Genomic DNA, 71,300 nt, shown 5'->3' with positions numbered 1-71,300 from the left:
TGCTCAGAAGAAGATCAAGGAACTCAATGAACACCCAATTACTACTTTAAATTAGTAAGACTTGTTGTTGGTTGTTTTCTTGTTTTTATTTAATTCCAGGCTCATATTGAAGAACTGGAAAAGGAGATTCAGGCTGAGAGGGTGAAGATAGAGAGCTAACCTCTCCAGGGAGCTTGAGGAGATCGAGGAAGCTGGTGGAGCAACAGCAGCTCAGATTGAGATGAACAAGAAGTCGCATCGTGACTTTGAGGTGTCAACCCTGCAGCATGAAGCTACTGCAGCAGCTCTCTGTAAGAAGCAGGCCGACAGCGTTGCAGAGCTAGGAGAGCAGATCGTCAACATTGAACATCCATGGGTCGACGGGGTCTTTGTGTGTGGAGTTTGCATGTTCTCCCTGTGTCTGCGTGGGTTCTCTCCAGGTACTCCGGCTTCCTCCCACCATCCAAAGACATGCTGGTTAGGTTAACTGGTGATTCTTAATTGGCTGTAGGTGTGCGTGTGAGTGTGAATGTCTCTCTGTGTTAGCCCTGCGATGGACTGGCCACCTGTGCAGGGTGTACCCCGCCTCTCGCCCGATGACAGCTGGGATAGGCTCTAGCCCCACCCCCGCGACCCTTCACAGGATAAGCAGTTACAGAAGATGAATGAGTGAATGTTTGGTTGGGAGCTCAAATTCAAAATGATGAGAATATTCACCAGCTGACTGTAGAGGGACAGCTCAAGGTAAGCTTTGACAATCATTTAGTTAAAAAAAAAGTAAAAAGTATTACAGAAGGTTTACTGTTTTGCTTTCTTCTGTTAATAGGATGCCCAACTGCACCTTGATGATGCTGCCAGGGGACAGGAGGACACGAAGGAACAGGTTGCCTTGGTGGAGCGTAGAAATGGTCGGATGCTGGCTGAGCAGGAGTTGGTTGATGCTAGTGAGCGTGTTGGATTGCTTCATTCTCAGGTTTGTTTTCAGGAATCTAACCATGTCTTAAATGTCTATAAATCTAATTGATTTTTCTTTAACTTGACAAATAAATCTCAAATTGAGTGACTGTATTTAATATCCAGAACCCCAGTCTTCAGAACACCAGGAAGAATCTGGAGTCTGACCTTGTCAAGGTTCAGGGTGAGAGCCAAGAAGGCCATCACTGACTTTACATCAGTGATAGATGTGTAATGCTTTCTTCTTTTATGTGTTCAGTAAAACATGGTTACATTTTCAGTTTAAACTGTAATTAGAGACAATCTTTTATTTCAGGCTACTATGCTGGCTGAGGAGCTGGAGAGGATGAAGATAACCCTAACCCTAACAATATTACAGGTTCATGAGAAGAACAATTTCTGATAATTAGACTAAAGTCAGATGTTTTCCCATACAAGAATACATTCAGAGGATCAAATTTTACTGACAACACAAATGTGGGTCAGTCCTGCCCTACACTGAGGCAATGTTCTATTTCAGATGTCACAAGAAACAAACAGTAGACTGCCAAGTTCTGGTGCACTATTAACTTGTGGAGGAAATCAAAGCTTGACTTGGAATCTTGGAGCAGAAGGAGGTCTACACTCAATCTTTTGATGACTATTCAGCTTCTATCCCTGGGCTTTTCTATGAGGGGCACTTTAACATGGTTTATTATGTGTCAAGAACATAACCATCTCACATAAGCAGAAAAAAGTATTCAATACCACCAATTCACCAAAGTGGATTTCTAGAGCAGAGTCACCAATATCAATCAGTATCAGGACCAGCATAGATAACTCTTTACTAACTCAGATGAGATATCAATCTGACCAGCATCCAGGTCACCAGTAGGGGATTTTGGGCAAAAAACAAAACACACACGCACACCCGCATGCACACCCACAAACACATACACCCACCAGTGCACACCCACACACACATTGATGCACTAGTACCTACAGCACAACATTCCCATAAATGACAGATTAGGAACAAATGCGGCATAAAAGGATGTAGAAAATACTTTTAAGTCCTCACACCATCTGCTCAAATCATTACATCTCTACTGGTTTTATCCCAGCCTACATCACACAGGAGCCGACCTCTACGTAGTCAGTAAGTTAATAAAACCATGAGCCAACTTTCTGAAGTGAGTTAAGATTTTCTGATTTGCATGTATGTTTTCTCTGGTTGGAAATAAAAAAATGTAAGAATGGACATCAGATCCCAATATTACCCAGGACCCTTAAATCAAGCTTCTTTAACAGATGTCACCTCCTATCGAATGTAGCAGCTGGATGAAGTTCATTTTGCCTTGTGTGGAAATTATTTTGGTCCTGATCTCAGACAGGTTGGCAACTGTTTTCATGCCCAAATACAGAGTGATATAACAGGACATCGAACTTATATGGATATATCTCATCTTTAATTGTTGTTGTGAGACCATGATGTCTGCCAGTGTCCTCTAACTGTAGACCACAAACATTTGCATGACTGGTGCATTTCTAAAACTAAGCTCCAGGCATGTGACATTACCCGAAAACACCTTAATGTTATTTAATCCCTATGAAATATAGTGTTTTTAAAGTGACTTTGAGAGTTTTGCTGAAAATGGTATTATTGATGTTATTAATAACTGTTCTTCTAATTAGATTCAGCATTAGTACAGCCTCTAAATTTATATTTGGTATGTAAATTATGATTTAATGAATATGTGTTGGCGACTCTGATGTTAGTGTCATTTCAGGGGTGAACTTTATTTCATTTCAGAGATCTCAAACGTTCAAATGTCCTGTAATGGAATACCAAAGGAAATTGGGAGACTTTCCATAACCAACCTCTTGTGCTGCCCAAAATTTTTAAAAATGCATTCAATTCAATTCAATTCAAAGCACTTTATTTGTCCCCAAGGGGCAATTTAAAAGAGCGCATTGTAGTAGCTTATGCACCCTTTTAAATTGCCCATGGGGCATCAATGCATCAATGCATCAATGCATTGATGTTCAAAGCATGTTTGCACAGTAATGTCTCTTAAATCAACAATTATAGTTATTAGAGTCATATATATATATAAAACCTTTAACTATTTAGGATAGCCTAAGGTAGCTATACATACATAAACTTTTTCTCTATCTTAATCAAGCTCCTTTATAATGAAATGTTTTTAGAAACATGTCTGGGATAGTGTATTGTGTCTGCTGTTTCTTCTGTTCTGCAATTTCTGAAAGTGTTACCCAATTAGCTTCTTCCTTTAAGTCCCTGTTAATAAGCATGGTGCAAACATTAATTCATTTTAAAATTGAACACCTACATTTATGGTCACATCTATGTTTTCCATCAAATTAAATTATTTGTTATAACTTCATAATTAATCCTGTATTTCTTTCTTTGATTTTAGTCACAAAGAATTATGCATCACACTTCCATAAACATCAGCAACAGGATGTGGGACATGACCAAACTGGGTGAGTGGCTGGTGCTGACCAGGCACTCCCACCATCTATAAAAGAGGCAGCACTTGACTACTGCATGGACTGATAACATCACAACACAGGTAAGTGCATCACTCTCTCCTCTGTGTGACCTCTTATTTAATAAAGTTAATGTTTGTTTTCCTTACAACTTGTGCATATTGTCTACAATGACTTTGGCAAAGAACGCTTCACATGCATGTCATACAGGTGAAATTATTACAATGGACGAGACATTTTTCTGAAACATTTTTACAGTTGTGTAGTAAAGCCATTTCTTTTAAGAAACCATTTTTGTTGAATTATAGGATAATGTATAAGTTAGAAGTTGTAAGTTATACAAATTATCATTAAGTGAAAGGCCAACTATATCTCTGGTTGTATGAGGCAGGTGAAGGAAAAGAAGCGATTTGAAATGAGATCATTTTGATTAATACAGTTTAAATTCATTGCTTAAGTTTGAAGCCATTTTCACATTAACCTAATTTCAGCAACTGAAAGTAAAAGCTGACAAATATAAACTGAAAGTAAATCACATTTAGGATGAAATATCTTTTCACAGCATCTTGAGACTCCAAAAGAGACTTCAGCGCTCCTTACTTTTGAGAACGAGCTGAGGTAAAATGTCACTACCAATGAATCATGTCTTTTTCATGGCTATCATGGATATAAAGCAATGACTATGCCAAGTTGATCTGGTAACTCTATTCTGCATCCTTCTGGACATTTCAGTCTTGACTAAAGTGCCATCATGAGCACAGACGCAGAGATGGAGGCCTATGGCCCGGCGGCCATTTACCTCCGGAAGCCAGAGAGAGAGAGGATTGAGGCACAAAACACTCCTTTTGATGCCAAAACCGCCTTCTTTGTGGTTGATGCTGATGAGATGTATCTCAAGGGTAAACTGGTGAAGCTTGAGGGTGGCAAAGCCACTGTGGAGACTGATACTGGAAAGGTGTGATTCATTATTCTTCACTTTCTTAAAGTTAACATTTAAGTTAATTTCAAAAACTCTTTAAGTGTAGGATCATGAGTAGTTTCCATGATTATTTATCTAATATGTATTGGTAAGCATTCAGTCAGTGATTTGTTCCTCAACAAACTATTCAATGGACTTAACTAAATTTCTTTTTCAGACTGTAACAGTTAAAGAAGAAGACATCCATGCCAGGAACCCTCCAAAGTTTGATAAAATTGAGGACATGGTCATGATGACCCACCTCAATGAGCCTTGTGTGTTGTATAACCTCAAAGAGCGTTATGCTTCATGGATGATCTATGTGAGTTTCCCATAGAATTAACATACAGATCAATAGACAAAGATTTGTCAATGGTGCTTTCATTATTCTACAATCTGAAAAAAAAAGTACCAGCAGATGTAAAATGTGGACATGGTGATATTGATCAGCAATTTGCTTCTCTTTACAGACCTACTCCGGCCTGTTCTGTGTTGTTGTGAATCCCTACAAGTGGCTTCCTGTGTACGATGCTATAGTTGTGTCCGGATACAGAGGCAAGAAGAGGATTGAGGCTCCACCCCACATCTTCTCCATCTCTGACAATGCCTATCAGGCCATGCTCACTGGTAAGTCCGAAGTTACAAGAAGAAGAAGAAGCCAAAATTAAATGAAATAGAAGATTATCGAAGGAACAATGGAAACAAGATTCATCTGAAGCATGTATGTTTGTATTTTAGATCGTGACAACCAGTCTATCCTGATTACGTGAGTATTACACAAACTGGTGTTCTAAATGTTTAGAAACATTATGATAATGCAGCTGAAACTTGACAATGTGTCTCTTATACCCCAGCGGAGAATCTGGTGCAGGAAAGACTGTCAACACCAAACGTGTCATCCAGTACTTTGCAACGATTGCAGCTCTTGGAGGCAAGAAAGCCGATGCACCCGCTGGCAAAATACAGGTAAATTTAATTGATTAACAAAAAACAATTTGTCCGAGGGAAGTTTACATGAATGTACCAAGCACATGTAACCACAATTTCCTCTTACAGGGCTCCCTTGAGGACCAAATCGTAGCAGCCAACCCTCTGCTGGAGGCCTACGGTAACGCCAAGACTGTGAGGAATGACAATTCCTCCCGTTTTGTAAGTGATCACATTAAGGAAATTCTTTTTACTTCTTATCATGTAAGGTCATGCTAACAAGGATCTTACTATCTAGGGTAAATTCATTAGGATCCACTTTGGTTCCTCTGGAAAGCTAGCTTCAGCTGACATTGAAACATGTAAGTTTGAATTATTTACCTTTTGTAGCTGTAGCTATTAGTAGTGTATAAATGTAGTGTCCACCATTGTTTGATTTAATGTTTGATTTAATGTTCTTTCTATCTCACATATATCGATAGATCTGCTGGAGAAGTCTCGTGTCACCTTCCAGTTGTCTGCTGAGAGGAGCTACCATATCTTCTATCAGCTGATGACAGGCCACAAGCCTGAGCTTCTGGGTATGTTAATAGATCACTGGAAACATGAATGAAATAAGTTGGAACAATATCAACAGAAAATCTCATGGATTTCATTTCTGCTCTTCCAGAGGCTCTTCTGATCACCACCAACCCCTATGACTATCCAATGATCAGTCAGGGTGAAATCACTGTCAAGAGCATTGATGATGTTGAGGAGTTCATTGCAACAGATGTAAAGAGTCAATTCGTGTTTCTTCTGATAATGTAACAATAATAATCCAAATTAAAAAAAAAATATCATATGTATTGATTATTTCATCTTATTTGAAATGCAGACTGCCATTGACATCTTGGGCTTCACTGGTGAGGAGAAATTGGGCATCTACAAGCTGACTGGAGCTGTGATGCATCATGGCAACATGAAATTCAAACAAAAGCAGCGTGAGGAGCAGGCTGAGCCTGATGGCAACGAGGGTACTTAAAAAATAATACAGTTCTCTTCATACAAGTTTACTACTGTGGTTAATAACATGGTATTTAGTAAGTATTCTGTTTTTTTCCTTCAGTGGCTGATAAAATCGCCTACCTCCTGGGTCTGAACTCAGCTGATATGTTGAAAGCTCTGTGCTACCCAAGAGTCAAAGTTGGAAATGAGATGGTCACCAAAGGTCAGACCGTCCCACAGGTAATGAAAAGAAAACTTTATGTTTCAGAAAAAAAGCATTTTTACATTGACATGTTATTTGGAAAAAAAAGATCAAGTCATAACGTCTGGTCTTATAGGTCAACAATTCTGTCAGTGCTCTGTGCAAGTCTATCTATGAGAAAATGTTCTTGTGGATGGTCATCCGTATCAATGAGATGTTGGACACAAAGCAGGCCAGACAGTCCTTCATTGGAGTGCTGGATATCGCTGGATTTGAGATCTTTGACGTGAGTAGCTGAAAAAAAAAACACTATCGTTATCAAGTTCAACACAATTTGGTCATGAAATGAAATACCTTATTGTCATTACAGTTCAACAGTTTGGAGCAGCTCTGCATCAACTTCACAAATGAGAAACTGCAACAGTTCTTCAACCACCACATGTTTGTACTGGAGCAAGAGGAGTACAAGAAAGAAGGCATTGACTGGGAGTTCATTGACTTTGGCATGGACTTGGCTGCCTGCATTGAGCTTATTGAGAAGGTAAGACCAATCTGTCATGTAGAGCTTGAACCATGTGTTTTCACTGACTCCGAAATGATTGATTCTTTAAAATATGACCAAATTTCCCTTCAGCCAATGGGCATTTTCTCCATCCTTGAAGAGGAGTGCATGTTCCCCAAGGCCTCTGACACAACTTTCAAGAACAAGCTGCATGACCAGCATCTTGGCAAGACGAAGGCCTTTGAGAAGCCAAAGCCTGGAAAGGGCAAGGCTGAGGCTCACTTCTCCCTGGTTCACTATGCTGGTACAGTGGACTACAACATCAATGGCTGGCTGGACAAGAACAAGGACCCACTTAATGACTCAGTTGTTCAGCTCTACCAGAAGTCTTCAAACAAACTACTGTGCTTCCTATATGTCACCCATGGTGCAGCTGACGGTAAGAAATAACAATGAGCAGAGTTGGTACAAATAAATGAATCACATAACGACATATAGGGAAGTAATTACGATAATTGAAGTTTTGATGTTCTAAACTGGCCGTAAGTGTGCATGTGAGTGTGAATGGACGTCTTTCTATCTATGTGAGCCCTGCGATGGACTGGTGACCTGTCCAGGGTGTATCTCCAATGACAGCTGGGATGGGCTCCAGCCCCCCGCAACCTTCTGGAGGACAAGTGGTTACAGAAAGTGAATGAATGAATGAATGAAGTTTTGATGTTAAGGTGCATTTGTATGAAATTGCATCAGTCGCAGGAGTAGAAAGAAGTTGATTACTGCTCTATGATAATAAATTGATACACCACCAGAAAGTGGACACCTGAAAATACTCCTATTATTTATTCACTCATGAAATTGATTGTTTTTGAAAACAGAGGCTGCTGCTAGTGGCAAGAAGGGTGGTAAGAAGAAGGGTGGTTCCTTCCAGACAGTGTCTGCTGTTTTCAGGGTATGTATACTATAATATTCATATTTTTTGGAAAACAATTCAACACTTCATGTAATAAAAATGTTGACCTATTATGTGATGATGCTTATCCACAGGAGAACTTGGGCAAGCTGATGACCAACCTAAGGAGCACTCATCCTCACTTTGTCCGTTGCCTGATTCCCAATGAATCAAAGACCCCAGGTGAGAAATTTGCAGTCTCACTATTTACACTGAATGTTACACAGTGGTAGTAGTAATATTTTCATCTATATGAATTTACATCCCTCAGGTCTTATGGAGAATTTCTTGGTCATCCACCAGCTGAGGTGTAACGGTGTGCTGGAGGGTATCAGAATCTGCAGAAAGGGCTTCCCCAGCAGAATCCTCTATGGTGACTTCAAGCAGAGGTGACTGTGTTTTTTGAGCTAATGTGATGGTATGGATTGGATACAAAAATCTCACCAATAACATTCTTTTTCTTCCAGATACAAAGTATTGAACGCCAGTGTCATCCCTGAGGGACAGTTCATTGACAACAAGAAAGCCTCAGAGAAGCTGCTTGGCTCCATTGACATTGACCACACTCAGTACAAGCTCGGGCACACAAAGGTACCATCTATGGGATAGTGTCAATAGATTATGTTTTAAATTTTTTATATCCAGTAGTTTTAATCCTATTTCCTTGTCTTGATGAGAACAGGTGTTCTTCAAAGCTGGTCTTCTGGGTGGCCTTGAGGAGATGAGAGATGAAAAACTGGCTGCACTGGTGACCATGACTCAGGCTCTCGCCAGAGGATATGTCATGAGAAAGGAGTTTGTTAAGATGATGGAGAGAAGGTAGGACTACAATGAAATATACACAACTGACCTCTTTTAAATCTCCCTCCTTATGACGAGATCCCATTTCCATAACTATAACATCTTATTTAATTTTAGAGAAGCTATCTACGGCATCCAGTACAACGTCCGTTCATTCATGAATGTGAAGAACTGGCCATGGATGAATCTGTACTTCAAAGTCAAGCCTCTTCTGAAGAGCGCTGAGACTGAGAAGGAGTTGCAGCAGATGAAGGAGAACTATGACAAGATGAAAACGGACCTGGCTGCTGCTCTGGCCAAGAAGAAGGAACTGGAGGAGAAGATGGTTTCTCTGATACAGGAGAAGAATGACTTGCAGCTCCAAGTGACATCAGTAAGTACGGAATATACTATTAACCATACTATACCCAATCTATACTTTTATACTTACAGTATAGAAAGTATCTCATTGTTTGTTTTACATATACTTTAGGAAGTTGAGAATCTCTCTGATTCAGAGGAAAGGTGTGAGGGGCTCTTATGCTTTTATACTTATATACTTTTATACTTTTATGCTTATAATCTGTAACATACATTTTTTTTGTTTGTTTCATCTTCTGTTTGTATGTGTATATATGCATACTAAACTGAAGAAAAAAACAGAATAGAAAGTGTCTCATTGTTTCTTTTACATATACTCTAGGAAGTTGAGAATCTCTCTGATGCAGAGGAAAGGTGTGAGGGGCTCATTAAAAGCAAGATCCAGCTCGAGGCAAAACTCAAAGAGACCTCTGAGAGACTGGAGGATGAAGAGGAGATCAATGCTGAGCTGACTGCCAAGAAGAGAAAGTTGGAGGATGAATGCTCTGAGCTGAAGAAGGACATTGATGACTTGGAGCTCACCTTGGCTAAAGTGGAGAAGGAGAAACATGCCACAGAAAACAAGGTTCCATTCATTTACATCTACAGAATTGAATCATTTGTTCACTTCTCATTTGTTTTTTATGTCAGTTTGCTATGTGACATTAAAATGTGCCTCTCTTGACAATGTTAGGTGAAAAACCTGACAGAAGAGATGGCATCTCAAGATGAGAGTATTGCCAAGTTGACCAAGGAGAAGAAAGCCCTCCAAGAGGCCCATCAGCAAACACTGGATGACCTCCAGGCAGAGGAAGACAAAGTCAACACTCTGACCAAGGCCAAGACAAAGCTGGAACAGCAAGTGGACGATGTAAGAAGGCAACTGTTTTTACTTGAAACATTTGCACATTGAATGCATTTATATTTTTTTGTGGATTATAACAAATCAGCTTTGTTTTAAACTGGTATTTTATAGCTTGAGGGCTCATTGGAGCAAGAGAAGAAGCTTCGCATGGACCTTGAGAGAGCCAAGAGGAAGCTTGAGGGAGATCTGAAACTGTCCCAGGAATCCGTAATGGATCTGGAGAATGACAAGCAGCAATCAGATGAGAAAATCAAGAAGTACGTTTTTTTGTTTGCAACGCTAATCTCTTGGTTCTGGAAAAGCAATTTGATCCACCTTGGCTTTTTTAGTCTAATATTTCTGAATGAATTGCTCTGGAATTTTATACCAATGGTTATGTCCCTGTAATGGCCATCATTTCCCACATAGTGCTGTAAGTAGGTCAAAATGAATTGGTATAATAGTATGGGTTATGACTAGCCTAAATATATGCCAAAGCTGATGTAACCATCAGCCTCAGCTTTTGGTGTGTTGAATTATCACACACTCTGAACATGGTAAAATATTTCTATTTGTTAAACAAGCAGTGTAGTGTTATTGTGAACAAATTGCAGCCAATTACAGCATGCTGAAGACTCTAGTTTGGTTACTGTCTAGTTATCTTTTCGCTTTCACCATAGCTGACATTGTCATTCATGTATTTTTTTGTTTGATTATGTTTCTCTGAATACGTTCTGTCCAGTTAAAATGAATTTTGTTTTTGTTCTCTTTTTCCAGGAAGGACTTTGAGATTAGCCAGCTCCTCAGCAAGATTGAGGATGAACAGTCTCTTGGTGCTCAGCTTCAGAAGAAGATCAAGGAACTCCAGGTAAGATAGTTTATATCGATATTAAACTCACTGAATTTCAAACAGCACTTTAAACCTTTCTGCTGTAAACCTTCTTGATGTTGTTGACGCCAATTCAAGGCTCGTATTGAGGAGCTGGAAGAGGAGATTGAGGCTGAGAGGGCTGCTCGGGCAAAGGTAGAGAAGCAGAGAGCTGACCTCTCCAGGGAGCTTGAGGAGATCAGTGAGAGGCTCGAGGAAGCTGGTGGAGCAACAGCAGCTCAGATTGAGATGAACAAGAAGCGTGAGGCTGAGTTCCAGAAGCTGCGTCGTGACCTTGAGGAGTCAACCCTGCAGCATGAAGCTACTGCAGCAGCTCTCCGCAAGAAGCAGGCCGACAGCGTTGCAGAGCTGGGAGAGCAGATCGACAACCTCCAGCGTGTCAAACAGAAGCTGGAGAAGGAGAAGAGTGAATACAAGATGGAGATTGATGACCTCTCCAGCAACATGGAGGCTGTTGCCAAAGCAAAGGTGAGTGGTTGGTTTGTTTTCCATTACAAAACATGACAGTAGCTTTAAATTTGTGGACATGCACAATATAACTTACTATTTGTTTGTGTAGGGCAACTTGGAGAAAATGTGTAGAACTGTTGAGGACCAACTGAGTGAACTCAAAGCCAAAAATGATGAGAATGTTCGCCAGCTGAATGACATTAATGCACAGAGGGCAAGACTTCAGACAGAGAATGGTAAGTGACTTATATTTAAAATTACTAATGAAAACCAATAATGATCATTTTGATTGACATCATATTTAAACACTGATATTCAGGTGAGTATTCCCGCCAGCTTGAGGAGAAAGAAGCTCTTGTTTCTCAGCTGACCAGAGGCAAGCAGGCCTTCACTCAGCAAATAGAGGAGCTTAAGAGGCACATTGAGGAGGAAGTGAAGGTACTCTTTTCCTACATATCATGCTATACTGTTATATCAGTGACTGGTTTGAAGAAACCCAGTCTTTTACTTCTTATCGGTAAGTTAAAAATGTTATGTCATGTTCAACAGGCCAAGAATGCCCTGGCTCATGCTGTTCAGTCAGCCCGCCATGACTGTGATCTGCTCAGAGAGCAGTTTGAGGAGGAGCAGGAGGCCAAGGCTGAGCTGCAGAGAGGAATGTCCAAGGCTAACAGTGAAGTGGCTCAGTGGAGGAGCAAATATGAGACTGATGCTATCCAGCGCACTGAGGAACTGGAGGAATCCAAGTACATCACTACCACTTCATTGTTTAAATGAGTTTTAATTATAACTGTTTGGTTTTAACCAATGAAAAATTCTTCCTCACAGGAAAAAGCTTGCCCAGCGCCTTCAGGACGCTGAGGAATCCATTGAGGCTGTGAACTCCAAGTGTGCCTCTTTGGAGAAGACCAAGCAGAGGCTGCAGGGTGAAGTGGAGGACCTCATGATTGATGTGGAGAGAGCTAATGCTCTGGCTGCTAACCTGGACAAGAAGCAGAGGAACTTTGATAAGGTAATAGGAAGTAAAGATTGCATCATTTCAGGAGAAACCTAAATTGATCTTGGTATCCAATCATTGGCACTCATCTATCTATTTCTAGGTCCTGGCAGAATGGAAACAAAAGTATGAGGAGGGCCAGGCAGAGCTGGAAGGAGCTCAAAAGGAGGCTCGCTCTCTCGGCACAGAGCTGTTCAAGATAAAGAACTCCTATGAGGAGTCTCTGGATCACTTGGAGACCACAAAGAGAGAGAACAAGAACCTGCAGCGTATGCTATTCTCAGTAAAATTAAAATAGTTTCAAGTGTGGGTTATTCTCTGACCTTTACAGTAGAACTTACTGATCAAGGTTCACTGTATACATGAAATCTATATTACTGCCAAACATAACCTTCTTATGGGAAAGTTAATAACCACATCTTCATTTGTTCTGTAGAGGAGATCTCTGACCTGACTGAACAGATTGGTGAGACTGGAAAGAGTATTCATGAACTGGAGAAAGCCAAGAAGACTGTGGAGACTGAGAAGACTGAAATCCAATCTGCTCTGGAGGAAGCTGAAGTAAAATCTTCATTAACACTTGATAAACTACGCATATGATTGAATACAAGACCATATGTTTAACCCTGTATTGTGTCTTATCAAAAGGTAACTTTTGGCATGTGTGTGACTATTTAAGGGCACTCTGGAGCATGAGGAGGCTAAGATTCTTCGTGTTCAGCTCGAGCTCAACCAGGTCAAAGGAGAGGTTGACAGGAAACTGTCAGAGAAGGACGAGGAGATGGAGCAGATCAAGAGGAACAGCCAGAGGGTGATGGACTCCATGCAGAGCACTCTTGATGCTGAAGTCAGGAGCAGGAATGATGCCCTTAGAGTCAAGAAGAAGATGGAGGGTGACCTGAATGAGATGGAGATTCAGCTCAGCCATGCTAACAGGCAGGCTGCTGAGGCCCAGAAACAACTGAGGAATGTCCAGGGACAGCTCAAGGTAAGCTTTGAGAATCATTTAGTTAAAATAAGTATGAAGTATTACAGAAGGTTTACTGTTTTGTTTTCTTCTGTCATTAGGATGCCCAACTGCACCTTGATGATGCTGTCAGAGGACAGGAGGACATGAAGGAGCAGGTTGCCATGGTGGAGCGTAGAAATGGTCTGATGCTGGCTGAGATTGAGGAGCTGAGAGTTGCCCTGGAGCAGACAGAGAGAGGACGCAAAGTGGCTGAGCAGGAGTTGGTGGATGCTAGTGAGCGTGTTGGATTGCTTCATTCTCAGGTTTGTTTTCAGTGAATTAAAAAATTCTTCAATGTTTATCAAGCTAATTGATATTCCTTTTACATAACAAATGAATCTCAAATTGATTGTCACTGTTTTTAATACCCAGAACACCAGTCTTCTGAACACCAAGAAGAAGCTGGAGACTGACCTTGTCCAGGTTCAGGGTGAGGTGGATGATGCTGTTCAGGAAGCAAGAAATGCTGAGGAGAAAGCGAAGAAGTCCATCACTGATGTGAGTTATGGATAGATGAAACATTTATTTCTATTTAAAATTCTATGCCACCAAATAATAGAGGTGTGCGATACCACTAGATTTGGTATCGATCCGATACCAAGTAAATACTGGGCCAATATCGCCGATACCGATACCGATACTTTTTAAAAATTAAGGTGGATGCGCCATCAATCTGAATCAATCTAAATCTGAATTAATTCTCATGACATTTTAAGTGTTTTCGTGATTTGCCTTTTGGATTATCAATCAGTTAAAGTCCAGTACAGAATTTGGTTTATAAGTAAATAGAAAATACTGTATCACAATAAAAGTTTTTGTTCAGAAACAACACAAAATGATCACTTGAGGACAAATAAAAACAAATTATTTTTCAGGCAGAGTGTTCAGAAACTATAATAAAAACTAAATCTCTCCCTTCATTGAACTTCTTTCTGGATTTATTTTTTCTTAAATAAACAAAGTGTAGAAAATGATCACTCCACAACAAATATTATAAATAATGTAAGTAAGTGTTTAGGAAGTACAATACAAAATAAGACAACATTTCTCCCCTTTAGTGCACTTTTTTTCTTCTTATCAGCATCTGTAGGGGCCAAGTGGGCGGGGATTTAAAAAATTTCCATATGCTTTTACAAGTTTGTTGTGTTACCACTGTATCTTACCACCTTTTTACAAATAGCACAACTTGCTATCGTTTCATTTTCGGCCCGAAAATATAACCAAACAGCCCTGCTCTTTCTCTCGTTGTGTGTAATGCGTTGCTACTGGCCGAGCCTGGCTGGTAGCGGTGGGCTTGTTCGGTCACCTGGCGCCGCGGAGTGACATGACGGTACAACAAACACACGCGGGGGAGGAGGAGCAAAATGAGCCTGATCTGCTCTGTGACAGCAGCATTTAGACAAACAGAGTCAGGTCGCTTCTTTAATGAAACGAGAGAAACGGAAACTTAAGTATCGATCTCATTACACTGGTATCGATCAATCTCGATACCAACGTTGGTATCGATATTATCGATATTTGGATCGATCCGCCCACCTCTACCAAATAATTGTTCATGCTTAATCATTAATGCCAAGACTTTTAATATTACCATCTACTGTACACTACCCATTATTTCAGGCTGCCATGATGGCCGAGGAGCTGAAAAAAGAGCAGGACACCAGCTCTCACCTGGAGAGGATGAAGAAGAACCTGGAGGTCACAGTCAAGGACCTGCAGCACCGTCTGGATGAAGCTGAGAACCTCGCCATGAAGGGTGGCAAGAAGCAGCTCCAGAAACTGGAGTCCAGGGTATGCACCATATACAGTACACTTTTTATGATATGAGTTTGATTATTCACCTTTCTCACATATGAATCTTATTGGTGACTTTGTTACAGGTGCGTGAACTGGAGTCTGAAGTTGAAAATGAGCAGAGACGTGGAGCTGATGCTGTTAAAGGAGTCCGCAAATATGAGAGGAGAGTGAAGGAGCTCACCTACCAGGTAATTACTCATTTACCTTAAACATATCAACAGCTACCTTTTTTTCTGTCTCTGTACTTCATCAGGAACAAATTTGTCATTTGCTTAGACTGAAGAGGACAAGAAGAATGTGAACAGACTTCAGGATCTGGTGGACAAGCTGCAGCTCAAAGTCAAAGCTTACAAGAGACAGGCTGAGGAGGCTGTAAGTGAAATGTTTTGTGATCTTACATATGGAAATGTGGAACAAATTAATAATGACTTCAATAAATCTTTGTTTTTATTAAAATATATGTGAACCCTTTACAGGAGGAGCAGGCCAACACTCACTTGTCCAGACTGAGAAAGGTGCAGCATGAACTGGAGGAAGCTCAAGAACGTGCTGACATCTCTGAGTCCCAGGTCAACAAGCTGAGAACCAAGAGCCGTGATGCTGGAAAGGTAACTTAGCCTATGTGATCACATGTTACACAAACCTTAGTGAAATGGGGTTCTTCAAATAATTCACCTCATTTAATCTGCATTGAAGTTGTGGATATGTAAAAAGAATTATATAAACGATAACAACATAGCTAGCTTAAGTGTTGCTGATATGTGTTGAGTAACTGTATTCTTTTTGATTTTTTGCAGTCTGACAGTGCTGAATAAGAGACAACATCCTCTGGGAACCATTTGACAGAGTTCATAAAATATGAAAGTTGTTGAATTGTCTTCTTATGATGTGATAATTTAATAAACCTCCTTACTGTATACAATTTATTCCGTTTCAATTTCTATCTAGTTTTTCTTTAAAAGTCAAATTTCAAAACACAATGTACACCACAATAGTCTGGTAAAGCTGGGAGGAAAACTTGAACCATAAAATGGAGAAGAAAAAGTAGTTATTGGTAAATGCAGAACACAGGTTCTGTAAAAATTGGGGGAGAGCACACTAACAGCGACCAGAGGGAAGAGAGGACAATTGAAACGGGAAACAATTGATGCCGGTGCACTACACAATAATTTATTGCAAGGTCTTATCTTTTGACATAAAAGGCCACAGAGCGTTAAAACCATAAAAGGTTTTAAAACCAAAGTCTAAAATGTGAACACGCACGTTAAAATAGTCCATTTATAAACAAGCAAGTAAAAGAGTCCATTGCAACAGCCAGACCGGGTACCATGGTGGCTCAGAGGTGGTTATGGAGATCTGCGGCTGCGCCAGGGAGCCGTCCTGGGAGTCACCTGGAAATAAAAACACACGGCCAATACGGGTGTCCACACGTTGGATGCCAACCGCCGTAAAACAAGAAGAAGAAGAAGAAGAAGGGTGTCCACACAACACTAGAGGCACAGGCACAAATGGGAGGGAGGTACTTACCATGCTCTGCCGCTGCAAGTACGTCACGTTGCAACGCTCTGGGTATTTCTTTCTGTCGGTAGGCGCTCACACTGTCTTGCCTTGTCTCCAGCTCACTCGGTGTCTTCTGTTCTCGTGGTCCCGTCTCCTCGTGCCGTCCCGGTGTCTCCTCGTGCCTTCCCAGCGTCTCTCTGGCGTCCCTCTCACATGTTAGCTGCCCTTGTTAGCTCTTTCTGTGCAAGCTGTGCACAGAAAGGCCTCAGCTCACTGCACCACTGTCATGGTGAGTGAAATGAAAGATGATAAGTCATTAACAGTAACACTATAATATACAGTATATAAACTTTAGAAAACATGGCAGTAGACATATTTTAATTTGACACATTATTTAAATTTTAACATCAAACTATTGAACCGATACATATAATATAATATTTACTATAATCTGAGTTTTGGAGAAACACCCAAGTGCCACTATAATCTAATAAATCCAGGGTCAAACATTTTCCATCCAGGTCCATAAATATAAAAATCTTTGTTCAGTGCTTACATATAACCTGTCACCTCAGCTTTAATTTGTAGGAGATTTGTTTGGCATGTTTTCAGCATAGCTTTCAAGCAAGTGTCCACTAATTTAAAAAGGATGCATGTGCATAGCTTACTTTACTCACTATTTCATTAAGATACATGTCTGTCACCTACTTGTAAAATGAATCTTACTGGAACGCGGCATGGCACAGGCTGTGGTTTTGGAGAAGCATGTGGATGTCACTGGTATACAGTTGCAAGACAGGCACACATCCCAGATGTCTGAAATAAAATTAAGACCAAATTAAATTAAGAGTGCCATTACATAAAATCTGATGAGGTATAATACATATCTTGGAATAGAGTGGATGACACATTGCCATCTAGGCTGGGATAAAACCCAAAATAAGTTCTGTGTCAACAAACAAGACATAAGAGATGCCTGAAGAGTAATAGTAGCATGAATGAAAACCCTGTCCAGTAGTAGTGGAAGTTAAAATTTGTAAATTTAATGAGCAAACAAAAAATAGATGGTACTTTTATTCAGTCAGCCTAAATAGCAAGTGTCCACTATGCTCAATTAAGTTAATGGTATTTATGCATAAGCCTTGTTATGCATAAATATATTACACACTATAATGGGAGATAAGTGTTACATCTAGCTCAGGTTTAGTACAGTTTCTTAGTCTCAACATATCAAACATGAATCTGTCCTTTTGTGTTATTTTGGCAGAATTCTTTAACATGGCAACATGGAAAGACATGGAGGTCCGTTTAGATTTCAGAACCTTGGACATGTAAAAGACAAATCTGGAGTGCTCCTCAACTTCCCTAACATAAAAAAATAAGAAGAGGCTGAGCACTGCTCTGACACATGACAGCCAGACAGACAATGATGGCACTGAACTTGCAATGGAAGTGTACAATTTTCCATCCCTGCCATCAAAAAATATGACCAACATGGATCTGATGACTTTCCTGCATGAGAGGAAACTGACAGGAATTTATCCCAACATGTGGGTTGCACTAAGAATCTTTGCAACTCTCGCTGTCACAGTGGCTGCTGCTGAAAGAAGCTTTTCTAAGCTTAAACTCATTAAAACCTACCTGAGGTTTACCATGCTGCAAACTCGTCTCTCTGGACTCTGTCAACAATAAACATAAATCAGGTGGTCTGCAATGAGTTGTCATATGATGATGATGACTTTGCTGGGAGAAAATCTAGGAAAGTACAGCTGTGCCAAGAGAGGTGAGGCTGATTAGGTAGTGGCATAGTTTATCACTAGTGGATGCAATAATAAAAAGCACCACTAGAGGTCTGACATGAATACCTTTTTTTGTATATACAGTAGTTTTTCATATAGTTGTATATGGAAAACTGTGTACAAAAAAGTCATTTGCAGATAACTTACATGATTTTTATTTTGTGGTAAAGGTATTTATATTGTATTTCAGATTTTTTGGTATTTGTTTGTAATTTGTAAAGCATGTAAATTGGGTGACATGTATAAATTAAAGACAATGGTAAAAAAAAAAAATGCTATTCGATTTCTTTTTATAGCATATGTAAATGCCACATTGGATAGGGCTGGCTCTGGGTGGCACAAACACTTTCACTTCTGCTAATTAATCCTGAAGCCGGTTGCATAAAGTATAGAGGTTCATCCTTCTCCTTCATTTTCAATTTTCACTTTTAGAAGTCACTCCAGATGTGCCACATTAATAATTAATGATTGTTGCCTGAATGCATCGAATAAGTCTATGGAAGTAAAAAAGTAAAAGAAACGACCGTACGTTTATGGAAATCTTTAATTAATCTGTTATGAACTCTGTTAAGTTGTCCATTAGCTGTTGTTACCTATTCAGCAGTCTCAGACTGAAATGAAGAAAAGTAATAAAAAATGATTCCGATGATCTTCAAATCACATATAGACACAGGACATAATACTACTGGCCTATATGACCTTTGTTGTGTGATATCAAATAAACCAGTCAACACTGTGTTTACAAATGGGTCCGTTGGCAACAAGTTGTGGTCATAAACTTGTGTGAGTGTCCTTAGGATTCCTATTCCTTTATACTGACCATCACATTGCTGAACTCGCAAAGCACTGAGCACTCTAGCCAACAAATAGCCACAAGAGAGCCCTTGAATTCCAGCAATGGTTTTCAGCTTATGTTATGCCAATTGTCATTCCACAACAGTGTGCGGTTCTTACAAGTACCACTGACTCGTTGTTGAGTCCTAACATAATCTAATGCAACAATTTCTACTACAACATAGTTGATCTGCTAGCTGGAGGATAAATGCTCAGAAGAAGATCAAGGAACTCAATGAACACCCAATTACTACTTTAAATTAGTAAGACTTGTTGTTGGTTGTTTTCTTGTTTTTATTTAATTCCAGGCTCATATTGAAGAACTGGAAAAGGAGATTCAGGCTGAGAGGGTGAAGATAGAGAACTGACCTCTCCAGGGAGCTTGAGGAGATCGAGGAAGCTGGTGGAGCAACAGCAGCTCAAATTGAGATGAACAAGAAGTCGCATCATGACTTTGAGGTGTCAACCCTGCAGCATGAAGCTACTGCAGCAGCTCTCTGCAAGAAGCAGGCCGACAGCGTTGCAGAGCTAGGAGAGCAGATTGTCAACATTGAACGTGTGAAGCCAAAGCTGGAGACTGATGACCTCTCCAACAACATGGAGGGTATTGCTATTGCTAAAGCTAAGTTATGCTATATTTGACTTACCTATAGGTTTAATGATACTAGCATAATAAAAGTCATTTTTGATTTGTAGTCAGGATATTAATATGAAGAGTCATACAACAAAAGGATCTGCAGAATGGCAGTAAATGTTGGTCTTGGACATTTTTTAAACTTATGTTTGGTTGGGACCTCACAGCAAGAAGGTTCTGGGTTCAAATCCATGGGTCGACGGGGTCTTTCTGTGCGGAGTTTGCATGTTCTCCCTGTGTCTGCGTGGGTTCTCTCCAGGTTTTCCGGCTTCCTCCCACCATCCAAAGACATGCTGGTTAGGTTAACTGGTGATTCTTAATTGGCTGTAGGTGTGCGTGTGAGTGTGAATGGTCGACTGTCTCTCTGTGTTAGCCCTGCGATAGACTGGCCACCTGTACAGGGTGTACCCCGCCTCTCGCCCGATGACAGCTGGGATAGGCTCTAGCCCCACTCCCGCGACCCTTCACAGGATAAGCAGTTACAGAAGATGAATGAGTGAATGTTTGGTTGGGAGCTCAAATTCAAAATGATGAGAATATTCACCAGCTGACTGTAGAGGGACAGCTCAAGGTAAGCTTTGAGAATCATTTAGTTAAAAAAAAGTAAAAAGTATTACAGAAGGTTTACTGTTTTGCTTTCTTCTGTTAATAGGATGCCCAACTGCACCTTGATGATGCTGCCAGGGGACAGGAGGACACGAAGGAACAGGTTGCCTTGGAGGAGCGTAGAAATGGTCGGATGCTGGCTGAGCAGGAGTTGGTTGATGCTAGTGAGCGTGTTGGATTGCTTCATTCTCAGGTTTGTTTTCAGGAATCTAACCATGTCTTAAATGTCTATAAATCTAATTGATTTTTCTTTAACTTGACAAATAAATCTCAAATTGAGTGACTGTATTTAATATCCAGAACCCCAGTCTTCAGAACACCAGGAAGAATCTGGAGTCTGACCTTGTCAAGGTTCAGGGTGAGAGCCAAGAAGGCCATCACTGACTTTACATCAGTGATAGATGTGTAATGCTTTCTTCTTTTATGTGTTCAGTAAAACATGGTTACATTTTCAGTTTAAACTGTAATTAGAGACAATCTTTTATTTCAGGCTACTATGCTGGCTGAGGAGCTGGAGAGGATGAAGATAACCCTAACCCTAACAATATTACAGGTTCATGAGAAGAACAATTTCTGATAATTAGACTAAAGTCAGATGTTTTCCCATACAAGAATACATTCAGAGGATCAAATTTTACTGACGACACAAATGTGGGTCAGTCCTGCCCTACACTGAGGCAATGTTCTATTTCAGATGTCACAAGAAACAAACAGTAGACTGCCAAGTCCTGGTGCACTATTAACTTGTGGAGGAAATCAAAGCTTGACTTGGAATCTTGGAGCAGAAGGAGGTCTACACTCAATCTTTTGATGACTATTCAGCTTCTATCCCTGGGCTTTTCTATGAGGGGCACTTTAACATGGTTTATTATGTGTCAAGAACATAACCATCTCACATAAGCAGAAAAAAGTATTCAATACCACCAATTCACCAAAGTGGATTTCTAGAGCAGAGTCACCAATATCAATCAGTATCAGGACCAGCATAGATAACTCTTTACTAACTCAGATGAGATATCAATCTGACCAGCATCCAGGTCACCAGTAGGGGATTTTGGACAAAAAAACAAAACACACACGCACACCCGCACGCACACCCACAAACACACACACCCACCAGTGCACACCCACACACACATTGATGCACTAGTACCTACAGCACAACATTCCCATAAATGACAGATTAGGAACAAATGCGGCATAAAAGGATGTAGAAAATACTTTTAAGTCCTCACACCATCTGCTCAAATCATTACATCTCTTCTGGTTTTATCCCAGCCTACATCATACAGGAGCCGACCTCTACGTAGTCAGTAAGTTAATAAAACCATGAGCCAACTTTCTTAAATGAGTTAAGATTTTCTGATTTGCATGTATGTTTTCTCTGGTTGGAAATAAAAAATGTAAGAATGGACATCAGATCCCAATATTACCCAGGACCCTTAAATCAAGCTTCTTTAACGGATGTCACCTCCTATCGAATGTAGCAGCTGGATGAAGTTCATTTTGCCTTGTGTGGAAATTATTTTGGTCCTGATCTCAGACAGGTTGGCAACTGTTTTCATGCCCATATACAGAGTGATATAATAGGACATCGAACTTATATGGATATGTCTCATCTTTTATTGTTGTTGTGAGACCATGATGTCTGCCAGTGTCCTCTAACTGTAGACCACAAACATTTGCATGACTGGTGCATTTCTAAAACTAAGCTCCAGGCATGTGACATTACCCGAAAACACCTTAATGTTATTTAATCCCTATGAAATATAGTGTTTTTAAAGTGACTTTGAGAGTTTTGCTGAAAATGGTATTATTGATGTTATTAATAACTGTTCTTCTAATTAGATTCAGCATTAGTACAGCCTCTAAATTTATATTTGGTATGTAAATTATGATTTAATGAATATGTGTTGGCGACTCTGATGTTAATGTCATTTCAGGGGTGAACTTTATTTCATTTCAGAGATCTCAAATGTTCAACTGTCCTGTAATGGAATACCAAAGGAATTTGGGAGACTTTCCATAACCAACCTCTTGTGCTGCCCAAAATTTAAAAAAATGCATTGATGTTCAAAGCATGTCCGCACAGTAATGTCTCTTAAATAAACAATTATAGTTATTACAGTCATATATATATATAAAACCTTTAACTATTTAGGATAGCCTAAGGTAGCTATACATACATAAACTTTTTCTCTATCTTAATCAAGCTCCTTTATAATGAAATGTTTTTAGAAACATGTCTGGGTTAGTGTATTGTGTCTGCTGTTTCTTCTGTTCTGCAATTTCTGAAAGTGTTACCCAATGTAGATTAGCTTCTTCCTTTAAGTCCCTGTTAATAAGCATGGTGCAAACATTAATTCATTTTAAAATTGAACACCTACATTTATGGTCACATCCATGTTTTCCATCAAATTAAATTATTTGTTATAACTTCAGCATTCATCTTGTATTTCTTTCTTTGATTTTAGTCACAAATAATTATGCATCACACTTCCATAAACATCAGCAACAGGATGTGGGACATTACCAAACTGGGTGAGTGGCTGGTGCTGACCAGGCACCCCCACCATCTATAAAAGAGGCAGCACTTGACTACTGCATGGACTCATAACATCACAGCACAGGTAAGTGCATCACTCTCTCCTCTGTGTGACCTCTTATTTAATAAAGTTAATGTTTGTTTGCCTTACAACTTGTGCATATTGTCTACAATGTCTTTGGCAAAGAACGCTTCACATGCATGTCATACAGGTGAAATTATTACAATGGACGAGACATTTTCCTGAAACATTTTTACAGTTGTGTAGTAAAGCCATTTCTTTTAAGAAACCATTTTTGTTGAATTATAGGATAATGTATAAGTTAGAAGTTGTAAGTTATCATTAAGTGAAAGGCCAACTGTATCTCTGGTTGTATGAGGCAGGTGAAGGAACGGAAGCGATTTGAAATGAGATGATTCTGATTAATACAGTTTAAATTCTTTGCTTTGAAGCCATTCTCACATTAACCTAATTACAGCAGCTGAAATTAAAAGTTGACAAATATAAACTGAAAGTAAATCACATTTAGGATGAAATATCTTTTCACAGCATCTTGAAACTCCAAAAGAGACTTCAGCGCTCCTTACTTTTGAGAACGAGCTGAGGTAAAATGTCACTACCAATGAATCATGTCTTTTTCATGGCTATCATGGATATAAAGCAATGACTATGCCAAGTTGATCTGGTAACTCTATTCTGCATCCTTCTGGACGTTTCAGTCTCGACTAAAGTGCCATCATGAGCACAGACGCAGAGATGGAGGCCTATGGCCCGGCGGCCATTTACCTCCGGAAGCCAGAGAAAGAGAGGATTGAGGCACAAAACACTCCTTTTGATGCCAAAACCGCCTACTTTGTGGTTGATGCTGATGAGATGTATCTCAAGGGTAAACTGGTGAAGCTTGAGGGTGGCAAAGCCACCGTGGAGACTGATACTGGAAAGGTGTGATTCATAATTCTTCACTTTCTTAACATTAACATTTAAGTTGATTTCAAAAACTCTTTGAATGTAGGATCGTGAGTAGTTTCCATGATTATTTATCTAATATGTATTGGTAAGCATTCAGTCAGTGATTTGTTCCTCAACAAACTATTCAATGAACTTAACTAAATTTCTTTTTCAGACTGTAACAGTTAAAGAAGAAGACATCCATGCCAGGAACCCTCCAAAGTATGATAAAATTGAGGACATGGTCATGATGACCCACCTCAATGAGCCTTGTGTGTTGTATAACCTCAAAGAGCGTTATGCTTCATGGATGATCTACGTGAGTTTCCTATAGAATTAACATACAGATCATCAAACAAACACTTGTCAGTGGTGCTTTCATTATTCTACAATCTGAAAAAAAGTACCAGCAGATGTAAAATGTGGACATGGTGATATTGATCAGGAATTTGCTTCTCTCTACAGACCTACTCCGGCCTGTTCTGTGTTGTTGTGAATCCCTACAAGTGGCTTCCTGTGTACGATGCTATAGTTGTGTCCGGATACAGAGGCAAGAAGAGGATTGAGGCTCCACCCCACATCTTCTCCATCTCTGACAATGCCTATCAGGCCATGCTCACTGGTAAGTTCCAAGTTACAAGAAGAAGAAGAAGCCAAAATTAATTGAAATAGAAGATTATCGAAGGAACAATGAAACCAAGATTCATCTGAAGCATGTATGTTTGTATTTTAGATCGTGACAACCAGTCTATCCTGATTACGTGAGTATTACACAAACTGGTGTTCTAAATGTTTAGAAACATTATGATAATGCAGCTGAAACTTGACAATGTGTCTCTTATACCCCAGCGGAGAATCTGGTGCAGGAAAGACTGTCAACACCAAACGTGTCATCCAGTACTTTGCAACAATTGCAGCTCTTGGAGCCAAGAAAGCCGATGCACCCGCTGGCAAAATACAGGTAAATTTAATTGATTAACAAGAAACAATTTGTCCGAGGGAAGTTTACATGAATGTACCAAGCACATGTAACCACAATTTCCTCTTACAGGGCTCCCTTGAGGACCAAATCGTAGCAGCCAACCCTCTGCTGGAGTCCTACGGTAACGCCAAGACTGTGAGGAATGACAATTCCTCCCGTTTTGTAAGTGATCACATTAAGGAAATACTCTGAGACTTTTTTACTTCTTATCATGTAAGGTCATGCTAACAAGGATCTTACTATCTAGGGTAAATTCATCAGGATCCACTTTGGTTCCTCTGGAAAGCTAGCTTCAGCTGATATTGAAACATGTAAGTTTGAATTATTTACCTTTTGTAGCTGTAGCTATTAGTAGTGTACAAATGTAGTGTCCTCCATTGTTTGATCTATGTTCTTTCTATCTCAAATATATCGATAGATCTGCTGGAGAAGTCTCGTGTCACCTTCCAGTTGTCTGCTGAGAGGAGCTACCATATCTTCTATCAGCTGATGACAGGCCATCAGGCTGACCTTCTGGGTATGTTAGTAGACCACTGGAAACATGGATGAAATAAGTTAGAACAATATCAACAGAAAATCTCATGGATTTCATTTCTGCTCTTCCAGAGGCTCTTCTGATCACCACCAACCCCTACGACTATCCAATGATCAGTCAGGGTGAAATCACTGTCAAGAGCATCGATGATGTTGAGGAGTTCATTGCTACAGATGTAAAGAGTCAATTCGTGTTTCTTCTGATAATGTAACAATAATAATCCAAAAAACAATTATCTAAAAAACAATTATCATATGTATTGATTTTTTAATTTTATTTGAAATGCAGACCGCCATTGACATCTTGGGCTTCAGTGGTGAGGAGAAATTCGGCATCTACAAGCTGACTGGAGCTGTGATGCATCACGGCAACATGAAATTCAAGCAGAAGCAGCGTGAGGAGCAGGCTGAGCCTGATGGCAACGAGGGTACTTAAAAAATAATACCATTCTCTTCATACAAGTTTACTACTGTGGTTAATAACGTGGTATTTAGTAAGTATTCTGTTTTTTTCCTTCAGTGGCTGATAAAATCGCCTACCTCATGGGTCTGAACTCAGCTGATATGTTGAAGGCTCTGTGCTACCCAAAAGTCAAAGTTGGAAATGAGATGGTCACCAAAGGTCAGACTGTCCCACAGGTAATGAATAGAAAACTTTATGTTTCAGAAAAAAAGCATTTTTACATTGACATGTTATTTGGAAAAAAAAGATCAAGTCATAACGTCTGGTCTTATAGGTCAACAATTCTGTCAGTGCTCTGTGCAAGTCTGTCTATGAGAAAATGTTCTTGTGGATGGTCGTCCGTATCAATGAGATGTTGGACACAAAGCAGGCCAGACAGTCCTTCATTGGAGTGTTGGATATCGCTGGATTTGAGATCTTTGACGTGAGTAGCTGAAAAAAAACACTATCGTTATCAAGTTCAACACAATTTGGTCATGAAATGAAATACCTTATTGTCATTACAGTACAACAGCTTGGAGCAGCTCTGCATCAACTTCACAAATGAGAAACTGCAACAGTTCTTCAACCACCACATGTTTGTACTGGAGCAAGAGGAGTACAAGAAAGAAGGCATTAACTGGGTGTTCATTGACTTTGGCATGGACTTGGCTGCCTGCATTGAGCTTATTGAGAAGGTAAGACCAATCTGTCATGTAGAGCTTGAATCATGTGTTTTCACTGACTCCGAAATGATTGATTCTTTAAAATATGACCAAATTTCCCTTCAGCCAATGGGCATTTTCTCCATCCTTGAAGAGGAGTGCATGTTCCCCAAGGCCTCCGACACATCTTTCAAGAACAAGCTGCATGACCAGCATCTTGGCAAGACTAAGGCCTTTGAGAAGCCAAAGCCTGGAAAGGGCAAGGCTGAGGCTCACTTCTCCCTGGTTCACTATGCTGGTACGGTAGACTACAATATCACTGGCTGGCTGGACAAGAACAAGGACCCACTGAATGACTCGGTTGTTCAGCTCTACCAGAAGTCTTCAAACAAACTACTGTGCTTCCTATATGCCACCCATGGTGCAGCTGACGGTAAGAAATAACAATGAGCAGAGTTGGTACAAATAAATGAACCACATAGTGACATATGGGGAACTAATTACGATAAGTGAAGTTTTGATGTTCTAAACTGGCTGTAAGTGTGCATGTGAGTGTGAATGGTCGTCTTTCTATCTATGTGAGCCCTGCGATGGACTGGTGACCTGTCCAGGGTGTATCTCCAATGACAGCTGGGATGGGCTCCAGCCCCCCGCAACCTTCTGGAGGACAAGTGGTTATAGAAAGTGAATGAATGAATGAATGAATGAAGTTTTGATGTTAAGGTGCATTTTTATGAAATTGCATCAGTCGCAGGACTAGAAAGAAGCTGATTACTGCTCTATGATAATAAATTGATACACCACCATAAAGTGGACACCTGAAAATACTCCTATTATTTATTCACTCATGAAATTGATTGTTTTTGAAAACAGAGGCTGCTGCTAGTGGCAAGAAGGGTGGTAAGAAGAAGGGTGGTTCCTTCCAGACAGTGTCTGCTGTTTTCAGGGTATGTATACCATATTATTCATATTTTTTGGAAAAAAATTCAACACTTCATGTAATAAAAATGTTGACCTATTATGTGATGATGCTTATCCACAGGAGAACTTGGGCAAGCTGATGTCCAACCTAAGGAGCACTCATCCTCACTTTGTCCGTTGCCTGATTCCCAATGAATCAAAGACCCCAGGTGAGAAAACCCCAGTCTCACTATTTACACTGAATGCTACACAGTGGTAGTAGTAATATTTTCATCTATATGAATTTACATCCCTCAGGTCTTATGGAGAATTTCTTGGTTATCCACCAGCTGAGGTGTAATGGTGTGCTGGAGGGTATCAGAATCTGCAGAAAGGGCTTCCCCAGCAGAATCCTCTATGGTGACTTCAAGCAGAGGTAACTGTGTTTTTCGAGCTAATGTGATGGTATAGATTGGATACAAAAATCTCACCAATAACATACTTTTTCTTCCAGATACAAAGTATTGAACGCCAGTGTCATCCCTGAGGGACAGTTCATTGACAACAAGAAAGCCTCAGAGAAGCTACTTGGCTCCATTGACATTGACCACACTCAGTACATGCTCGGGCACACAAAGGTACCATCTATGGGATAGTGTCAATAGATTATGTTTTAAATTTTTTATATCCAGTAGTTTTAATCCTATTTCCTTGTCTTGATGAGAATAGGTGTTCTTCAAAGCTGGTCTTCTGGGTACTCTTGAGGAGATGAGAGATGAAAAACTGGCTGCACTGGTGACCATGACTCAGGCTCTCGCCAGAGGATATGTCATGAGGAAGGAGTTTGTTAAGATGATGGAGAGAAGGTAGGACTACAATGAAATATACACAACTGACCTCTTTTAAATCTCCCTCCTTATGACAAGATCCCACTGCCATAACTATAACATCTTATTTAATTTTAGAGAAGCTATCTACGGCATCCAGTACAACGTCCGTTCATTCATGAATGTGAAGAACTGGCCATGGATGAATCTGTACTTCAAAATCAAGCCTCTTCTAAAGAGTGCTGAGACTGAGAAGGAGTTGCAGCAGATGAAGGAGAACTATGACAAGATGAAAACGGACCTGGCTGCTGCTCTGGCCAAGAAGAAGGAACTGGAGGAGAAGATGGTTTCTCTGATACAGGAGAAGAATGACCTGCAGCTCCAAGTGACATCGGTAAGTAGGAAACAAAAACTGTGATTTTATCAAATGTAGTATACCCAATCTATGCTTTTATACTTATAATCTGTAACATACATTTTAATGACTGGACACAGTAAATGAGAGACATAAAGAAGCCATGCGTTTGTTTCATCTTCTGCTTGTATGTGTATATATGCATACTAAACTGTAGTTTAACTAAACAAATACACAAGAAAGTATCTCATTGTTTCTTTTACATGTACTCTAGGAAGTAGATAATCTCTCTGATGCAGAGGAAAGGTGTGAGGGGCTCATTAAGAGCAAGATCCAGCTTGAGGCAAAACTCAAAGAGACCTCTGAGAGACTGGAGGATGAAGAGGAGATCAATGCTGAGCTAACTGCCAAGAAGAGAAAGTTGGAGGATGAATGCTCTGAGCTGAAGAAGGACATTGATGACTTGGAGCTCACCTTGGCTAAAGTGGAGAAGGAGAAACATGCCACAGAAAACAAGGTTCCATTCATTTAAATCTACAGAATTGAATCATTTGTTCACTTCTCATTAGTTTTTTATGTCAGTTTGGTATGTGACATTAAAATGTGCCTCTTTCGACAACGTTAGGTGAAAAACCTGACAGAAGAGATGGCATCTCAAGATGAGAGTATTGCCAAGTTGACCAAGGAGAAGAAAGCCCTCCAAGAGGCCCATCAGCAAACACTGGATGACCTCCAGGCAGAGGAAGACAAAGTCAACACTCTGACCAAGGCCAAGACAAAGCTGGAACAGCAAGTGGACGATGTAAGAAGGCAACTGTTTTTACTTGAAACATTTGCACATTGAATACATTTATATTTTTTGTGGATTATAACAAATCAGCTTTGTTTTAAACTGGTATTTTATAGCTTGAGGGCTCTTTGGAGCAAGAGAAGAAGCTCCGCATGGACCTTGAGAGAGCCAAGAGGAAGCTTGAGGGAGATCTGAAACTGTCCCAGGAATCCGTAATGGATCTGGAGAATGACAAGCAGCAATCAGATGAGAAAATCAAGAAGTACGTTTTTTTGTTTCTGGAAAAGCAATTTGATCCACCTTGGCTTTTTTAGTCTAATATTTCTGAATTGCTCTGAAATTTTATACCAATGGTTATGTCCCTGTAATGGCCATCATTTCCCACATAGTGCTGTAAGTAGGTCAAAATGAATTGGTATAATAGTATGGGTTACGACTAGCCTAAATACATGCCAAACCTGATGTAACCATCAGCCTCAGCTTTTGGTGTGCTGAATTATCACACACTCTGAACATGGTAAAAAGTTTGTATTTGCTAAACAAGCAGTGTAGTGTTATTGTGAACAAATTGTACCCAATTACAGCATGCTGAAGACTCTAGTTTGGTTACTGTCTAGTTATCTTTTCACTTTCACCATAGCTGACATCATCATTCATGTATTTTTTTGTTTGATTATGTTTCTCTGAATACATTCTGTCCAGTTAAAATGAATTTTGTTTTTGTTCTCTTTTTCCAGGAAGGACTTTGAGATTAGCCAGCTCCTCAGCAAGATTGAGGATGAACAGTCTCTTGGTGCTCAGCTTCAGAAGAAGATCAAGGAACTCCAGGTAACATAGTTTATATCGATATTAAACTCACTGAATTTCAAACAGCACTTTAAACCTTTCTGCTGTAAACCTTCTTGATGTTGTTGACACCAATTCAAGGCTCGTATTGAGGAGCTGGAAGAGGAGATTGAGGCTGAGAGGGCTGCTCGGGCGAAGGTAGAGAAACAGAGAGCTGACCTCTCCAGGGAGCTTGAAGAGATCAGTGAGAGGCTCGAGGAAGCTGGTGGAGCAACAGCAGCTCAGATTGAGATGAACAAGAAGCGTGAGGCTGAGTTCCAGAAGGTGCGTCGTGACCTTGAGGAGTCAACCCTGCAGCATGAAGCTACTGCAGCAGCTCTCCGCAAGAAGCAGGCCGACAGCGTCGCAGAGCTGGGAGAGCAGATCGACAACCTCCAGCGTGTCAAGCAGAAGCTGGAGAAGGAGAAGAGTGAATACAAGATGGAGATTGATGACCTCTCCAGCAACATGGAGGCTGTTGCCAAAGCAAAGGTGAGTGGTTGGTTTGTCTTCCATTACAAAACATGACAGTAGCTTTACATTTGTGAACATGCACAAGATAAATTACTTTTTGTTCGTGTAGGGCAACTTGGAGAAACTGTGTAGAACTGTTGAGGACCAACTGAGTGAACTCAAAGCCAAAAATGATGAGAATGTTCGCCAGCTGAATGACATTAATGCACAGAGGGCAAGACTTCAGACAGAGAATGGTAAGTGACTTATATTTAAAATCACTAATGAAAACCAATAATGATCATTTTATTTGACATCATATTTAAACATTGATATTCAGGTGAGTATTCCCGCCAGCTTGAGGAGAAAGAAGCTCTTGTTTCTCAGCTGACCAGAGGCAAGCAGGCCTTCACTCAGCAAATAGAGGAGCTTAAGAGGCACATTGAGGAGGAAGTGAAGGTACCCTTTTCCTACACATCATATTATTATGTTATATCAGTGGCTGGTTTGAAGAAACCCAGTCTTTTCCTTCTTATTGGCAAGTTAAAAATGTTATGTTTTGTTCAACAGGCCAAGAATGCCCTGGCTCATGCTGTTCAGTCAGCCCGCCATGACTGTGATCTGCTCAGAGAGCAGTTTGAGGAGGAGCAGGAGGCCAAGGCTGAGCTGCAGAGAGGAATGTCCAAGGCTAACAGTGAGGTGGCTCAGTGGAGGAGCAAATATGAGACTGATGCTATCCAGCGCACTGAGGAACTGGAGGAATCCAAGTATGTCACTACCACTTCATTGTTTAAATGAGTTTTAAATAAAACTGTTTAGGCGGCTGTGGCTCAGTAGGTAGAGCAAGACACTGAACCCCCAGTTGCTCCCAGTGCGTGGCACTGGTGTGTGAATGTGTGTGTGCTTGTGTGAGCGAATGGGTCGATGTGTCTGTGACTGTAAAGCGCTTTGAGTACCAATAGGTAGAAAAGCGTTATATAAAAGCAAGGCCATTTACCATTTACCATTTCGTTTTAACCAATGAAAAATTCTTCCTCACAGGAAAAAGCTTGCCCAACGCCTGCAGGAGGCTGAGGAATCCATTGAGGCTGTGAACTCCAAGTGTGCCTCTTTGGAGAAGACCAAGCAGAGGCTGCAGGGTGAAGTGGAGGACCTCATGATTGATGTGGAGAGAGCTAATGCTCTGGCTGCTAACCTGGACAAGAAGCAGAGGAACTTTGATAAGGTAACAGGAAATAAAGATTGCATAATTTCAGGAGAAACCTAAATTGATCTTGGTATCCAACCATTGGCATTCATCTACCTATTTCTAGGTCCTGGCAGAATGGAAACAAAAGTATGAGGAGGGCCAGGCAGAGCTGGAAGGAGCTCAAAAGGAGGCTCGCTCTCTCGGCACAGAGCTGTTCAAGATAAAGAACTCCTATGAGGAGTCTCTGGATCATTTGGAGACCATGAAGAGAGAGAACAAGAACCTGCAGCGTATGCCATTCTCAGTAAAATTAAAATAGTTTCAAGTGTGGGTTATTCTCTGACCTTTACAATAGAAGTTACTGATCAAGCTTCACTGTATGCATGAAATCTATATTACCGCCAAACATAATCTTCTTATGGGAAGGTTAATAACCACATCTTCATTTGTTCTGTAGAGGAGATCTCTGACCTGACTGAACAGATTGGTGAGACTGGAAAGAGTATTCATGAACTGGAGAAAGCCAAGAAGACTGTGGAGACTGAGAAGACTGAAATCCAATCTGCTCTGGAGGAAGCTGAAGTAAAATCTTCATTAACACTTGATAAACTACACATATGATTAAATAGCAGACCATATGTGTATGTGTAATCCTGTATTGTGTCTTATCAAAAGGTAACTTTTTTCATGTGTGTGACTATTTAAGGGCACTCTGGAGCATGAGGAGGCCAAGATTCTCCGTGTTCAGCTTGAGCTCAACCAGGTCAAAGGAGAGGTTGACAGGAAACTGGCAGAGAAGGACGAGGAGATGGAGCAGATCAAGAGGAACAGCCAGAGGGTGATGGACTCCATGCAGAGCACTCTTGATGCTGAAGTCAGGAGCAGGAATGATGCCCTGAGAGTCAAGAAGAAGATGGAGGGTGACCTGAATGAGATGGAGGTTCAGCTCAGCCATGCTAACAGGCAGGCTGCTGAGGCCCAGAAACAACTGAGGAATGTCCAGGGACAGCTCAAGGTAAGCTTTGAGAATCATTTAGTTAAAATAAGTAAGAAGTATTACAGAAGGTTTACTGTTTTGTTTTCTTCTGTCATTAGGATGCCCAACTGCACCTTGATGATGCTGTCAGAGGACAGGAGGACATGAAGGAGCAGGTTGCCATGGTGGAGCGTAGAAATGGTCTGATGCTGGCTGAGATTGAGGAGCTGAGAGTTGCCCTGGAGCAGACAGAGCGAGGACGCAAAGTGGCTGAGCAGGAGTTGGTTGATGCTAGTGAGCGTGTTGGATTGCTTCATTCTCAGGTTTGTTTTCAGTGAATTAAAAAATTCTTCAACGTCTATCAAGCTAATTGATATTTCTTTTACATAACAAGTGAATCTCAAATTCATTGTCACTGTTTTTAATATCCAGAACACCAGTCTTCTGAACACCAAGAAGAAGCTGGAGTCTGATCTTGTCCAGGTTCAGGGTGAGGTGGATGATGCTGTTCAGGAAGCAAGAAATGCTGAGGAGAAAGCTAAGAAGGCCATCACTGATGTGAGTTTTGGATAGACGAGACGTAGCCTGGTTGTTCCCATACTGCTTTGCGCGCGATTTCATTCTCGCTGCAAAAGCAGTCTGGAAACCATCGCCCACATTTTCTCCTGAGATAGGGAACCAATCACAGAACGGGGGGGGGGGGGGGGGGCAGCAAGACGATGACGACGTCTATGCGCGACACCGAAGTTTGTAGTGTGTTAATTCAACATGGCAGCGGACCTAACGTTACCGTTCGATGCAGCCTTAGACAGTGTTTTAAGTAGCTTAGAACGCAAGTTTATTTTAAAAAAAAACAGCAACGTTTGGCGTTGAAAGACTTCATTGCTAAGAAGGATGTGTTTGCTCTGCTACCAACAGGCTTTGGCTATGAATCGCGCGCAAGGCAGCATGGGAATTACCAGGCGCATTTGATAGACATTCGTAGCGCCCAATAAACGGCTCTAGGCGTTTGTAAAACCACGCCTCAAATACGAGAAAATAAACACGTAGTTTCCAGACCAGCATCTCATTGAGATGTGCAGTCGCGTCAGCCAGGCTAGACGAGACGTTTATTTCTATTTAAAATTCTATGCCACCAAATAATTGTTCATGCTTAATCATTGATGCCAAGACTTTTAATATTACCATCTACTATACACTACCCATTATTTCAGGCTGCCATGATGGCTGAGGAGCTGAAGAAGGAGCAGGACACCAGCTCTCACCTGGAGAGGATGAAGAAGAACCTGGAGGTCACAGTCAAGGACCTGCAGCACCGTCTGGATGAAGCTGAGAACCTCGCCATGAAGGGTGGCAAGAAGCAGCTCCAGAAACTGGAGTCCAGGGTATGCACCATATACAGTACACTTTTTATGACATGAATTTGATTATTCACCTTTTTCTCACTTATAAATCTTATTGGTCACTTTGTTACAGGTGCGTGAACTGGAGTCTGAAGTTGAAAATGAGCAGAGACGTGGAGCTGATGCTGTTAAAGGAGTCCGCAAATATGAGAGGAGAGTGAAGGAGCTCACCTACCAGGTAATTACTCATTTACCTAAAACATATCAACAGCTACCTTTTTTTCTGTCTCTGTACTTCATCAGGAACAAATCTGTCATTTGCTTAGACTGAGGAGGACAAGAAGAATGTGAACAGACTTCAGGATCTGGTGGACAAGCTGCAGCTCAAAGTCAAGGCTTACAAGAGACAGGCTGAGGAGGCTGTAAGTGAAATGTTTTGCGATCTTACATATGGAAATGTGGAACAAATCAATAATGACTTCAATAAATCTTTGTTTTTATTAAAATATATGTGAACCCTTTACAGGAGGAGCAGGCCAACACTCACTTGTCCAGACTGAGAAAGGTGCAGCATGAACTGGAGGAAGCTCAAGAACGTGCTGACATCTCTGAGTCCCAGGTCAACAAGCTGAGAACCAAGAGCCGTGATGCTGGAAAGGTAACTTAGCCTATGTGATCACATGTTACACAAACCTTAGTGCAATGGGGTTCTTCAAATAATTCACCTCATTTAATCTGCATTGAAGTTGTGGATATGTAAAAAGAATTATATAAACGATAACAACATAGCTAGCTTAAGTGTTGCTGATATGTGTTGAGTAACTGTATTCTTTTTGATTTTTTGCAGTCTGACAGTGCTGAATAAGAGACAACATCCTCTGGGAACCATTTGACAGAGTTCATAAAATATGAAAGTTGTTGAATTGTCTTCTTATGATGTGATAATTTAATAAACCTCCTTACTGTATACAATTTATTCCGTTTCAATTTCTATCTAGTTTTTCTTTAAAAGTCAAATTTCAAAACACAATGTACACCACAATAGTCTGGTAAAGCTGGGAGGAAAACTTGAACCATAAAATGGAGAAGAAAAAGTAGTTATTGGTAAATGCAGAACACAGGTTCTGTAAAAATTGGGGGAGAGCACACTAACAGCGACCAGAGGGAAGAGAGGACAATTGAAACGGGAAACAATTGATGCCGGTGCACTACACAATGATTTATTGCAAGGTCTTATCTTCTGACATAAAAGGCCACAGAGCGTTAAAACCATAAAAGGTTTTAAAACCAAAGTCTAAAATGTGAACACACACGTTAAAATAGTCCATTTATAAACAAGCTAGTAAAAGAGTCCATTGCAACAGCCAGACCGGGTACCATGGTGGCTTAGAGGTGGTTATGAAGATCTGCGGCTGCGTTAGGTGCTGCAGGCGCCTCGGCCGCTACTTGCAGTGGGCGTCCTGGGAGTCACCTGGAAATAAAAACACACGGCCAATACGGGTGTCCACACAACACTAGAGGCACAGGCACAAATACACACCAGAGCGTTACAATGGCCCAAAGGGAGGTACTTACCCGCCAGGCAGAGCACCATGCTCTGCCGCTGCAAGTACGTCACATTGCAATGCTCTGGGTTTTTTTCTTTCTGTCGGTCGGCGCTCACACTGTCTTGCCTTGTCTCCAGCTCACTCGGTGTCTTCTGTTCTCGTGGTCCCGTCTCCTCATGCCGTCCCGGTGTCTCCTCGTGCCTTCCCAGCGTCTCTCTGGCGTCCCTCTCACATGTTAGCTGCCCTTGTTAGCTCTTTCTGTGCAAGCTGTGCACAGAAAGGCCTCAGCTCACTGCGCCACTGTCATGGTGAGTGACATGAAAGATGATAAGTCATTAACAGTAACACTATAATATACAGTATATAGACTTTAGAAAACATGGCAGTAGACATATTTTAATTTGACACATTATTTAAATTTTAACATCAAACTATTGAACCGATACATATAATATAATATTTACTATTATCTGAGTTTTGGAGAAACACCCAAATGCCACTGGTGTATAATCCAATAAGTCCAGGGTCAAACATTTTCCATCCAGATCCATAAATATAAAAATCTTCATTCAGTGCTTACATTTAACATGTCACCTCAGCTTTAATTTGTAGGAGATTTGTTTGGCATGTTTTCAGCATAGCTGTCAAGCAAGTGTCCACTAATTTAAAAAGGATGCATGTGCATAGCTTACTTTACTCACTATTTCACATGTCTGTCATCTACTTGTAAAATGAATCTTACTGGAACGCGGCATGGCACAGGCTGTGGTTTTGGAGAAGCATGTGGATGTCACTGGTATACAGTTGCAAGACAGGCACACATCCCAGATGTCTGAAATAAAATTAAGACTGAGTGCCATTACATAAAATCTGATGAGGTATAATACATATCTTGGAATAGAGTGGATGACACATTGCCATCTAGGCTGGGATAAAACCCAAAATAAGTTCTGTGTCAACAAACAAGACGTAAGAGATGCCTGAACAGTAATAGTAGCATGAATGAAAACCCTGTCCAGTAGTAGTGGAAGTTAAAATTTGTAAATTTAATGAGCAAACAAAAAATAGACTTTTATTCAGTCAGCCTAAATAGCAAGTGTCCACTATGCTCAATTAAGTTAATGGTATTTATGCATAAGCCTTGTTATGCATAAATATATTACACACTATAATGGGAGATAAGTGTTACACCTAGCTCAGGTTTAGTACAGTTTCTTAGTCTCAACATATCAAACATGAATCTGTCCTTTTGTGTTATTTTGGCAGAATTCTTTAACATGGCAACATGGAAAGACTCGGAGGTCCGTTTAGATTTCAGAACCTTGGACATGTAAAAGACAAATCTGGAGTGCTCCTCAACTTCCCTAACATAAAAAAATAAGAAGAGGCTGAGCACTGCTCTGACACATGACAGCCAGACAGACAATGATGGCACTGAACTTGCAATGGAAGTGTACAATTTTCCATCCCTGCCATCAAAAAATATGACCAACATGGATCTGATGACTTTCCTGCATGAGAGGAAACTGACAGGAATTTATCCCAACATGTGGGTTGCACTATGAATCTTTGCAACTCTCGCTGTCACAGTGGCTGCTGCTGAAAGAAGCTTTTCTAAGCTTAAACTCATTAAAACCTACCTGAGGTTTACCATGCTGCAAACTCGTCTCTCTGGACTCTGTCAACAATAAACATAAATCAGGTGGTCTGCAATGAGTTGTCATATGATGATGATGACTTTGCTGGGAGAAAATCTAGGAAAGTACAGCTGTGCCAAGAGAGGTGAGGCTGATTAGGTAGTGGCATAGTTTATCACTAGTGGATGCAATAATAAAAAGCACCACTAGAGGTCTGACATGAATACCTTTTTTTGTATATACAGTAGTTTTTCATATAGTTGTGTATGGAAAACTGTGTACAAAAAAGTCATTTGCAGATAACTTACAAGATTTTTATTTTGTGGTAAAGGTATTTATATTGTATTTCAGATTTTTTGGTATTTGTTTGTAATTTGTAAAGCATGTAAATTGGGTGACATGTATAAATTAAAGACAATGGTAAAAAAAAAAAAATGCTATTCGATTTCTTTTTATAGCATATGTAAATGCCACATTGGATAGGGCTGGCTCTGGGTGGCACAAACACTTTCACTTCTGCTAATTAATCCTGAAGCCGGTTGCATAAAGTATAGAGGTTCATCCTTCTCCTTCATTTTCAATTTTCACTTTTAGAAGTCACTCCAGATGTGCCACATTAATAATTAATGATTGTTGCCTCAATGCATCGAATAAGTCTATGGAAGTAAAAAAGTAAAAGAAACGACCGTATGTTTATGGAAATCTTTAATTAATCTGTTATGAACTCTGTTAAGTTGTCCATTAGCTGTTGTTACCTATTCAGCAGTCTCAGACTGAAATGAAGAAAAGTAATAAAAAATGATTCCGATGATCTTCAAATCACATATAGACACAGGACATAATACTACTGGCCTATATGACCTTTGTTGTGTGATATCAAATAAACCAGTCAACACTGTGTTTACAAATGGGTCTGTTGGCAACAAGTCGTGGTCATAAACTTGTGTGAGTGTCCTTAGGATTCCTATTCCTTTATACTGACCATCACATTGCTGAACTCGCAAAGCACTGAGCACTCTAGCCAACAAATAGCCACAAGAGAGCCCTTGAATTCCAGCAATGGTTTTCAGCTTATGTTATGCCAATTGTCATTCCACAACAGTGTGCGGTTCTTACAAGTACCACTGACTCGTTGTTGAGTCCTAACATAATCTAATGCAACAATTTCTACTACAACATAGTTGATCTGCTAGCTGGAGGATAAATGCTCAGAAGAAGATCAAGGAACTCAATGAACACCCAATTACTACTTTAAATTAGTAAGACTTGTTGTTGGTTGTTTTCTTGTTTTTATTTAATTCCAGGCTCATACTGAAGCACTGGAAAAGGAGATTCAGGCTGAGAGGGTGAAGATAGAGAACTGACCTCTCCAGGGAGCTTGAGGAGATCGAGGAAGCTGGTGGAGCAACAGCAGCTCAAATTGAGATGAACAAGAAGTCGCATCATGACTTTGAGGTGTCAACCCTGCAGCATGAAGCTACTGCAGCAGCTCTCTGCAAGAAGCAGGCCGACAGCGTTGCAGAGCTAGGAGAGCAGATTGTCAACATTGAACGTGTGAAGCCAAAGCTGGAGACTGATGACCTCTCCAACAACATGGAGGGTATTGCTATTGCTAAAGCTAAGTTATGCTATATTTGACTTACCTATAGGTTTAATGATACTAGCATAATAAAAGTCATTTTTGATTTGTAGTCAGGATATTAATATGAAGAATCATACAACAAAAGGATCTGCAGAATGGCAGTAAATGTTGGTCTTGGACATTTTTTAAACTTATGTTTGGTTGGGGCCTCACAGCAAGAAGGTTCTGGGTTCAAATCCATGGGTCGACGGGGTCTTTCTGTGTGGAGTTTGCATGTTCTCCCTGTGTCTGCATGGGTTCTCTCCAGGTACTCCGGCTTCCTCCCACCATCCAAAGACATGCTGGTTAGGTTAACTGGTGATTCTTAATTGGCTGTAGGTGTGCGTGTGAGTGTGAATGGTCGACTGTCTCTCTGTGTTAGCCCTGCGATAGACTGGCCACCTGTACAGGGTGTACCCCGCCTCTCGCCCGATGACAGCTGGGATAGGCTCTAGCCCCACCCCCGCGACCCTTCACAGGATAAGCAGTTACAGAAGATGAATGAGTGAATGTTTGGTTGGGAGCTCAAATTCAAAATGATGAGAATATTCACCAGCTGACTGTAGAGGGACAGCTCAAGGTAAGCTTTGAGAATCATTTAGTTAAAAAAAAGTAAAAAGTATTACAGAAGGTTTACTGTTTTGCTTTCTTCTGTTAATAGGATGCCCAACTGCACCTTGATGATGCTGCCAGGGGACAGGAGGACACGAAGGAACAGGTTGCCTTGGTGGAGCGTAGAAATGGTCGGATGCTGGCTGAGCAGGAGTTGGTTGATGCTAGTGAGCGTGTTGGATTGCTTCATTCTCAGGTTTGTTTTCAGGAATCTAACCATGTCTTAAATGTCTATAAATCTAATTGATTTTTCTTTAACTTGACAAATAAATCTCAAATTGAGTGACTGTATTTAACCCTCAAGGGGGCTTGACTATTTTACTCCTTAAAAGTCCTTGCGCCAAAACGTGGCTCCTTCCCAAAAACTGCTATAAAAATAGTATATATTCATATTTTTTTCTACTTTAAACACGTCAGTCTTTTAGAACTACTTCAGCCTGAAATATACATATCAAATATTAATCATATTTTTTTGTTTTTTAACCCTTTAAATGCCAGTATGTTTACATAACTCTGCTGGTTTTTATCCAGAAAAACAAAAAAACTAAAATAATTTCCATAAAATACATTTCAATAACTAATGGCTAACTATTATTTTTAGGCCCTGAGATGGGTCAATGATTGGCAGCAATACTGATTTTCATGCATTGTTTTTTTTTTTGCAGTGTCAGATTTTTAAAAACCCAGCCTTATTAGTTCCTAGTGACAAAACGTGGCTCCTTCCCAAAAACTGCTATAAAAATAGTATATATTCATATTTTTTTCTACTTTAAACACGTCAGTGTTTTAGAACTACTTCAGCCTGAAGTATACATATCAAATATTAATCATATTTTTTTGTTTTTTAACCCTTTAAATGCCAGTATGTTTACATAACTCTGCTGTTTTTTATCCAAAAAAATAAAAAAACAAAAATATTTTCCATAAAATACATTTCAATGACTAATGGCTAACTATTATTTTTAGGCCCTGAGATGGGTCAATGATTGGCAGCAACATTGATTTTCATGCATTGTCTTTTTTTTTGCAGTGTCAGATTTTTAAAAACCCAGCCTTATTAGTTCCTAGTGAGAAAACGTGGCTCCTTCCCAAAAACTGCTATAAAAATAGTATATATTCATATTTTTTTCTACTTTAAACACATCAGTCTTTTAGAACTACTTCAGCCTGAAATATACATATCAAATATTAATCATAGTTTTTTGTTTTTTAACCCTTTAAATGCCAGTATATTTACATAACTCTGCTGGTTTTTATCCAGAAAAACAAAAAAACTAAAATAATTTCCATAAAATACATTTCAATAACTAATGGCTAACTATTATTTTTAGGCCCTGAGATGGGTCAATGATTGGCAGCAATACTGATTTTCATGCATTGTTTTTTTTTTTGCAGTGTCAGATTTTTAAAAACCCAGCCTTATTAGTTCCTAGTGACAAAACGTGGCTCCTTCCCAAAAACTGCAATAAAAATAGTATATATTCATATTTTTTTCTACTTTAAACACATCAGTCTTTTAGAACTACTTCAGCCTGAAATATACATATCAAATATTAATCATATTTTTTTGTTTTTTAACCCTTTAAATGCCAGTATGTTTACATAACTCTGCTGGTTTTTATCCAGAAAAACAAAAAAACTAAAATAATTTCCATAAAATACATTTCAATAACTAATGGCTAACTATTATTTTTAGGCCCTGAGATGGGTCAATGATTGGCAGCAATACTGATTTTCATGCATTGTTATTTTTTTGCAGTGTCAGATTAATAATCTTAGCCTATATTGATATATGATGATTTCTACTAGGCCATCTCCTATGACAAGTATCCTCCCCCCCCCCCAAATGCTTATTACTTTGTTGTGTTCTAAAAAATACACGATCAGTTTGAACCAGAAAACATTTATTTTAGAAAGCTGAACATGAGATGAACATGAAATATGTGAGTGTGAGAGTCCAGCTCAAGTGGAGCAGAGGCTGCAGATGGTCAGACTGTGGTCCTTGCAGGTGAACTTCCCACATTTGCAGCAGGTGCTGCCAACTCTTCTTTTTCTGTCCATGCAAAAATCGCACAGCCTCCTGCCCTTAGGTTGCCTAATGAGGGAGGAGGGGCCTGCAGCAGCACTCTGTACATCTGCGACGATTGCTGCAGCGGCTGAGCAGCGGGGAAGGCGCCCTCTATTCTGGATGTGTGGGGTCACCAGCGCTTCTCCCACCTCTTGAATGAAGAGCCTCCTCCTGTATGCCTTCTGCTGCTCCCAGGATGGCTCGATTGACGTCCACAGGACGAACGCGTTGTACAGCGAGACGTCAATCAGGTTGTGGAAGAGAGCTAGTGGCCACCGATTTGTCCGTCTCCTGCAGGAGTAGGTGCTAACAACCTAACAAAAAACCAACAAACACAATTTGAATAAATAATCAAATTATTCTTTCTCATGATAGGCTACACATTATTTCTTTTATATGAAAATGCTTAGACAAGAACATAAGAGTAAGAATGAATAGATGTGTGCTAACTGATGCGTAATGGCACATACCTTATCAAGGTTGTCGACACCTCCTTTGCACCTGTTGTAATCATGGATTACGGTGGGCTTTCTCTTATTGTCGTCACCGATGCCTGGATCTCTGTGTTTTGTGCTCAGGAGCAGCACATTCTTGCCCCGCCTGGGGATGTAAGACACCAGGGCGTGGTTTTTGCCAAATGCGAATACGGAGGAGAAGACGGCTCTCGCTTTTGCCTGGAGCAGATGAGGGGGAAGCTCAGGCTTGTTACGGCGAATTGTGCCAACCAAGGCCAGTTTCCTCCGGAGCAGCTCCTCTGACAGTGCGAAGGAGGTGAAAAAATTGTCACACGTGATGACATTTCCCTGGAGCCCCTCCGTCATCTCCAGGACCACCCTCTTCCCCTGGTTGACTTCTGCGGGACTTCCAGCTTCTTTGCCGGTGTACACCTGCAGTCTCCAGGCGTAGGACGTTTGGACGTCGCAGGTTGCCCAAATCTTTAGCCTATATTTTGCTGGCTTTTTAGGCATGTACTGCCTAAAACTGCATCTGCCCTTGAAGGGGACGAGCTGTTCGTCCACACAGATGTCTCTGTCTGGGTTGAAAAGCATTGGTAAACGGTGCGTCCACATGTCCCACACCCTGCGGAAGGCAGCCAGCTTGTCATTGCGGCGGCGTCGGGGTCGGGACAGCTTGTCGTCAAACCGCAGTGCTCGGCTGATGTGGTGAAATCTTTTGTGGGACATGGTGGCCCGGGAAATGGTCCGTCCCCATTTTTCATTCCACAGACTGAGGGTTGATTCATCCTTTGACCGGTAAACACCGGCCAAAATGAGCAGCCCCAGGTACGCCTGCAGCTCCTCCGTGTCCAGGTCTTGCCAGCCTGTGATTGCGCGTCTCCCGTGCAGGTTGGTCAAGGCCAGGATATGCTGCAGGATGTCATGGGTCATCAGGAGCGAAAAGCTGGACACCGGGTCCCTGATGCGTGCCGCAGCATACTGGGTAGGTCCCGGGACCAGACCTCTGGCTGCTGGGATGTAGCGCAGCGTCTTGTTATTAGTGGGAGACCACACTAGCTTGCCATTTTTTGAGGTCCATCCCTCTGCTTGATTCACTTCCCCTTCTCCTTCAGATGAATCTTCAGCTGAAGATGAGCTGGACTCCAGCTGATCTGTCTCTACCTCTGAAGCCTCCTCCGTGTCGGCCTCAGAGTCTGAGTCTGAGTCGGACTCGGAGGATGAGGACCCATCCTTGCAGTCAGACTGCATAATTATGTCCAGAGCGTCCTGTGTACTGTACTTTCTTGCCATCTCCAAAATGACTATTCCCGCACTTCTGCTCATATTTATAACCACGGCTGCAATGCACCTGCACAAACAACCTGAATGAGAGCCTAAACAAAGTTCAATTTTGTTTTGGTTCTCACTAATCATTATTTTTATTATTGAATTAGTTTATAGCGCAGAGAGTGACCTTCAAAGAGAAAATACTTTTGAAGTTGGACACACACACGCACTTTTTTTTTTTTACATGCACACACCATTATCCAACATCAAAAGCACACACACTTCCTTCGCAGAAAACAGTAAAAAGTGTGAAACTTTGCTGCATGCTTTGAATGGGTAAAAGTGGCACCACCTGGTAGACAAATATAAAAATTACAAAATGAAAGCCAGTGGTCCAAAATGAAATCTTAACATAAAGGAATGCATTAATTTATGTTAGGATAAACGTGGGATCAAAAAAAGTGGTTTTAATGGGTTTCAATGGGGCACGTTTTGGCGCTAGGAACTATTATGGATGGGTTTTTGATAGCATAGCCATTTTAGGCTTAATTAAAGTACTGATATGACAATTCTAAAAAAAATTAAAATGAATATCTTCTGGAAAATTTGAGCTATATTCATTCAACACAGCCAAAATGGCTTAAAAAATAAACAACAGAGTGGCACGAAATGTCCCCAGGATGCCTTAAGGGTTAATATCCAGAACCCCAGTCTTCAGAACACCAGGAAGAATCTGGAGTCTGACCTTGTCAAGGTTCAGGGTGAGAGCCAAGAAGGCCATCACTGACTTTACATCAGTGATAGATGTGTAATGCTTTCTTCTTTTATGTGTTCAGTAAAACATGGTTACATTTTCAGTTTAAACTGTAATTAGAGACAATCTTTTATTTCAGGCTACTATGCTGGCTGAGGAGCTGGAGAGGATGAAGATAACCCTAACCCTAACAATATTAAAGGTTCATAAGAAGAACAATTTCTGATAATTAGACTAAAGTCAGATGTTTTCCCATACAAGAATACATTCAGAGGATCAAATTTTACTGAGGACACAAATGTGGGTCAGTCCTGCTCTACACTGAGGCAATGTTCTATTTCAGATGTCACAAGAAACAAACAGTAGACTGCCAAGTCCTGGTGCACTATTAACTCATGGAGGAAATCGAAGCTTGACTTGGAATCTTGGAGCAGAAGGAGGTCTACACTCAATCTTTTGATGACCCTTCATCTTCTATCCCTGGACTTCTCTATGAGGGGCACTTTAACATGGTTTATTATGTGTCAAGAACATAACCATCTCACATAAGCAGAAAAAAGTATTCAATACCACCAATTCACCAAAGTGGATTTCTAGAGCAGAGTCACCAATATCAATCAGTATCAGGACCAGCATGGATAACTCTTTACTAACTCAGATGAGATATCAATCTGACCAGCATCCAGGTCACCAATAGGTGATTTTGGGCAAAAAACAAATCACACACGCACACCCGCACGCACACCCACAAACACACACACCCACCCGTGCACACCCACACACACATTGATGCACTAGTACCTACAGCACAACATTCCCATTAATGACAGATTAGGATCAAATGCGGCATAAAAGGATGTAGAAAATACTTTTAAGTCCTCACACCATCTGCTCAAATCGCTACATCTCTACTGGTTTTATCCCAGCCTACATCACACAGGAGCCGACCTCTACGTAGTCAGTAAGTTAATAAAACCATGAGCCAACTTTCTTGAGTTAAGATTTTCTGATTTGCATGTATGTTTTCTCTGCTTGTAAATAAAAAATGTAAGAATGGACATCAGATCCCAATATTACCCAGGACCCTTAAATCAAGCTTCTTTAACAGATGTCACCTCCTATCGAATGTAGCTGCTGGATGAAGTTCATTTTGCCTTGTGTGGAAATTATTTTGGTCCTGATCTCAGATAGGTTGGCAACTGTTTTCATGCCCATATACAGAGTGATATAATAGGACATCGGACTTATATGGATATATCTCATCTTTAATTGTTGTTGTGAGACCATGATGTCTGCCAGTGTCCTCTAACTGTAGACCACAAACATTTGCATGACTGGTGCATTTCTAAAACTAAGCTCCAGGCATGTGACATTACCCGAAAACACCTTAATGTTATTTAATCCCTATGAAATATAGTGTTTTTAAAGTGACTTTGAGAGTTTTGCTGAAAATGGTATTATTGATGTTATTAATAACTGTTCTTCTAATTAGATTCAGCATTAGTACAGCCTCTAAATTTATATTTGGTATGTAAATTATGATTTAATGAATATGTGTTGGCGACTCTGATGTTAATGTCATTTCAGGGGTGAACTTTATTTCATTTCAGAGATCTCAAATGTTCAACTGTCCTGTAATGGAATACCAAAGGAATTTGGGAGACTTTCCATAACCAACCTCTTGTGCTGCCCAAAATTTTAAAAAATGCATTGATGTTCAAAGCATGTCCACACAGTAATGTCTCTTAAATAAACAATTATAGTTATTACAGTCATATATATATATAAAACCTTTAACTATTTAGGATAGCCTAAGGTAGCTATACATACATAAACTTTTTCTCTATCTTAATCAAGCTCCTTTATAATGAAATGTTTTTAGAAACATGTCTGGGTTAGTGTATTGTGTCTGCTGTTTCTTCTGTTCTGCAATTTCTGAAAGTGTTACCCAATGTAGATTAGCTTCTTCCTTTAAGTCCCTGTTAATAAGCATGGTGCAAACATTAATTTTAAAATTGAACACCTACATTTATGGTCACATCCATGTTTTCCATCAAATTAAATTATTTGTTATAACTTCAGCATTCATCTTGTATTTCTTTCTTTGATTTTAGTCACAAATAATTATGCATCACACTTCCATAAACATCAGCAACAGGATGTGGGACATGACCAAACTGGGTGAGTGGCTGGTGCTGACCAGGCACCCCCACCATCTATAAAAGAGGCAGCACTTGACTACTGCATGGACTGATAACATCACAGCACAGGTAAGTGCATCACTCTCTCCTCTGTGTGACCTCTTATTTAATAAAGTTAATGTTTGTTTGCCTTACAACTTGTGCATATTGTCTACAATGTCTTTGGCAAAGAACGCTTCACATGCATGTCATACAGGTGAAATTATTACAATGGACGAGACATTTTCCTGAAACATTTTTACAGTTGTGTAGTAAAGCCATTTCTTTTAAGAAACCATTTTTGTTGAATTATAGGATAATGTATAAGTTAGAAGTTGTAAGTTATACAAATTATCATTAAGTGAAAGGCCACCTGTATCTCTGGTTGTATGAGGCAGGTGAAGGAACGGAAGCGATTTGAAATGAGATGATTCTGATTAATACAGTTTAAATTCTTTGCTTTGAAGCCATTCTCACATTAACCTAATTACAGCAGCTGAAATTAAAAGTTGACAAATATAAACTGAAAGTAAATCACATTTAGGATGAAATATCTTTTCACAGCATCTTGAAACTCCAAAAGAGACTTCAGCGCTCCTTACTTTTGAGAACGAGCTGAGGTAAAATGTCACTACCAATGAATCATGTCTTTTTCATGGCTATCATGGATATAAAGCAATGACTATGCCAAGTTGATCTGGTAACTCTATTCTGCATCCTTCTGGACGTTTCAGTCTCGACTAAAGTGCCATCATGAGCACAGACGCAGAGATGGAGGCCTATGGCCCGGCGGCCATTTACCTCCGGAAGCCAGAGAAAGAGAGGATTGAGGCACAAAACACTCCTTTTGATGCCAAAACCGCCTACTTTGTGGTTGATGTTGATGAGATGTATCTCAAGGGTAAACTGGTGAAGCTTGAGGGTGGCAAAGCCACCGTGGAGACTGATACTGGAAAGGTGTGATTCATAATTCTTCACTTTCTTAACATTAACATTTAAGTTGATTTCAAAAACTCTTTGAATGTAGGATCATGAGTAGTTTCCATGATTATTTATCTAATATGTATTGGTAAGCATTCAGTCAGTGATTTGTTCCTCAACAAACTATTCAATGAACTTAACTAAATTTCTTTTTCAGACTGTAACAGTTAAAGAAGAAGACATCCATGCCAGGAACCCTCCAAAGTATGATAAAATTGAGGACATGGTCATGATGACCCACCTCAATGAGCCTTGTGTGTTGTATAACCTCAAAGAGCGTTATGCTTCATGGATGATCTACGTGAGTTTCCTATAGAATTAACATACAGATCATCAAACAAACACTTGTCAGTGGTGCTTTCATTATTCTACAATCTGAAAAAAAGTACCAGCAGATGTAAAATGTGGACATGGTGATATTGATCAGGAATTTGCTTCTCTTTACAGACCTACTCCGGCCTGTTCTGTGTTGTTGTGAATCCCTACAAGTGGCTTCCTGTGTACGATGCTATAGTTGTGTCCGGATACAGAGGCAAGAAGAGGATTGAGGCTCCACCCCACATCTTCTCCATCTCTGACAATGCCTATCAGGCCATGCTCACTGGTAAGTTCCAAGTTACAAGAAGAAGAAGAAGCCAAAATTAATTGAAATAGAAGATTATCGAAGGAACAATGAAACCAAGATTCATCTGAAGCATGTATGTTTGTATTTTAGATCGTGACAACCAGTCTATCCTGATTACGTGAGTATTACACAAACTGGTGTTCTAAATGTTTAGAAACATTATGATAATGCAGCTGAAACTTGACAATGTGTCTCTTATACCCCAGCGGAGAATCTGGTGCAGGAAAGACTGTCAACACCAAACGTGTCATCCAGTACTTTGCAACAATTGCAGCTCTTGGAGCCAAGAAAGCCGATGCACCCGCTGGCAAAATACAGGTAAATTTAATTGATTAACAAGAAACAATTTGTCCGAGGGAAGTTTACATGAATGTACCAAGCACATGTAACCACAATTTCCTCTTACAGGGCTCCCTTGAGGACCAAATCGTAGCAGCCAACCCTCTGCTGGAGTCCTACGGTAACGCCAAGACTGTGAGGAATGACAATTCCTCCCGTTTTGTAAGTGATCACATTAAGGAAATACTCTGAGACTTTTTTACTTCTTATCATGTAAGGTCATGCTAACAAGGATCTTACTATCTAGGGTAAATTCATCAGGATCCACTTTGGTTCCTCTGGAAAGCTAGCTTCAGCTGATATTGAAACATGTAAGTTTGAATTATTTACCTTTTGTAGCTGTAGTTATTAGTAGTGTACAAATGTAGTGTCCTCCATTGTTTGATCTATGTTCTTTCTATCTCAAATATATCGATAGATCTGCTGGAGAAGTCTCGTGTCACCTTCCAGTTGTCTGCTGAGAGGAGCTACCATATCTTCTATCAGCTGATGACAGGCCATCAGCCTGAACTTCTGGGTATGTTAGTAGACCACTGGAAACATGGATGAAATAAGTTGGAACAATATCAACAGAAAATCTCATGGATTTAATTTCTGCTCTTCCAGAGGCTCTTCTGATCACCACCAACCCCTACGACTATCCAATGATCAGTCAGGGGGAAATCACTGTCAAGAGCATCGATGATGTTGAGGAGTTCATTGCTACAGATGTAAAGAGTCAATTCGTGTTTCTTCTGATAATGTAACAATAATAATCCAAAAAACAATTATCTAAAAAACAATTATCATTTGTATTGATTTTTTAATTTTATTTGAAATGCAGACCGCCATTGACATCTTGGGCTTCAGTGGTGAGGAGAAATTCGGCATCTACAAGCTGACTGGAGCTGTGATGCATCACGGCAACATGAAATTCAAGCAGAAGCAGCGTGAGGAGCAGGCTGAGCCTGATGGCACTGAGGGTACTTAAAAAATAATACCATTCTCTTCATACAAGTTTACTACTGTGGTTAATAACGTGGTATTTAGTAAGTATTCTGTTTTTTTCCTTCAGTGGCTGATAAAATCGCCTACCTCATGGGTCTGAACTCAGCTGATATGTTGAAGGCTCTGTGCTACCCAAAAGTCAAAGTTGGAAATGAGATGGTCACCAAAGGTCAGACCGTCCCACAGGTAATGAATAGAAAACTTTATGTTTCAGAAAAAAAGCATTTTTAGATCAACATGTTATTTGAAAAAAAAAAGATCAAGTCATAAAGTCTGTTCTTATAGGTCAACAATGCTGTCAGTGCTCTGTGCAAGTCTGTCTATGAGAAAATGTTCTTGTGGATGGTCGTCCGTATCAATGAGATGTTGGACACAAAGCAGGCCAGACAGTCCTTCATTGGCGTGTTGGATATCGCTGGATTTGAGATCTTTGACGTGAGTAGCTGAAAAAAAACACTATCGTTATCAAGTTCAACACAATTTGGTCATGAAATGAAATACCTTATTGTCATTACAGTACAACAGCTTGGAGCAGCTCTGCATCAACTTCACAAATGAGAAACTGCAACAGTTCTTCAACCACCACATGTTTGTACTGGAACAAGAGGAGTACAAGAAAGAAGGCATTAACTGGGTGTTCATTGACTTTGGCATGGACTTGGCTGCCTGCATTGAGCTTATTGAGAAGGTAAGACCAATCTGTCATGTAGAGCTTGAATCATGTGTTTTCACTGACTCCGAAATGATTGATTCTTTAAAATATGACCAAATTTCCCTTCAGCCAATGGGCATTTTCTCCATCCTTGAAGAGGAGTGCATGTTCCCCAAGGCCTCCGACACATCTTTCAAGAACAAGCTGCATGACCAGCATCTTGGCAAGACTAAGGCCTTTGAGAAGCCAAAGCCTGGAAAGGGCAAGGCTGAGGCTCACTTCTCCCTGGTTCACTATGCTGGTACGGTAGACTACAATATCACTGGCTGGCTGGACAAGAACAAGGACCCACTGAATGACTCGGTTGTTCAGCTCTACCAGAAGGCTTCAAACAAACTACTGTGCTTCCTATATGCCACCCATGGTGCAGCTGACGGTAAGAAATAACAATGAGCAGAGTTGGTACAAATAAATGAACCACATAGTGACATATAGGGAAGTAATTACGATAAGTGAAGTTTTGATGTTCTAAACTGGCTGTAAGTGTGCATGTGAGTGTGAATGGTCGTCTTTCTATCTATGTGAGCCCTGCGATGGACTGGTGACCTGTCCAGGGTGTATCTCCAATGACAGCTGGGATGGGCTCCAGCCCCCCGCAACCTTCTGGAGGACAAGTGGTTATAGAAAGTGAATGAATGAATGAATGAATGAAGTTTTGATGTTAAGGTGCATTTTTATGAAATTGCATCAGTCGCAGGACTAGAAAGAAGCTGATTACTGCTCTATGATAATAAATTGATACACCACCATAAAGTGGACACCTGAAAATACTCCTATTATTTATTCACTCATGAAATTGATTGTTTTTGAAAACAGAGGCTGCTGCTAGTGGCAAGAAGGGTGGTAAGAAGAAGGGTGGTTCCTTCCAGACAGTGTCTGCTGTTTTCAGGGTATGTATACCATATTATTCATATTTTTTGGAAAAAAATTCAACACTTCATGTAATAAAAATGTTGACCTATTATGTGATGATGCTTATCCACAGGAGAACTTGGGCAAGCTGATGTCCAACCTAAGGAGCACTCATCCTCACTTTGTCCGTTGCCTGATTCCCAATGAATCAAAGACCCCAGGTGAGAAAACCCCAGTCTCACTATTTACACTGAATGCTACACAGTGGTAGTAGTAATATTTTCATCTATATGAATTTACATCCCTCAGGTCTTATGGAGAATTTCTTGGTTATCCACCAGCTGAGGTGTAATGGTGTGCTGGAGGGTATCAGAATCTGCAGAAAGGGCTTCCCCAGCAGAATCCTCTATGGTGACTTCAAGCAGAGGTAACTGTGTTTTTCGAGCTAATGTGATGGTATAGATTGGATACAAAAATCTCACCAATAACATACTTTTTCTTCCAGATACAAAGTATTGAACGCCAGTGTCATCCCTGAGGGACAGTTCATTGACAACAAGAAAGCCTCTGAGAAGCTACTTGGCTCCATTGACATTGACCACACTCAGTACATGCTCGGGCACACAAAGGTACCATCTATGGGATAGTGTCAATAGATTATGTTTTAAATTTTTTATATCCAGTAGTTTTAATCCTATTTCCTTGTCTTGATGAGAATAGGTGTTCTTCAAAGCTGGTCTTCTGGGTACTCTTGAGGAGATGAGAGATGAAAAACTGGCTGCACTGGTGACCATGACTCAGGCTCTCGCCAGAGGATATGTCATGAGGAAGGAGTTTGTTAAGATGACGGCGAGAAGGTAGGACTACAATGAAATATACACAACTGACCTCTTTTAAATCTCCCTCCTTATGACAAGATCCCACTGCCATAACTATAACATCTTATTTAATTTTAGAGACGCTATCTACGGCATCCAGTACAACGTCCGTTCATTCATGAATGTGAAGAACTGGCCATGGATGAATCTGTACTTCAAAATCAAGCCTCTTCTAAAGAGTGCTGAGACTGAGAAGGAGTTGCAGCAGATGAAGGAGAACTATGACAAGATGAAAACGGACCTGGCTGCTGCTCTGGCCAAGAAGAAGGAACTGGAGGAGAAGATGGTTTCTCTGATACAGGAGAAGAATGACCTGCAGCTCCAAGTGACATCAGTAAGGAGGAAACAAAAACTGTGATTTTGTCAAATGTAGTATACCCAATCTATGCTTTTATACTTATAATCTGTAACATACATTTTAATGACTGGACACAGTAAATGAGAGACATAAAGAAGCCATGCGTTTGTTTCATCTTCTGTTTGTATGTGTATATATGCATACTAAACTGTGGTTTAACTAAACAAATACACAAGAAAGTATCTCATTGTTTCTTTTACATGTACTCTAGGAAGTAGATAATCTCTCTGATGCAGAGGAAAGGTGTGAGGGGCTCATTAAGAGCAAGATCCAGCTCGAGGCAAAACTCAAAGAGACCACTGAGAGACTGGAGGATGAAGAGGAGATCAATGCTGAGCTGACTGCCAAGAAGAGAAAGTTGGAGGATGAATGCTCTGAGCTGAAGAAGGACATTGATGACTTGGAGCTCACCTTGGCTAAAGTGGAGAAGGAGAAACATGCCACAGAAAACAAGGTTCCATTCATTTAAATCTACAGAATTGAATCATTTGTTCACTTCTCATTAGTTTTTTATGTCAGTTTGCTATGTGACATTAAAATGTGCCTCTTTCGACAACGTTAGGTGAAAAACCTGACAGAAGAGATGGCATCTCAAGATGAGAGTATTGCCAAGTTGACCAAGGAGAAGAAAGCCCTCCAAGAGGCCCATCAGCAAACACTGGATGACCTCCAGGCAGAGGAAGACAAAGTCAACACTCTGACCAAGGCCAAGACAAAGCTGGAACAGCAAGTGGACGATGTAAGAAGACAACTGTTTTTACTTGAAACATTTGCACATTGAATACATTTATATTTTTTGTGGCTTATAACAAATCAGCTTTGTTTTAAACTGGTATTTTATAGCTTGAGGGCTCTTTGGAGCAAGAGAAGAAGCTCCGCATGGACCTTGAGAGAGCCAAGAGGAAGCTTGAGGGAGATCTGAAACTGTCCCAGGAATCCGTAATGGATCTGGAGAATGACAAGCAGCAATCAGATGAGAAAATCAAGAAGTACGTTTTTTTGTTTCTGGAAAAGCAATTTGATCCACCTTGGCTTTTTTAGTCTAATATTTCTGAATTGCTCTGAAATTTTATACCAATGGTTATGTCCCTGTAATGGCCATCATTTCCCACATAGTGCTGTAAGTAGGTCAAAATGAATTGGTATAATAGTATGGGTTACGACTAGCCTAAATACATGCCAAACCTGATGTAACCATCAGCCTCAGCTTTTGGTGTGCTGAATTATCACACACTCTGAACATGGTAAAAAGTTTGTATTTGCTAAACAAGCAGTGTAGTGTTATTGTGAACAAATTGTACCCAATTACAGCATGCTGAATACTCTAGTTTGGTTACTGTCTCGTTATCTTTTCACTTTCACCATAGCTGACATCATCATTCATGTATTTATTTGTTTGATTATGTTTCTCTGAGTACAATCTTTCCAGTTAAAATGAATTTTGTTTTTGTTCTCTTTTTCCAGGAAGGACTTTGAGATTAGCCAGCTCCTCAGCAAGATTGAGGATGAACAGTCTCTTGGTGCTCAGCTTCAGAAGAAGATCAAGGAACTCCAGGTAAGATAGTTTATATCGATATTAAACTCACTGAATTTCAAACAGCACTTTAAACCTTTCTGCTGTAAACCTTCTTGATGTTGTTGACACAAATTCAAGGCTCGTATTGAGGAGCTGGAAGAGGAGATTGAGGCTGAGAGGGCTGCTCGGGCGAAGGTAGAGAAACAGAGAGCTGACCTCTCCAGGGAGCTTGAAGAGATCAGTGAGAGGCTCGAGGAAGCTGGTGGAGCAACAGCAGCTCAGATTGAGATGAACAAGAAGCGTGAGGCTGAGTTCCAGAAGGTGCGTCGTGACCTTGAGGAGTCAACCCTGCAGCATGAAGCTACTGCAGCAGCTCTCCGCAAGAAGCAGGCCGACAGCGTCGCAGAGCTGGGAGAGCAGATCGACAACCTCCAGCGTGTCAAGCAGAAGCTGGAGAAGGAGAAGAGTGAATACAAGATGGAGATTGATGACCTCTCCAGCAACATGGAGGCTGTTGCCAAAGCAAAGGTGAGTGGTTGGTTTGTCTTCCATTACAAAACATGACAGTAGCTTTACATTTGTGAACATGCACAAGATAAATTACTTTTTGTTCGTGTAGGGCAACTTGGAGAAACTGTGTAGAACTGTTGAGGACCAACTGAGTGAACTCAAAGCCAAAAATGATGAGAATGTTCGCCAGCTGAATGACATTAATGCACAGAGGGCAAGACTTCAGACAGAGAATGGTAAGTGACTTATATTTAAAATCACTAATGAAAACCAATAATGATCATTTTATTTGACATCATATTTAAACATTGATATTCAGGTGAGTATTCCCGCCAGCTTGAGGAGAAAGAAGCTCTTGTTTCTCAGCTGACCAGAGGCAAGCAGGCCTTCACTCAGCAAATAGAGGAGCTTAAGAGGCACATTGAGGAGGAAGTGAAGGTACCCTTTTCCTACACATCATATTATTATGTTATATCAGTGGCTGGTTTGAAGAAACCCAGTCTTTTCCTTCTTATTGGCAAGTTAAAAATGTTATGTTTTGTTCAACAGGCCAAGAATGCCCTGGCTCATGCTGTTCAGTCAGCCCGCCATGACTGTGATCTGCTCAGAGAGCAGTTTGAGGAGGAGCAGGAGGCCAAGGCTGAGCTGCAGAGAGGAATGTCCAAGGCTAACAGTGAGGTGGCTCAGTGGAGGAGCAAATATGAGACTGATGCTATCCAGCGCACTGAGGAGCTGGAGGAATCCAAGTATGTCACTACCACTTCATTGTTTAAATGAGTTTTAAATAAAACTGTTTGGGCGGCTGTGGCTCAGTAGGTAGAGCAAGACACTGAACCCCCAGTTGCTCCCAGTGCGTGGCACTGGTGTGTGAATGTGTGTGTGCTTGTGTGAGCGAATGGGTCGATGTGTCTGTGACTGTAAAGCGCTTTGAGTACCAATAGGTAGAAAAGCGTTATATAAAAGCAAGGCCATTTACCATTTACCATTTCGTTTTAACCAATGAAAAATTCTTCCTCACAGGAAAAAGCTTGCCCAGCGCCTGCAGGAGGCTGAGGAATCCATTGAGGCTGTGAACTCCAAGTGTGCCTCTTTGGAGAAGACCAAGCAGAGGCTGCAGGGTGAAGTGGAGGACCTCATGATTGATGTGGAGAGAGCTAATGCTCTGGCTGCTAACCTGGACAAGAAGCAGAGGAACTTTGATAAGGTAACAGGAAATAAAGATTGCATAGTTTCAGGAGAAACCTAAATTGATCTTGGTATCCAATCATTGGCATTCATCTACCTATTTCTAGGTCCTGGCAGAATGGAAACAAAAGTATGAGGAGGGCCAGGCAGAGCTGGAAGGAGCTCAAAAGGAGGCTCGCTCTCTCGGCACAGAGCTGTTCAAGATAAAGAACTCCTATGAGGAGTCTCTGGATCATTTGGAGACCATGAAGAGAGAGAACAAGAACCTGCAGCGTATGCTATTCTCAGTAAAATTAAAATAGTTTCAAGTGTGGGTTATTCTCTGACCTTTACAATAGAGGTTACTGATCAAGCTTAACTGTATGCATGAAATCTATATTACCGCCAAACATAATCTTCTTATGGGAAGGTTAATAACCACATCTTCATTTGTTCTGTAGAGGAGATCTCTGACCTGACTGAACAGATTGGTGAGACTGGAAAGAGTATTCATGAACTGGAGAAAGCCAAGAAGACTGTGGAGACTGAGAAGACTGAAATCCAATCTGCTCTGGAGGAAGCTGAAGTAAAATCTTCATTAACACTTGATAAACTACACATATGATTAAATAGCAGACCATATGTGTAATCCTGTATTGTGTCTTATCAAAAGGTAAGTTTTTTCATGTGTGTGACTATTTAAGGGCACTCTGGAGCATGAGGAGGCCAAGATTCTCCGTGTTCAGCTTGAGCTCAACCAGGTCAAAGGAGAGGTTGACAGGAAACTGGCAGAGAAGGACGAGGAGATGGAGCAGATCAAGAGGAACAGCCAGAGGGTGATGGACTCCATGCAGAGCACTCTTGATGCTGAAGTCAGGAGCAGGAATGATGCCCTGAGAGTCAAGAAGAAGATGGAGGGTGACCTGAATGAGATGGAGGTTCAGCTCAGCCATGCTAACAGGCAGGCTGCTGAGGCCCAGAAACAACTGAGGAATGTCCAGGGACAGCTCAAGGTAAGCTTTGAGAATCATTTAGTCAAAATAAGTAAGAAGTATTACAGAAGGTTTACTGTTTTGTTTTCTTCTGTTATTAGGATGCCCAACTGCACCTTGATGATGCTGTCAGAGGACAGGAGGACATGAAGGAGCAGGTTGCCATGGTGGAGCGTAGAAATGGTCTGATGCTGGCTGAGATTGAGGAGCTGAGAGTTGCCCTGGAGCAGACAGAGAGAGGACGCAAAGTGGCTGAGCAGGAGTTGGTTGATGCTAGTGAGCGTGTTGGATTGCTTCATTCTCAGGTTTGTTTTCAGTGAATTAAAAAATTCTTCAACGTCTATAAAGCTAATTGATATTTCTTTTACATAACAAGTGAATCTCAAATTCATTGTCACTGTTTTTAATATCCAGAACACCAGTCTTCTGAACACCAAGAAGAAGCTGGAGTCTGATCTTGTCCAGGTTCAGGGTGAGGTGGATGATGCTGTTCAGGAAGCAAGAAATGCTGAGGATAAAGCCAAGAAGTCCATCACTGATGTGAGTTTTGGATAACGAGAATGCTTGATCATTGATGCCAAGACTTTTAATATTATCATCTACTATACATTGCTCATTATTTCAGGCTGCCATGATGGCTGAGGAGCTGAAGAAGGAGCAGGACACCAGCTCTCACCTGGAGAGGATGAAGAAGAACCTGGAGGTCACAGTCAAGGACCTGCAGCACCGTCTGGATGAAGCTGAGAACCTCGCCATGAAGGGTGGCAAGAAGCAACTCCAGAAACTGGAGTCCAGGGTATGCACCATATACAGTACACTTTTTATGTTATGAGTTTGATTATTCAACTTTCTAACTTATAAATCTTATTGGTGACTTTGTTACAGGTGCGTGAACTGGAGTCTGAAGTTGAAAATGAGCAGAGACGTGGAGCTGATGCTGTTAAAGGAGTCCGCAAATATGAGAGGAGAGTGAAGGAGCTCACCTACCAGGTAATTACTCATTTACCTAAAACATATCAGCAGCTGCCTTTTTTCTGTCTCTGTACTTCATCAGGAACAAATTTGTCATTTGCTTAGACTGAGGAGGACAAGAAGAATGTGAATAGACTTCAGGATCTGGTTGACAAGCTGCAGCTCAAAGTCAAGGCTTACAAGAGACAGGCTGAGGAGGCTGTAAGTGAAATGTTTTGTGATCTTACATATGGAAATGTGGAACAAATTAATAATGACTTAAATAAATCTTTGTTTTTATTAAAATATATGTGAACCCTTTACAGGAGGAGCAGGCCAACACTCACTTGTCCAGACTGAGAAAGGTGCAGCATGAACTGGAGGAAGCTCAAGAACGTGCTGACATCTCTGAGTCCCAGGTCAACAAGCTGAGAACCAAGAGCCGTGATGCTGGAAAGGTAACTTAGCCTATGTGATCACGTGTTACACATATCTGACATTAGTGCAATGGGGTTCTTCATATAATTCACCTTATTTAATCTGCATTGAAGTTGTTGATATGTAAAAAGATTTATATAAAGGATAACAACTTAGCTAGCTTAAATGTTGCTGATATGTGTTGAGTAACTGTATTCTTTGTGATTTTTTGCAGTCTGACAGTGCTGAATAAGAGACAACATCCTCTGGGAACCATTTGACAGAGTTCATAAAATATGAAAGTTGTTGAATTGTCTTCTTATGATGTGATAATTGAATAAACCTCGCTTTTCTTTAAAAGTCTAATTTCAAAATACAATGTACACCATAATAGTATGGTAAAGCTGAGGAAAACTTGAATCATGAAATACCCCACATTGACTTTTAATTATAACATTTTGTCAAACTGCAACTAACAACATTAACCATGGATGACAAATATATTGATTATGTACTGCAAAAATGTATTCACAGTACTCGACCCACTTGCACTCGGTGGAAGCTTAAATAAATTCAAAGTCTCCTGTTACTGTGGAAATCCTTCCAACAGCCAAAACCTGTGATAAAGCCACCGCCCAGATTAATGCCAAATCCTTTGGTATTTGTTGGTTGTGCCATACATGCTTTGTCTCACTCATGTAGCGTATTCTGTCACATTTAATCCTGTACCAGATGAGTCATAATCACACTAGTAAATCATTAGCTATGCATAGCTGTAGCATTATGAGATGAACGTGTCAATGGGGCCTTTATATGTTGCTTAATCACTTCGACAGCACTAATGATTGCCAGCATCCCTGCAAGCTGTCTCTTCAATCCAGTGTGCAACAGAATCACCAATGAACCTATAGCATTCACATCTTTAGAAAGTAGAAAAGCAAAGCAGGCATGCAAGCTGTGCACAGAAAGACCTCAGCTCACTGCACCACTGCAGAGCCCTAGAGCTGAGCATGGTGAGTGACATGAAAGATGATAAGTCATTAACAGTAACACTATAATATACACTATATAAACTTTAGAAAACATGGCAGTAAACATATTTTAATTTGACACATTATTTAAATTTTAACACCAAACTGTTGAACCAATACACATAATATAATAATACTATTATCTGAGTTTTGGAGAAACACCCAAATGCCACTGGTGTACAGTCCAATAAGTCACGGGTCAAATATTTTCCATCTAGGTCCATAAATATAAAAATCTTCATTCAGTTCTGACATTTAACATGTCACCTCAGCTTTAATTTGTAAGAGATTTGTTTGGCATGTTTTCAGCAAAGCTTTCGAGCAAGTGTCCACTAATTTAAAACGGATGCATTCGCATAGCTTACTTTACTCACTATTTAGTTAAGATACATGTCTGTCACCTACTTGTAAAATGAATCTTACTGGAACGCAGCATGGCACGGACTGTGGTTTTGGAGAAGCATGTGGAAGTCACTGGTATACAGTTGCAAGACAGGCACACATCCCAGATGTCTGAAATAAAATTAAGACTGAGTGCCATTACATAAAATCTGATGAGGTATAATACATATCTTGGTATAGAGTGGATGACACATTGCCATCCAGGCTGGGATAAAACCCAAAGTAAGTCCTGTGTCAACAAACAAGACGTAAGAGATGCCTGAACAGTAATAGTAGCATGAATGAAAACCCTGTCCAGTAGTAGTGGAAGTTAAAATTTGAATATTTAATGAGCAAACAAAAAAATAGATGGTACTTTCATTCAGTCAGCCTAAATAGCAAGTGTCCACTATGCTCAATTAAGTTAATGGTATTTATGCATAAGCCTTATTATGCATAAATATATTACACACTATAATGGGAGATAAGTGTTACATCTAGCTCAGGTTTAGTACAGTTTCTTAGTCTCAACATATCAAACATGAATCTGTCCTTTTGTGTTCTTTTGGCAGAATTCTTTAAAATGGCAACATGGAAAGACTCGGAGGTCCGTTTAGATTTCAGAACCTTGGACATGTAAAAGACAAATTTGGAGTGCTCCTCAACTTCCCTAACATAAAAAATAAGAAGAGGTTGAGCACTGCTCTGACACATGACAGCCAGACAGACAATGATGGCACTGAACTTGCAATGGAAGTGTGCAATATTCCATCCCTGCCATTGAAAAATATGACCAACGTGGATCTGTTGACTTTCCTGCATGAGAGGAAACTGACAGGAATTTATCCCAACAAGTGGATTGCCCTAAGAATTTTTCCAACTCTCTCTGTGACAGTGGCCGCTGCTGAAAGAAGCTTTTCTAAGTTTAAACTCATTAAAAATGACCTGAGGTCTTGATGCAAACCCGTCTCTGTGGACTATGTCAACAATAAACAGAAATCATGTGGTTTCCAATGAGTTGTCATATGATGTTGGATAGATGACTTTGCTGGGAGAATATCTAGGAAAGTACAGCTGTAGAAAGAGAGGTGAGGCTGAGTAGGCATAGGGTATCACTAGTGGATGCAGTAATAAAAAGCACCAGAGGTCTGATATAAATTCCTTTTTTGTACATAGTTTTCCATATGGAAAACTGTCACATATAAACACAGGACATAATACTACTGGCCAAAGACATGCTAGTTAGGTTAAATGGTGATTCGAAATTGCCCTAACCATAATCCTAACCCTTGTTCCTTCACAGGAACAAGCAGTTACAGAAGATGAATGAATGAATGAATATATCCAGTATATCCTACTTCCTTGTCTTGATGGCAATAAGTGTTCTTCAAAGCTGGTCTTCTGGGTGGCCTTGAGGAGATGAGAGATGAAAAACTGGCTACACTGGTGACCATGACTCAGGCTCTCTGCAGAGGATATGTCATGAGGAAGGAGTTTGTTAAGATGACGGAGAGAAGGTAGGACGACAATGAAATATACACAACTGACCTGTTTTAAATCCCACTCCTTATAACAAGATCCCATTGCCATAACTATAATGTCTTGTTTAATTTTAGAGACGATATCTACGGCATCCAGTACAACATCCGTTCATTCATGAATGTGAAGAACTGGCCATGGATGAATCTGTACTTCAAAATCAAGCCTCTTCTGAAGAGCGCTGAGACTGAGAAGGAGTTGCAGCAGATGAAGGAGAACTATGACAAGATGAAAACGGACCTGTTTGCTGCTCTGGCCAAGAAGAAGGAACTGGAGGAGAAGATGGTTTCTGTGGTACAGGAGAAGAATGACCTGCAGCTCCAAGTGACATCAGTAAGTAGGAAACAAAAACTGTGATTTTATCAAATGTAGTATACCCAATCTATGCTATTATACTTATAATCTGTAACATACATGTAAATGACTGGACACAGTAAATGAGAGACATAAAGAAGCCATGCGTTTGTTTCATCTTCTGTTTGTATGTGTATATATGCATACTAAACTGTAGTTTAAGAAACAAATACACAAGAAAACAGAATAGAAAGTATCTTATTGTTTCTTTTACATGTACTCTAGGAAGTTGAGAATCTCTCTGATGCAGAGGAAAGGTGTGAGGGGCTCATTAAGAGCAAGATCCAGCTCGAGACAAAACTCAAAGAGACCTCTGAGAGACTGGAGGATGAAGAGGAGATCAATGCTGAGCTGACTGCCAAGAAGAGGAAGTTGGAGGATGAATGCTCTGAGCTGAAGAAGGTCTTGGATGACTTGGAGCTCACCTTGGCTAAAGTGGAGAAGGAGAAACATGCCACAGAAAACAAGGTTCCATTCATTTAAATCTACAGAATTGAATCATTTGTTCATTTCTCATTTGTTTTTTCATGTCAGTTTGCTATGTGACATTAAAATGAAGAGATGGCATCTCAAGATGAGAGTATTGCCAAGTTGACCAAGGAGAAGAAAGCCCTCCAAGAGGCCCATCAGCAAACACTGGATGACCTCCAGGCAGAGGAAGACAAAGTCAACACTCTGACCAAGGCCAAGACAAAGCTGGAACAGCAAGTGGACGATGTAAGAAGACAACTGTTTTTACTTGAAACATTTGAACATTGAATACATTTATATTTTTTGTGGCTTATAACAAATGAGCTTTGTTTTAAACTGATATTTTATAGCTTGAGGGCTCATTGGAGCAAGAGAAGAAGCTCCGCATGGACCTTGAGAGAGCCAAGAGGAAGCTTGAGGGAGATCTGAAACTGTCCCAGGAATCCGTAATGCATCTGGAGAATGACAAGCTGCAATCAGATGAGGAAATCAAGAAGTACGTTTTTTTTTTTTGCAGCGCTAATCTCTTGGTTCTGGAAAAGCAATTTGACCCACCTTGGCTTTTTTAGTCTTATATTTCTGAATGAATTGCTCTGAAAGTTTGTACCAGTGGTTATGTCCCTGTAATGGCCATCATTTCCCACATAGTGCTGTAAGTAGGTCAAAATGAATTGGTATAATAGTATGGGTTATGACTAGCCTAAATAAATGCCAAACCTGAGATGTAACCATCAGGCTCAGCTTTTGGTGTGTTGAATTATCACACACTCTGAACATGATAAAAACATTGTATTTGCTAAACAAGCAGTGTAGTGTTATTGTGAACAAATTGTACCCAATTACAGCATGCTGAAGACTCTAGTTTGGTTACTGTCTAGTTATCTTTTCACTTTCACCATAGCTGACATTGTCATTCATGTATTTATTTGTTTGATTATGTTTCTCTGAGTACAATCTTTCCAGTTAAAATGAATTTTGTTTTTGTTCTCTTTTTCCAGGAAGGACTTTGAGATCAGCCAGCTCCTCAGCAAGATTGAGGATGAACAGTCTCTTGGTGCTCAGCTTCAGAAGAAGATCAAGGAACTCCAGGTAACATAGTTTATATCGATATTAAACTCACTGAATTTCAAACAGCACTTTAAACCTTTCTGCTGTAAACATTCTTGATGTAGTTGACACCAATTCAAGGCTCGTATTGAGTAGCTGGAAGGGGAGATTGAGGCTGAGAGGGCTGCTCGGGCGAAGGTAGAGAAGCAGAGAGCTGACCTCTCCAGGGAGCTTGAGGAGATCAGTGAGAGGCTCGAGGAAGCTGGTGGAGCAACAGCAGCTCAGACTGAGAAGAACAAGAAGCGTGAGGCTGAGTTCCAGAAGGTGCGTCGTGACCCTGCAGCAATATAGCTACTGCAGCAGCTCTCCGCAAGAAGCAGGCCGACAGCATTGCAGAGCTGGGAGAGCAGATCGACAACCTCCAGCTTGTCAAGCAGAGGCTGGAGAAGGAGAAGAGTGAATACAAGATGGAGATTGATGACCTCTCCAGCAACATGGAGGCTGGCGCCAAAGCAGAGGTGAGTGGTTGGTTTGTCTTCCATTACAAAACATGACAGTAGCTTTAAATTTGTGGACATGCACAAGATAAATTACTTTTTGTTTGTGTAGGGCAACTTGGAGAAAATGTGCAGAACTGTTGAGGATCAACTGAGTGAACTCATAGCCAAAAATGAGAATGTTCGCCAGCTGAATGACATTAATGCACAGAGGGCAAGTAACTTATAGTTGAAATTACTAATGAAAAGCAGTAATGATCATTTTGATAGACATCATATTTAAGCATTGATTTTCAGGTGAGTATTCCCGCCAGCTTGAGGACAAAGAAGCTCTTGTTTCTCAGCTGACCAGAGGCAAGCAGGCCTTCACACAGCAAATAGAGGAGCTTAAGAGGAGGCTTAATTGAGGAGGAAGTGAAGATACCCTTTTCCTACACATCATGTTATCATCAGCTGCTGGTTTGAAGAAACCCAGTCTTTTACTTCTTATCGGTAAGTTAAAAATGTTATGTCATGTTCAACAGGCCAAGAATGCCCTGGCTCATGCTGTTCAGTCAGCCCGCCATGACTGTGATCTGCTCAGAGAGCAGTTTGAGGAGGAGCAGGAGGCCAAAGCTGAGCTGCAGAGAGGATTGTCCAAGGCCAACAGTGAAGTGGCTCAGTGGAGGAGCAAATATGAGACTGATGCTCTCCAGCGCACTGAGGAATTTCAGTGGTGGTGACATACTTGGATGTCACCACCAAATGAGTTTTAATTAAACTGTTTGGGTTTTAACCAATGAAAAATTCTTCCTCACAGGAAAAAGCTTGACCAGCACCTGCAGGAGGTTGAGGAATCCATTGAGGCAGTGAACTGCAAGTGTGCCTCTTTGGAGAAGACCACGCAGAGGCTGCAGGGTGAAGTGGAGGACCTCATGATTGATGTAGAGAGAGGTAATGCTCTGGCTGCCAACCTGGACAAGAAGCAGAGGAACTTTGATAAGGTAACAGGAAAGAAAGACTGCACTCATTTCAGGAGAAACCTAAATTGATCTTGGTAAGCAGTCATTGGCATTCATCTATCTATTTCTAGGTCCTGGCAGAATGGAAACAAAAGTATGAGGAGGGCCAGGCAGAGCTGGAAGGAGCTCAAAAGGAGGCTCGCTCTCTCGGCACGGAGCTGTTCAAGATAAAGAACTCCTATGAGGAGTCTCTGGATCACTTGGAGACCATGAAGAGAGAGAACAAGAACCTGCAGCGTATGCTATTCTAAAATTAAAATAGTTTCAAGTGTGGGTTATTTTCTGACCTTTACAATAGAAGTTAATGATCAAGCTTAACTGTATGCATGAAATCTATATTAATGCCAAACGTAACCTATCTTTTGGGAAAGTTAATAACCAAATCTTCATTTGTTCTGTAGAGGAGATCTCTGACCTGACTGAACAGATTGGTGAGACTGGAAAGAGTATTCATGAACTGGAGAAAGCCAAGAAGACTGTGGAGACTGAGAAGACTGAAATCCAATCTGCTCTGGAGGAAGCTGAAGTAAAATCTTCATTAACACTTGATAAACTACACATATGATTGAATACAAGACCATATGTGTAACCCTGTATTGTGTCTTATCAAAAGGTAACTTTTTTCATGTGTGTGACTATTTAAGGGCACTCTGGAGCATGAGGAGGCCAAGATTCTTCGTGTTCAGCTTGAGCTCAACCAGGTCAAAGGAGAGGTTGACAGGAAACTGGCAGAGAAGGACGAGGAGATGGAGCAGATCAAGAGGAACAGCCAGAGGGTGATAGACTCCATGCAGAGCACTCTTGATGCTGAAGTCAGGAGCAGGAATGATGCCCTGAGAGTCAAGAAGAAGATGGAGGGAGACCTGAATGAGATGGAGATTCAGCTCAGCCATGCTAACAGGCAGGCTGCTGAGGCCCAGAAACAACTGAGGAATGTCCAGGGACAGCTCAAGGTAAGCTTTGAGAATCATTTAGTCAAAATAAGTAAGAAGTATTACAGAAGGTTTACTGTTTTGTTTTCTTCTGTTATTAGGATGCCCAACTGCACCTTGATGATGCTGTTAGAGGACAGGAGGACATGAAGGAGCAGGTTGCCATAGTGGAGCGTAGAAATGGTCTGATGCTGGCTGAGATTGAGGAGCTGAGAGCTGCCCTGGAGCAGACAGAGAGAGGACGCAAAGTGGCTGAGCAGGAGTTGGTTGATGCTAGCGAGCGTGTTGGATTGCTTCATTCTCAGGTTTGTTTTCAGTGATTTAAAAATGTCTTAAATGTCTATTAAATGAACAAATAAATATCAAAGTCATTGTGACTGATCTTTATATTCAGAACACCAGTCTTCTGAACACCATGAAGAAGCTGGAGTCTGATCTTGTCCAGGTTCAGGGTGAGGTGGATGATGCTGTTCAGGAAGCAAGGAATGCTGGGGAGAAAGCCAAGAAGTCCGTCACTGATGTGAGTTTTGGATAACGAGAATGCTTGATCATTGATGCCAAGACTTTTAATATTTTCATTTACTATACATTGCCCATGATTTCAGGCTGCCATGATGGCTGAGGAGCTGAAGAAGGAGCAGGACACCAGCTCTCACCTGGAGAGGATGAAGAAGAACCTGGAGGTCACAGTCAAGGACCTGCAGCACCGTCTGGATGAAGCTGAGAACCTCGCCATGAAGGGTGGCAAGAAGCAACTCCAGAAACTGGAGTCCAGGGTATGCACCATATACAGTACACTTTTTAGTACACTTTTTCTGATATGAGTTTGATTATTCACCTTTCTCACGTATGAACCTTACTGGTCACTTGGTTACAGGTACGTGAACTGGATTCTGAAGTTGAAAATGAGCAGAGATGTGGAGCTGATGCTGTAAAAGGAGTTCGCAAATATGAGAGGAGAGTGAAGGAGCTCACCCACCAGGTAATTACTCATTTACCTAAAACATATCAACAGCTGCCTCTGTCTCTGTACTTCATCAGAAACAAATTTGTCATTTGCTTAGACTGAGGAGGACAAGAAGAATGTGAATAGTCTTCAGGATCTGGTGGACAATCTGCAGCTCAAAGTCAAGGCTTATAAGAGACAGGCTGAGGAGGCTGTAAGTGAAATGTTTTGTGATCTTACGTATGGAAAGGTAGAACAAATCAATATTACCTTTCAATTAAAATATATGTGAAACCTCCTCAGGAGGAGAAGGCCAACACTCACTTGTCCAGACTGAGAAAGGTGCAGCATGAGCTGGAGGAAGCTCAAGAATGTGCTGACATCTCTGAGTCCCAGGTCAACAAGCTGAGAGCCAAGAGCCGTGATGCTGGAAAGGTAACTTAGCCTATGTGATCACGTGTTACACTATGTGTTCTCTGCATTGAAGTTGTGGATATGTAAAAAGAGTTATATAAAAAATAACCACATGCAGTAGTTGGCTTAAATGTTGGTCGTATGTGCCAAGTAGTTTTGTTTTACTTTCTTTTTGCAGTCTGACAGTGCTGAATAAGAGACAACATTCTCTAGGACCCTTTCAACAGTTTTCATAAAATATGAACTATTTGTCAAACTTCTCTTACCACGAAAAGTTCGTTCAATAAACTATTCAATCTTTATGGAATATTACTTATTCTGTTTTATTTTCACCCATATATACTATATATATATATGTCCCCAATCTCTCAATGTACTGCCTTCTGCAAATTAAGCAGAAGATGGCTGAAGACGACCCCTTACTTCGCATAAATGTACCAACACAAAAATCCTTCAGTTACAGCAGGATGTGAAATGACAAAATATGGCATATTGAATTTGATTATCAAGCTTTAATGGGTACATTCAATAACAAATTCCATAAAACACCACATACTTTGTCTGGATGGTGTTTCCCACAGCTTTTCTCTCTACAATTTAGTTTTTACATAGTCAGTTGTTGTTAATCTTAACCACATATGCATTCTGCTTTGGTGATTTTAGTATAAAGACAAAGACAACAACACAGTTAGCTTAATACTTACTCACTGCAGTTTTGTATTTTGCATTAAAAAACTTAAACTTAAATCTACACCTCGATTAAGTACAATAAGCCATGTAGGGCCGGTGTAACATGCAATCACCACTTGTTTGGTCTGCCTACTAAGGGCACTATATATTGGGGTTTGGGCCTGTCATAAATAATGAATAATTATCAAAAATAATTATTTATTATTAAATAATTGGATCTGAATACATTAGATGTGTTGCATAACCTAACTAATATCAGCTTAACAATGTGGCAGAGCCAACTATAAAATAACCGTACGACCAAAACGATTACAAAAACTCAATACAAACAAATATCACATTAAATCATAGTTTAGAGTTCTATGCTTAGCTTGACTAGGCCCAGGTCATAATACCAGTTTGGGGTAAAAGTCGCTCTCTGGTGTGTTGCTCTTTTAGCTGGTGGTTCCTGGTGGAAGGGCCAAGCTGGTGTTCCAGTTCTGAAAGGCAGTCTTTGCAGTGTGGTCCTGATGGCACTCATTGGACGGAAACTGGCCACGCCTTTTAGATCCTTTGAAGTAGCTTGTTAGCAGCTCGGTGCTAACTGGGCGTGTGGCTTCTGTTGTTTGAAGGGTCAGTCTGCAAACCTTCTGTTTGGCTAATAGAACTTGTGCAGATTCCTCAGCAGGCTCTCGCGTCATTGCTGTGAGGAAAGTCCTCGAGTAGCTGCTCTGGTTAGCAGGCTACTGGAGGCAGCCAGCGGCTGCTGAGCAGCTGGGGGTCCAGAGTGGAAGAGGCTAAGAGTGGAAGAGAGAGAACAAAGGCCGAACAGAGCCTTCATATGACCTGATGACCAGATTTATAAGTTGAAGATGTTTCTGTGAAAGCAAATTTATAGTCATTAACTGGAAAGCCCAAAAAATGATCCCTCATAGCAAAGAGGTTCTGGGTTTGAATCCGGCTGACCTTTCTGTGTGGAGTTTGCATGTTCTCCCTGTGTCTGCGTGGGTTCTCTCCGGATACTCCGGTTTCCTCCCACTGTCCAAAGACATGCTCATTAGGTTAGCTGGTGATTCTAAATTGGCTGTAGGTGTGCATCAGAGTGTGAAAAGGTGTCTGTCTCGCTGCGTTAGCCCTGCGATAGACTGATGTCCTGTCCAGGGTGTACCCCACCTCTTGCTTAATGACAGCTGGGATAGGCTCCAGCCCCTGACCAGCCCTGCAACCCTCCAGAGGACAAGCGGTTACAGAAAATGAATGAAGGAACGTTGGAAAACTTTATACTCAGTTTATGACCATAGGTGAGGGTTGCTTTACAGCTCCATGTAAGATTCCATTCCTGACGTTTTTCCAGACTCACCTTAAGGCCAATGAAAGTCTTTTTCATAGCCTCCCTAAACTCCCCTGACACCCGAGTTCTTGCTTCTGTGTCCGTGCTGTGCTCACTGTGGCACGTTGATGGAGACTGAAAATATGACATGTACACATAAGTTGTGGGAATTAGTTATGACTCACTTTAGTGGTGGTATAGTAGTTAAATTTAATTAGTACAATTTTTGTTTTTCTTAATATTTAAGTATCAGGCACATAATGTGTTCATTTCATTTAATTACAAAAATCTCTCAAAAATCTGACTGCACTTACCTTTATGAGATTAATAAAGGTGTCTAGAGCTGCTGGTTTTACCATAGTTATACCATTACAAGTATTCTTGTCAGCTTCTTGCCACCTTATAAATAAGGATCTGTTATATGTTAGAGTCCAAAAATAGATGCCTAAATTCAAGATATGATTTTATAGCCAGTCCATAAATGACTAACACTGAATGGAAAGTATGGAAAATATACATATTATAGTCCCAAATTATAATTTAAAGTGATTTAAATATATTTGTTAATATATAAATAAGATACTAATGTTTTGAATGCCCATTTCATTTTCACATTCTTAATTCATGAACATTTACTACGTGTGTTAAGTACACAGTTTATTTAATACTACATAGCAGGAAGGCACAGGATGGTTTGTGAAGGGTTTGTTCCAATAGATACAAGATTTATTTAAAGATTTCTTTTGACACAATTTATGGTAGGCAGTCATGGATGTTTTTTCACAGCCAGCATCGAGGAGTCTCAATGCTGGAGAACCATCAGAATGTCACTGGGTTATATTTGGAGAGTATGCGTGTCTCAGATATCTGATACTAATTTCACACTGCTGATCCTTCCAGCATGATGTTGGAGGGGTGCTCTGTGAGTCCTCGAGATGTAATGAAAGAAGATTTGCTAACTCGGACAAAACTATAAATAACAGCTACACAAACAATGTTAGGAATGTTAAACGTTTAGTTTCAGAGACAAGGGATTATTTAGTAATTTATATTCAAAGCAAATATGAAAGTAAAGTTTGGAATCATTTTGCAGATTAGATTACACATTTTACCATGCTGACGGCATGGTAATAAACAGTAACGGGAGGGAGTATTCATTCCACGTTGGCCAAGAGAGAAAACGATATGTTTATCAGACATAATCAGATTTATTCTGCAAACCAGACTCTGGGATCAGCTCCCAGAAAGGTACATTGTGTCTTGCATGGCACAAGATGATACGAGTTTAATGCATTTATAAATATATGGCTTTTCAGACACATTGCTTTTTTCCTGTTTTCCTGCTTTCACAGCTGATTACTGATGATGAAACTGTTTATGAGGAGACCATCTGCTTGAGGCCAGCCAGGTAGAGACAGAAAAAGAGAGAGGAGAGTGGAGAGGAGGAGAAGACAAAACATATGTACATACATCTGACTAAAGCATGCATGTAGAATCTGATCATGACACAAGCAAGAGTACGAACTATTGACGATGCATGTTACATGAGAGATTGATAATGAAAATACTAGTGTAGCAAAGTGGCATAAAACTGTTAGTGACAATGGAAGTTTTGTTATAGGGGACTTAAATGGTCTAATGATTGAATATAAGAGGCGTCACAGGCAGGTTGGAGAATGATGCATTCAGGTAGGAGCTACATGAGCTTGGTACATGCATTGTAGCTACACAAAAATAAAAAATAAATCAGTTAGTATCCACTTTCATAATTAGGGTCTGTGAATGAAGCAGACCTATAAAATGTTATTTTAATAACTCTCACGAGTTTCACCTTCATTCACATCTTGAGTCTGAAGAGTTTCTGGCAATTAACGGGTGACACTAATCATGGAAGTGTAAACAGGACAACACCAAGATTAATCTGAACAACTTCCTCTAATTTGGCTTGTCATCGGACCCTTGCCACGTGACTGTGCTAATACAGTAAGTACTGAATACACACCTAATTTCCACAGTATACCCAATGGTGTATTGCAAAAATTGCATTCTTTGTGGATTATACGCACCAATAAATCAAGAGGGTTTTATAGTAGGAACCTGTGTGTCCTGTTGAGTTTAATGTCACTGCCAGTGATGCTTTTAAAATGCTACTGGTGTATAGTTACACAGGAGGTACAAATGATGCTGAAATAAGATGCAGGCTGATGGACTTTCCATCAACGCTGGACAAGTGTTATGTATCTCTCGGGAACAGGGTTTAATTAGAATTGCCAGCTCAGATCATTTAACACCGCAAACATTTTCCTCAAAAATGTTCCTCACAAATGCCACGTAAAGATGTTAGGTACAGAAGAAAGGCAGGATTCAGTTTTAATTTTAACTGAGTGACTGACCAACAAACGATTTAATGAAGGTAAAGTCTGGGATCACATCCAGCATCAACTTTCATTTCGAAGTTTAAGGGACGTATCATTTGCTATCCTACCACTGGATCACGGGAAATTACTATGCTCAAAATAAATCCATCAAAAGGGAGGAGTGAGAAGTTGTTTTTGGCATTGAGAGAAGGATATATTAAAACATGAAGTCAATACCATACACCATGTTTAGTTTATTTATTTATTTTTTTCAACTGTATTTCAATAAAATGTGTCATGTCACTATAAGTAGGATAAGGCTATTACTAGGCATCAAATCCAGCATCTTCTGCATATTTGTGGTTGTGGTTGTCCTTGGGTGGAGTAGAGTTTGCCAGAAAAGTGCAGAAGGGACGCACAGGATTGAAGGGGAACTGCTGTTTTTTACAACCTGGACCTTATTTCTTGCATAAAATACGATCGTTTACTCACCCATATAACTTTGGTGTTATTGGGAGTCATTCGGACGATATTTAGATTTAGTGGGAGTGACTGGGGCACCGCAATGCAGCCTCTAAATAACACATTATCTGCCTCGAAACTCGTTCATTTCACCAATATTTTGTTATGATAGTGCTATTCCCCGTTAAGTCCAGAATTAGCGCTGATGCTGTGAAGCTG

General features: G+C 40.5%; 2 protein-coding genes and 2 pseudogenes across 4 annotated transcripts; all 4 read left to right on the top strand.

Moving 5' to 3' along the window:
* The first annotated feature begins 5,967 nt into the window (after positions 1-5,967).
* Positions 5,968-15,999, top strand: LOC311488378 (myosin heavy chain, fast skeletal muscle-like). The gene is made up of 27 exons (XM_084545032.1): positions 5,968-6,786; positions 6,871-7,429; positions 7,878-7,951; positions 8,047-8,134; positions 8,223-8,340; positions 8,419-8,542; positions 8,634-8,770; positions 8,870-9,125; positions 9,435-9,677; positions 9,786-9,962; positions 10,068-10,213; positions 10,713-10,803; positions 10,903-11,292; positions 11,384-11,510; positions 11,594-11,712; positions 11,824-12,020; positions 12,103-12,286; positions 12,375-12,540; positions 12,708-12,832; positions 12,951-13,259; positions 13,340-13,543; positions 13,653-13,778; positions 14,901-15,071; positions 15,161-15,265; positions 15,354-15,449; positions 15,554-15,685; positions 15,875-15,999. The coding sequence occupies exons 1-27, from the start codon at positions 6,682-6,684 to the stop codon at positions 15,890-15,892; spliced, it is 4,587 nt and encodes a 1,528-aa protein (XP_084401158.1). The 5' UTR covers positions 5,968-6,681; the 3' UTR covers positions 15,893-15,999.
* A 4,742-nt stretch (positions 16,000-20,741) lies between these two features.
* On the top strand, positions 20,742-35,197 carry LOC311488377 (myosin heavy chain, fast skeletal muscle-like). The gene is made up of 39 exons (XM_084545031.1): positions 20,742-23,938; positions 24,120-24,263; positions 24,410-24,566; positions 24,678-24,705; positions 24,794-24,905; positions 24,996-25,088; positions 25,174-25,237; positions 25,345-25,443; positions 25,533-25,636; positions 25,750-25,888; positions 25,981-26,099; positions 26,198-26,347; positions 26,430-26,600; positions 26,694-27,000; positions 27,441-27,514; positions 27,610-27,697; positions 27,786-27,903; positions 27,982-28,105; positions 28,197-28,333; positions 28,433-28,688; positions 28,924-29,166; positions 29,275-29,451; positions 29,556-29,701; positions 30,177-30,267; positions 30,367-30,756; positions 30,848-30,974; positions 31,058-31,176; positions 31,288-31,484; positions 31,759-31,942; positions 32,031-32,196; positions 32,364-32,488; positions 32,613-32,921; positions 33,002-33,205; positions 33,315-33,440; positions 34,097-34,267; positions 34,359-34,463; positions 34,552-34,647; positions 34,752-34,883; positions 35,073-35,197. Exons 1-39 carry the CDS (start codon positions 23,735-23,737, stop codon positions 35,088-35,090), a joined length of 5,814 nt encoding a protein of 1,937 aa, XP_084401157.1. The 5' UTR covers positions 20,742-23,734; the 3' UTR covers positions 35,091-35,197.
* An 11,038-nt stretch (positions 35,198-46,235) lies between these two features.
* LOC311487783 (myosin heavy chain, fast skeletal muscle-like) lies at positions 46,236-60,825 on the top strand (annotated as a pseudogene). The gene is made up of 37 exons (XR_014699935.1): positions 46,236-47,325; positions 47,507-47,650; positions 47,797-47,953; positions 48,065-48,092; positions 48,181-48,292; positions 48,383-48,475; positions 48,561-48,624; positions 48,732-49,275; positions 49,368-49,486; positions 49,586-49,735; positions 49,818-49,988; positions 50,082-50,388; positions 50,829-50,902; positions 50,998-51,085; positions 51,174-51,291; positions 51,370-51,493; positions 51,585-51,721; positions 51,821-52,076; positions 52,312-52,554; positions 52,663-52,839; positions 52,944-53,089; positions 53,565-53,655; positions 53,755-54,144; positions 54,236-54,362; positions 54,446-54,564; positions 54,676-54,872; positions 55,147-55,330; positions 55,419-55,584; positions 55,752-55,876; positions 55,995-56,303; positions 56,384-56,587; positions 56,697-56,822; positions 56,908-57,078; positions 57,168-57,272; positions 57,360-57,455; positions 57,560-57,691; positions 57,886-60,825. The product of XR_014699935.1 is annotated as a myosin heavy chain, fast skeletal muscle-like (transcript).
* Positions 60,515-66,534, top strand: LOC311488801 (myosin heavy chain, fast skeletal muscle-like; annotated as a pseudogene). The gene is made up of 18 exons: positions 60,515-60,579; positions 60,640-60,954; positions 61,044-61,062; positions 61,181-61,432; positions 61,514-61,672; positions 61,777-61,922; positions 62,425-62,515; positions 62,630-63,006; positions 63,083-63,188; positions 63,382-63,685; positions 63,770-63,977; positions 64,043-64,208; positions 64,373-64,497; positions 64,616-65,208; positions 65,298-65,423; positions 65,509-65,715; positions 65,781-65,885; positions 65,968-66,534. The product of its transcript is annotated as a myosin heavy chain, fast skeletal muscle-like (transcript).
* Positions 66,535-71,300: the final 4,766 nt, after the last annotated feature.

This window comes from Chelon labrosus, assembly GCF_963514085.1.
Source record: "Chelon labrosus genome assembly, chromosome: 5".
NCBI lineage: Eukaryota > Metazoa > Chordata > Actinopteri > Mugiliformes > Mugilidae > Chelon > Chelon labrosus.
This window is presented reverse-complemented; position numbering and strand designations above follow the sequence as displayed.

What these genes read in the sequence shown, in the direction of transcription:
- LOC311488377 (XM_084545031.1), top strand. Translation starts at nt 23,735, where the DNA reads ATGAGCACAGACGCAGAGATGGAGGCCTATGGCCCGGCGGCCATTTAC. An exon ending in TTCAGCTGATATTGAAACAT is followed by an intron (nt 25,238 to 25,344) that starts GTAAGTTTGAAT and finishes ATATATCGATAG; the next exon opens with ATCTGCTGGAGAAGTCTCGT. An exon ending in CTGGATTTGAGATCTTTGAC is followed by an intron (nt 26,348 to 26,429) that starts GTGAGTAGCTGA and finishes TTGTCATTACAG; the next exon opens with TACAACAGCTTGGAGCAGCT.
- LOC311488378 (XM_084545032.1), top strand. Translation starts at nt 6,682, where the DNA reads ATGTTCTTGTGGATGGTCATCCGTATCAATGAGATGTTGGACACAAAG. An exon ending in TCAGATGAGAAAATCAAGAA is followed by an intron (nt 10,214 to 10,712) that starts GTACGTTTTTTT and finishes CTCTTTTTCCAG; the next exon opens with GAAGGACTTTGAGATTAGCC. An exon ending in CGAAGAAGTCCATCACTGAT is followed by an intron (nt 13,779 to 14,900) that starts GTGAGTTATGGA and finishes CCATTATTTCAG; the next exon opens with GCTGCCATGATGGCCGAGGA.